The sequence below is a fragment of the Lolium rigidum genome, chromosome 4 (genome assembly GCF_022539505.1).
Source record: "Lolium rigidum isolate FL_2022 chromosome 4, APGP_CSIRO_Lrig_0.1, whole genome shotgun sequence".
Lineage (NCBI taxonomy): Eukaryota > Viridiplantae > Streptophyta > Magnoliopsida > Poales > Poaceae > Lolium > Lolium rigidum.
The window spans coordinates 211,196,759-211,268,110 of record NC_061511.1 but is presented as its reverse complement, the minus strand read 5'-3'; the positions used below and the strand labels follow the sequence as shown (position 1 = coordinate 211,268,110).

The 71,352-nt window shown below is 44.8% G+C and overlaps 6 protein-coding genes across 6 annotated transcripts; 2 read left to right on the top strand and 4 right to left on the bottom strand.

Annotated features, from left to right (window-relative positions):
- Window positions 1-2,401: 2,401 nt before the first annotated feature.
- On the bottom strand, window positions 2,402-3,472 carry LOC124649319. Its single transcript, XM_047188971.1, has one exon. It carries the CDS (start codon window positions 3,445-3,447, stop codon window positions 2,701-2,703), a length of 747 nt encoding a protein of 248 aa, XP_047044927.1. The 5' UTR covers window positions 3,448-3,472; the 3' UTR covers window positions 2,402-2,700.
- An 8,322-nt stretch (window positions 3,473-11,794) lies between these two features.
- Window positions 11,795-15,049, top strand: LOC124649318 (desiccation protectant protein Lea14 homolog). The gene is made up of 3 exons (XM_047188970.1): window positions 11,795-12,169; window positions 12,296-12,576; window positions 14,809-15,049. Exons 1-3 carry the CDS (start codon window positions 11,964-11,966, stop codon window positions 14,811-14,813), a joined length of 492 nt encoding a protein of 163 aa, XP_047044926.1. The 5' UTR covers window positions 11,795-11,963; the 3' UTR covers window positions 14,814-15,049.
- A 4,238-nt stretch (window positions 15,050-19,287) lies between these two features.
- LOC124649317 (desiccation protectant protein Lea14 homolog) lies at window positions 19,288-20,019 on the top strand. Its single transcript, XM_047188969.1, has 2 exons — window positions 19,288-19,508; window positions 19,617-20,019. Exons 1-2 carry the CDS (start codon window positions 19,303-19,305, stop codon window positions 19,900-19,902), a joined length of 492 nt encoding a protein of 163 aa, XP_047044925.1. The 5' UTR covers window positions 19,288-19,302; the 3' UTR covers window positions 19,903-20,019.
- Window positions 20,020-26,760: 6,741 nt separating this feature from the next.
- On the bottom strand, window positions 26,761-27,225 carry LOC124705671 (polyubiquitin-like). Its single transcript, XM_047237373.1, has one exon. It carries the CDS (start codon window positions 27,223-27,225, stop codon window positions 26,761-26,763), a length of 465 nt encoding a protein of 154 aa, XP_047093329.1.
- Window positions 27,226-29,878: 2,653 nt separating this feature from the next.
- Window positions 29,879-53,284, bottom strand: LOC124648175 (WRKY transcription factor 22-like). The gene is made up of 6 exons (XM_047187975.1): window positions 53,122-53,284; window positions 52,623-52,686; window positions 30,580-30,978; window positions 30,350-30,478; window positions 30,096-30,272; window positions 29,879-30,047 (listed from the first exon to the last, which is right to left on the bottom strand). The coding sequence occupies exons 1-6, from the start codon at window positions 53,282-53,284 to the stop codon at window positions 29,879-29,881; spliced, it is 1,101 nt and encodes a 366-aa protein (XP_047043931.1).
- Window positions 53,285-61,101: 7,817 nt separating this feature from the next.
- LOC124648174 (WRKY transcription factor 22-like) lies at window positions 61,102-63,160 on the bottom strand. Its single transcript, XM_047187974.1, has 3 exons — window positions 62,769-63,160; window positions 62,553-62,687; window positions 61,102-61,515 (listed from the first exon to the last, which is right to left on the bottom strand). The coding sequence occupies exons 1-3, from the start codon at window positions 63,158-63,160 to the stop codon at window positions 61,149-61,151; spliced, it is 894 nt and encodes a 297-aa protein (XP_047043930.1). The 3' UTR covers window positions 61,102-61,148.
- Between the last annotated feature and the right edge of the window lie 8,192 nt (window positions 63,161-71,352).

Here is a 71,352-nt window from a genome sequence, read left to right as displayed (position 1 = left end):
TAGGATCCAACGGTGGTGGACCAAATCCAACGGTGATAACCGGGTGCTCATGTATCCCCCTGATCACCAAATCCACTCTCATAAAATTAATATTGCACTGCAGGAGAATTGAGTTGCGGATAATGTTGATGCGCCATGCTTTGCAGATTGAAAGACAGGAGCTTGCTACATGACCAAAGGAAACAATTAGATTATGAGAGTAAAAATTATCGTATTTCATGGATCTAGGGTATTCACTTGAGTATGTAACAATTTTTTTAAATCTGCTCTACGGACATAGTTTTTTACCATTCTTTAAATCTGCTCTATGGACATGGTTTTTTAAGGTAACTAGTTCTTTTTTTCAAATATATAGTAGTTCAATTTAGCGTCGAGATGTCCTTATTAGACAGGTGTGCATGAAATCAATGTATGTTGAAAGTGGCTTCAATTTGATCCAGATGCACTTTCATGTGCAACTGCAGCCTTCGAATATTTCAAGTACTTATGCGTAATCTAAATTGGGTTTATCTTTGCTATACGGTAACAAACTGATGTCACAGAATGAAAGAGGTCTGCAATATTAAGGGCATGTACTATGGTTGATAAAGAGAGTCTTTTCTTGAGCCTGCCACGTCATCTAGAGATGACTAAAAATCATAACGTACAACCGGCTATTTCATTGTGATATCTCCCGTAATTAATTATCCCTAATCATGTGGTGATCAACTCCAACAGCATCTTTGTAGACCGTTTTGTGTCACCCTCCTCCGGCTGATTAATATACAAGCGATCACCTCATGGGTTCAATTGCTTGAACGCAATTTCCTTTTGCTACTGCATAAACGAGTTGGGCCCCCAAATCAAAGATTTCTAATCTTACAATGATGGAAGTAGGAGAGAATCATGAGCCGTACCAATCAGCTGCTAGAGGAGGAACAGGTCCAGCGGTAGGAAACCCAGGCCACCAAGAATTTGATGCGGCGAAGGAGGCGGCGGCCGGATCTGAATGTCCTAGCAGAAGGGGTGGAGCGCCGGGCACTGTGGCTGTTCCGGCTGGAGAAGAACGACCAGCCACGGTCTGGGACGGGAGCGCCGCCTTCTTCCTCCCACGGTCAGTCATGTTGGTGGAGAAGGGCAGAGGAATTGCCTAGTCAATGGTTTAGACTACACATAGTGGGAGTAACTTCACTACTAACTAAGTGTCCAACTCAGCAAATTTGCTTATGTGGCAGTGATTTAATGAGGAAAGAGGAGAATGGAGTAACATAGCTAGTTACTGTAACATCACACTTCCCAAGATATATTGAGTCTATAAGCTAATTAATAAAGATATCTATGATACTACTTTGATGTTACTTACCACTATGAAGGTAGTAACATAGAGTAGTAACATGTGCATGTTACTACTCTATGTTACTTCCCACTATGAGTAGTCTTAGGTGTGATTTTGTGGGAGCGGCAGTGCTAGGATTAATGGTATTGGCATGGTGATTTGGGAGAGCGGGAACAAAATAAGCGCGGGGGAATCGATTCGCGCGGCAATGAGCATCGCGCGCGCAGCTTAGGCGGGGAAGGCGGCCGGGCTGTTCAGCGCAGCGGATCAGAAAACGTGATATTTTCGTGCTTAGCGATGATAGCTTAACCAAGAGAAAGCAAAACTCTTTTTTCCGTTTCTCTCCCCTCCATGTCAGCAAATATCCAACGTGGCAGTGCTATGATAAGACCATTGTACATGCCCTAATGGGAAAGAAAAAAACGATTCTCTCTAAGAGTGTGCATTTAAATTGTGTCTTTTATCGCTGGGTGTCGTCACGACAACATTTTGACATTGCCTCCGCTTCACCAAAAACTGCAACATAACTGCCCTACCAACATTACTACGTTGCCTCTGGTCACCCAAAACTGCAACATAACTGCCACTAGGAAAAGGAGCAAGCCCAAGAATGCATGGCCATCCCTGTAGATACGACCATCAAACATAATTAACATCTGCGCTTTGCCAGCCAAATCGATCTATGTAAATATGTCATAGAAAAATAAAACAACAAATCCATTGCACCTTAAGTAAATCCGGAACAAACACAATTCTAAAAAAAATACTATAAAACCCACAAGTATTTAGCACTGCCAAGAATCACCATGTTCTCGGCACCGCGCCCTTCATTGCTAGTTATTTGTAAAATTGATCGAAAGAAATGTATTATTTAATTTTTTTCGCCCTGCCTTCGGCCCGTTGTTTGAGTAGAGAGGAGTCACATGGACAAACAATGCCCAATTAATAAGTAAATTGCGTCCCCTTTTTTTTTCTTGGCCCATAGTGGGATAAATGCCATGGTTTATGTTTTTTTTTTGGCCGAAATCATGAGCGTTGATTTTATCCAACTTCAAAATTTAGGAGTTCTGTACAACTTAGTCGGCATACAAATAGAACAACTTGATTAAAAAAATAACAATTTTTTGTTCATGCCCAGCATTAGAGACATCCTAGCTAGATGCTTTGACATGAAATCCAATATTTTAAGCGTGTGCAATGTAGCTTGGCAAATTAAAGGTACGCTCTGATCATACAAGAATTACAAACTGAAAGTTAGAATAAACATTGGGCGTCAGATTTATCTCACACGGCGGGGGAGGAGGATAGGACGATCACAAATCAACAAGAAAATAGTACCACGCGCGCGCAGCAAATCACGACATCGCGCGCGGCTTGGACGCGCGTCAACGCCCGAAGTCGGCAACGCACGACGGCGAGCCGGCCACGACGACCACCACCGACACGTGCAGCACGACCCGGCACCGCATGGCCACGCGCACCTTCCGGCGCCCGTACAGCCCGCCGAGAACGCTGATCCTTCCGTCCACCGCCGTCCGGCTCGCGAGCCGCACCTCGCCGCGGCCGAACAGCACCTCCTCGACCACCGCCGGAGCCACCCTGTCAAGAAACACGTCCATGCCGGCGCGCACCGTGCTAGCTCCCCGCGCCGACGCCTCTCCGGGCGGCGCGCTCCCGAGGCCCACGCGGCCCGGCACGCCGTCGAGGAAGATCTCCGTCGTGCTGGCGCCGAACCGCATGGACGCGTAGTTGGGGTTCCGGATCACGATCGCCCCGGACAGCGTCGCGTTGATCCGCAGCGGGAGGCCAACGTCCACGTGGAAGCGCTCGACGGTAACGGAGTCCATGGTGATGTCGGGGTCCCGGACCTTCAGCACGGTGAGTGACAGGACCAGGATCGTCACGGCGGCCACCGCGGTGAGTGCGGCCAAACCGCAGCACGCGCGCCGCAGCAGCCGGCCCCAGTTCCCCTGCTCGGCCGGCGGCTCCGCGGTGTCGCGAGCATGCCCATCCTCGACGTCGACGTTGAAGGTGGCTTTGTTCTTGGCCTTGGCCTTGGCGTCGGCGTCATGGACGACGGCGGATTTGGAAAAACCTTTGCTGATGGGTTTCGTGGGAGTGGCGTCCGCCATGGCTAGCTGTTCGAGTGGCGTGGGGAATTGGCATGGCGGTGGCGAAGTGGCAATTGCTAGTTGCTGATCAGCTCCAACGGCGGTTGGACGCTGGAGGATTTATGGCGTGTAGCCATCGGAGGTGGCCGGGGAAGCGAAAGTGCAGTGATTTGGCGCCAATTTGGTGGTTAGGGAGTTGCACGTCGCATTCGGAAAACCATGTCTGTACGTCCGTCTATAAATTCGGTCAGGGCGGTGTCGCTACGGATCGACTGGTCGTTGGTGCTGAACTGACACCGTGCGCCCCTGTTGACTAATACTATTGTGGTACACTGTTTTTACTTCATAATAGTCAAAAATTTCATTTGGCTCTCGGCTACATATGCTCCCTCTAACAAAAAAAAAAGATATTTTAAATTATTAAAAAATATAAAACAGCTTTAGTATATCGACAATTTATATGCATTCGTACAGTCTCGATGAAATTCGATATTTTTTATGATTAATGTAAAAAGACCAAACATGTCTCAAAAAAGCATTATTTAGAACCAAATTTTATCCTTTTGCACAACGCAAACGACAAGTGGATTTTTTATGAAACGTCTCTGTTTGCGCATACCATGTGAAGATGTACACATGAAATTTTCGTTTCAGTTTTCAACATTTTAAAATATATCAAAGATGCATTTTAAAATAAAGGAAGAATATATGCATCGATGTGCCAACATCACTACCCAGAATAACCCGCATGTTTATTATTGAGTAGAAGCCAAAATTACAGGACCAATATCTTTCTTTGAAATAAATGTGGCAGGGGAAGCCCATAGAGCGACTTTGTAAAAGAAAAAATAACAAACCAAGTTTGCGTCCATGAGAGCATCTCCAGTCGCGTCCCCCAAAGCGTCCCCAAAGGGATTTGGGGCGCGCCGGACAAAAAATGCGTTCCAGCCGCGTCCCCCAAAGCCCATTTTTGTCCGGCGCGCCTCGATACGGTGTCCGGCGCCCCGAGCCCGTCCCCGTCCCACAGGGGACGCTCCGGGCACGCCGGACACAACGAAAAGCGAGGCGAACCGACGCGGGCCCGACCCGTCAGAGGCACAGGGAAAATTCGTCTCACACTCCCGCCAAGTCCCGCCTCTCCCGCCAAATCGCGTCTATCCCGCCGCGCATTTCAGGCCTCCCAAAACATATCCCAGGGAAGAAGAAGAAGAAGAAGAAGAAGAAGAAGAAGAAGAAGAAGAAGAAGAAGAAGAAGAAGAAGAAGAAGAAGAAGAAGAAGAAGAAGAAGAAGAAGAAGAAGAAGAAGAAGAAGAAGAAGAAGAAGAAGAAGAAGAAGGCGTCGGCACACGAGGCCCGAAGTGGACGGTTCTGGAAGATCTTTGTCTATGCGAGTCGTGGGCAACGGTGAGCCATGACTCCATCATCGGCGCCAACCAAAAAAGCGGGAAGTATTGGGCGAGGATCAAAGCCGAGTTCGATGAGCGCAGGCTGATCAACAGCGACTACAACAAAGTGACAATGAAGAGGAGCCAGAAGGCAATGTCGACGCGATGGGCCATCATCCAGGCGTCGGTGAACTCCTTCCATGGGTACCATCAGGACTTAGAGACCAGAGGCGACAGCGGCGCCGACGTCGCCCAACTGGTACGACTCTTTCTTCCATAATCCGTAGCGCCTACATTGTGTTCGATGAAATGACTCTGCTTCCTTTGGTTAGTTTGATAAGGCCATGGATTTGTACTCGAAGAACTCGGAAGGTCACAAGTCTTTCGTGCTCATGCATTGTTATGGCAAGCTCAAAATTAATGAGAAATGGCGGTTGACGCGCTTGTCGCTGTCCAAGGGGAAGGACGCCATTGATCTGGACGCGCCGCTGGCAACTTCGACAGGGCGTCCTACTGGCAACAAGGCTGTCAAGGCCGCCCTGGCCGACGCTGCGTCGTCTGAGAAGACGCAGGGGTCGATCACGAAATGCCTCGCCGATGTCTCCTCGACCTTTATCTCCTGCGACATGAAGGCCGACCAAAGGTGAGCCGAGCTGTTCAAGAGGCAAGAGGAGAAGCTGGAGCTCAAGAAACGCAGGGACGACATGTCCCTGCTGAGAACGTCGACAGAGGGAATGTCTCCTCGGACGCGAGCGGCGCACAACTTCTTCAAAGGCCAGATCCTCGACGACATCGAAGCCAAAATGGCGGCGGCGGACGCGGCGGCCCTGGCAGCGGCATCGGCGGCAGCGGCAGCGCAGCAAGAGCAGGCTGACGCGTCTTCTACTGCTACACCTGTGTCGGCCTCTGCGTCGGCGACGGAGCAGACGCACCATGCACAGCAACAGGCAGATCGCGATGAGGTCATCGTGCTCGACGGGCCTGCGTCGACTCAGGATACGATGTCGCCGCCCAACCCCTTCTTCTAATTTGCATGCACCACCGGTCTGTAATATGATCGCGCGCCCAGTACTTTGATCGCCGCTACTCTGATCACGACGAATCGGCGGGAACGATCTCTTTTGAATGCATCTATTTGAATTTCTGATTGGGGGACGCGGCTGGGGAGCGACGTCCCCCAAACGCGGCACGAACAAAACACGTCCGCCAAACGCTCGATCCGGCGCGGTTTGGGGGACGGTTTGGGGGACGCGACTGGAGATGCTCTGAGAACTTAATCTTAGTTGATTGGGTTATACATTAACTTGTCTACGGCTACCAATATCATTACATAATCATGAGAAACAACCGACCACGGATGGCGCAAGGGGTTTAGAGATATAAAAAATTGCGAAACTCAGTACAGTCGCAAACGCTCATACATACATACATACATACATACATACATACATACATACATACATACATACATACATACATACATACATACATACATACATACATACATACATACATACACTCACCCCTAAGAACACACGCACATCCTACCTCCATGAGCATCCCTGAGAGACTGAGTCCAACAAAACTAATTCGATGGGTCTTGTGATTGACGAAGTCACCACAGGCGCCTCATTGTCGACGAGAACATCGCCTACCACTGAAAAATATTCCGACTTTTAATGAGACATCAAAGTGTCAAACTGGGGTTTAAACTCTAGTGGGCTAGAGGTACCAATGCCCACCTAACTATTTAGAGATAATTCAAGACAAGTCAGGTTATGCGCTTTTGTATTGAAGTTGTTGCTAGATTGTACTCCGATCCTAAACATTTAAAACTAAATTGCATTCGAACAAAATAGTGATTTACGTAGTATATTAACCATGTTAGGAGAAATTAAAGAGTTTACGTAGTACAATTTGCTAGCACACAATATTGGAGTGACGCCAAGGTCCTGTTGTTGATGCTTCCAAGGACAAATTCTAACAATACCTAAATATAACAAAACATTAGTGTATTGATGATTAGAGCTAGTACATGCATTGTCAACTAGGTAAATTGTTTATATGGCATGATATTAAATGAAGAAAGAGATGATTGTGGTACTGTAACTAGCTATGTTATCATAACATCACACTTTTCAAGATAGAATAAGTCTACAAGCTAATTAATACACTCATGCATGATACTACATCTAAGTTACTATGCATTTTTCAGTGGTAGTCGATGTTCCCGTCGACAATGAGGTAGTTATGAAAATTATGAAGGTAGGATATGGTAGAGTACCACATTGTCGACGGGAACATCGCCTACCACTGAAAATTATACTACATCTAAGTTACTATGCATTTTTCAGTGGTAGAGTACCACATTGTCGACGGGAACATCGCCTACCACTGAAAATTATGAAGGTAGTAACATAGAGTACCACTTTCAAGGACTTTTTTTGTAGGTGTATCAGTTGGGAAATAGCTCTCCCTCTCCTCCTTTTTATCTAATTCTCAAAGCAGACCCGACAGTGAAGAAAATACCCACACCGATGAATGTACAAAGTATTTTCCATCAACTTAATGTATAATTAGATGCATATTAATAGATGCGTCGATGAGTAGACAAGAAACAAAGGCAGTCCAGATCAGAAAATATCCCCGGTTAGCAGAGGTGGGATGACTGATATTCTTAACTTTCTTTTACAAAGTCGCTCTATGAAAATATCACCTGTGTCTAAACTCGCTGTGACCCTGCTCGTACCATGCTCTGTGATATGCATGGTGCAAATGTGCAGATGGAGGCATTTATAAGCTGATTAGGTTTACAGCCATCCAATACTCTGCGCGCAGATCGGACGGCTCCCAGCCCATGGGTATGTACCCCCATGGGTATCCACTTATTTCCCTATTGAAAGTGTGAATTGTTAACAAATTCATATCACAATGGAAAATAAAAATATTACTCCCTTCGTTTCTTTCTATAGTGCCTATAGTTTTTTGGCACGGAAATTAGCGTAATAGTATTTTTTACACAAGACACCCTAGCTGAACGATTTGAGATCAACGTAAAATTTGGAAAATCTATATCTTCCTAACTTACCATAACAAATCCCACAAATCTCTCTTATTGATTCTCCATATATGTGCAGCCAAGTTCAATTAAGAAAAGTAAAACATTGCTGCCTAATTTTAAAAAATCGTTGGACCATGCATTAGGAATCTCAATTAATTGTTTTCAATTTTGTATGGATTTTTTCTCACGCATATTGTGTGGGAGCTGAACGGGGAGGGGGTAATTGAAAAAAAGCCAATGTACAACCTTATATTCTGAAACAAATGCCAAAAATTTATAGGCACTATAGAAAGGAACGGAGGGAGTATATAATTTTAATTTCACTACTTATAAGTAGACTATTGTATTCAATCGAGATGATAAATCATAAAAGGATGGATATCTATCTATCTATTATATACTAAAAGCAATATACGAAAGTAAAATAGAGACACCACGTTAATCCACATCACTTTAATTATTTATAATAGTTAGATCTAAAATAAGTGGCTATGATTTAACCAACAATTAATAGTTACGTAACTAAAAAATAGTCCGATTTATCCAGTTGACACGATGAGTTACCAAAAAAAACCTGCTACATTGGTCCCATGTGAAAACAGAATCTATCTATTATATACTAAAAGAAATATACGAAAGTAAAATACAGACACCACGTTAATCCACATCACTTTAATTATTTATAATAGTTAGATCTAAAATAAGTGGCTATGATTTAACCAACAATTAATAGTTACGTACCTAAAAATAGTCCAATTTATCCAGTTGACATGATGAGTTACCAAAAAAAAAAAAACTGCTACATTGGTCCCATGTGAAAACAGAAAAAAATATCATATATACAATCTGTTTTATCTCCCGTTGGCCTGCTACAAAGAAAGAAGAGTCCAGTTAGAAAAAAAGGCAGGCTATGTCCGTTTTTGAATCAAACACGTGCGATCAGCTATGTTCTGATAGGCCAGCCGCAAAAAGAAAAAGAGTCCACGTAAGAAAAACAGAGCCGCGTCCATTTGAAAAAATGACAAGAGCTACATCCAGTAAAACAAAAGATTAGTTGAAAGGACAGTGAGATGGTTGCATGCAACTCTCCTCGAAATCCGCACTCGTATATTACAATTCACAAAGTCTATTCCTATAGGTTGGCACAAAAGCAATTTTATTGAGACATGAGCAGGTTTTGTTCTTCTCGATTGGTATTTTCGGTATCTCGGCAGAAACCGCTTTTTTCGGATACCATCCACGAAAAATATTATCAACCAAAATTTACCAAGTTTTAAATAATTTTCTGAAGTTTAATGATTATTTGCAAATTATGAACAAATCTGTAAAATGGTTTTAACGAATTTCAGATGATATTGGCCGGTATTTCCGAAAACCTGAAATAACATTACCTAGCGATATATTTTCCTTGGGAGAAAATCAAAATTGGAATGAGAGCACTTTTTGTCAATTTAAGATGCTATGGAGACCTAATCCATATCCCCGAACATAAAAATATTTTTGTTCAACTCGAGTAAATATAAATTCTATTTGTCTTCACTAGATCCTCGCCCGTAGGCATGCTATCGTCATCTTGACTGATGGAGGTTTTGCACTTGCATGAGCAATTTTCTTATTCCAAGAACTCGGACAATCACCTCCATATCTTCTACTCTAAGTAGCCCTCAATGAGTAAATATAAACAACTTTAAAGATTTTATTCAATTGTTTTCCACAATTCAATTTATTAATTATTAAAATATAATCATATGAAAAACAAGGTTAAAGTGACACCTTTATGATGTAGCAATAACTAATTCATTGTGTATTTTGCAATGAAGATAGTAAACAGAAACGTTTCCTAACACAAAGCACACACACGCCCTTTGTTATTGCATCCATCTATTGAAGGGAATATCAAGGACTCTAACTCATGTGCTACAACTATACAACCATATTTTTATACCGACATATTGCAAAAGTATATGAAACTATGAATGTATTTCTCGAACACATAAAGATGATGCCCTCGCATTGCGAGGGCCACTATACTAGTTTACTTAAAAATAGTTATAAAAAAGTATAAATGTTTAACATAAAGATGTAAAAATACTATTTCAATGTTGCCTTTGCCGGTTGATGGAAGAACACAAATTTTTAGATCCTTAGAATCCTACTTTAGAAGGGAAATGTGTTCTTAAAGGCCAAAAGGATTAAGAGTGAGGAAAACTTGTTTTTTCTCTACATGCTATCACACAATGCATAATTGGATGATTTATAATTGGAGTTCCAGCATAGAAACTGTATCGTCCACAAGTGCATAAGAGAATTCTTCATCATCATCCCAATCATAAGTCGGCGATTTTTAAGCCTCCCAACATTGACAAACCACATCCAAACTTTGCTAATGATGATCGATTCTACTCATATATCCAATGTCTCATTTGACCCTTCGAAGCTTTCCATAACCCTCAATCATTAATATGTTAAAATTGAATCTCATGTTCTCTTTTCTTTCATCTCTTACATTGCAGAATTGGTATGGGGGCAATTGATGGATCACATGTTCCAGTTTCTCTATCACCCCACCTTGCTGCTCAATTCTATGATAGAAAAGGAAACCTCAGCCACAGTGTGATGATTGCATGTAAGTTCAACACTAATATCACTTACATCTCTTGTTGTTGGGAGGGACCTGCACAACTGCTCGAGTCCTTTGGTCTGCCATGAACACTGGTTTTAAAGTACCTAAATAGAAATTTTATCTTGCTAATGGAAGATACGCAAACACGTAATTCTTCCTCGCCCCATCCCGCCGTGTGAGGTATCGCCTAAACAAATTTTGCCATGGATGTGGCGCGCCATGTGCGGGAGGACCGAGGCATTTATCCTTTTTGGGCTTTTTTAGACCATTTCTTTGGTACCTCATTTTCTGCCTTGGCTAGAGGGCCCATGTAAATAACTTTTTTCTATTTAATCGAATGATAGTGTGTGTGTCTTAAAACCTTAAACAAAATATCAAAAGAGGAGGCATTTTTCTTTCTGAAATTTATCATTTAGATCACATATAAAAATAGATTTGAATGCAGATTTAGCGTAGATAGTTGACATATATACTGTATTTTTTCAAAAAGAATATCTGTTCGTTTTTGAACCAAGATTATCCGAGCTCGGAAGCAACAGTTCAATTTCGCTCTTGTTCACAATATGTATTATTACTAGCAAGCCCAATTTGTTGGAGTGCATGAAGGATATGGAGCACTCCACGAGAACCAACCTGAGGTTGGGTGGTTAGGTGGGTGGTTGTACCTCCAGCCCACCAGAGTGGTTAGGTGTGTCTCATAAAGGTGGAATATTCTTTCAGTGGGAAGCGACGTTCCCGTCGACAGCGAGGCGCCTGTGGTGACTTCGTCAATTTCAAGATCCAGTCCGCCAGCTCAGTCTTCCGGAGGTGCTCATAGGGGTAGGGTGTGCGTGTGTCCGTTCATAGGGGTGAGTGTATGCACGTGTATGTGAGCGTCTTCGTGTGTACTGTGTTTCTCAAAAAAAAAAAGATATGGAGCACTCCACTTGAAGAAACGGAGGGGACAACTTGGAGAATTTTATACAAGCTAGCCGTGTACTTGGTCACAGTTTGTCGGCGCGATGCGATCGATGCAGAGCAGTGCCGACGTACGAAAGAAGATGCCGATTCTATACAGCACCGTCCACCACCAGTGGGAACATCGCGCCGCGTGGGATGCCGCGTTAGAAGATTCCTCACCTCTCCATTTCCTATCACCAAATGCCACTCGCCGCGCCACGAATTCACGCAACCCGAAAGTCCACGGCGATCCTCAATGTCGAACCCACCGGCCGACCCGACGTCTCGCGATATCACCAAGTTCCACGTACCAAAGCACGCAAGAAATATCCCCACTCGATCGGATTCCACGCGGCTCTACACGTGGTGCCCACTCGGCATTCGCCTCCTATAAACAAACGCTGAGCCGATACTTCGATTGCGTTCCTATTCTATCAGCTATCCATCCATCCCAGCACAGCACATCGATCGATCCAGTAGAAAGTTCAAGGCAGAGAGCAACAGAGGAGAAAGCTTAGAGTCGGCGGCCATGGCGGGGCTGATGGACAAGGCGAAGGGGTTCGTTGCCGACAAGATCGCGCACATGCCCAAGCCGGAGGCGTCGCTCGACAAGGTGTCGTTCAAGAACATGACCCGCGACTCCATCACCGTGCACAGCAACGTCAACGTCACCAACCCCTACTCCCACCGGATCCCCATCTGCGACATCACCTTCTCCCTCAAGTGCGGCGGCAAGTAAGCACCTCCTTCCTGCCCTTTCTCCTCATCTGAAACATACCGTTGATTTTCTTGAGCCAACGGATTGATGGATCATGGATGGGTCGATCCTCGGTTAATTACTCTCGCTTGCTTATGTGATAGGGAGGTTGCTTCCGGCACGATCCCGGACCCAGGATGGATCGAGGACAGTGGCGAGGTCACCAAGCTGGAGGTGCCGGCCAAGGTGCCGTACAACGTCCTCATCACGCTCATGAAGGACCTGGGCAGGGACTGGGACATCGACTACGAGCTGCACGTGGGCCTCACCATCGACCTCCCCGTCATCGGCAACTTCACCATCCCGCTCGACACCGCCGGCGAGTTCAAGCTCCCCACCATCGGCGACTTCTTCGGCGGATCCAAGACCGAGGAAGCTGCTACCACTTAGAGCAAGTCTAACAGGCCCCGTATATTTTCGCCCCGTATAACACGAGTAAAGGGCCCTGTATCCAGTTTTCGTCGGCCAAAAACTCGGACGAGCTAGCAGAGCCCGTATCCCCACCCCGTAAAACAGAATATTTCTGTTTTACGGGGTGGAGATACGGGCTCTGCTACTCGTCCGAGTTTTGGCCCCTCATAACGAGGGTTTTAGACAAGCAATTTGCACAATAATTTCAGATCAAACATAGCACATCCAAAATATGTGATGCATAATTCATAGTTTTAACATCACAACACGATCATAGGCAATGTTCAAGCCACGGAATTCCCAAATCTGATCAACCATCAACGGATCCATCACCACCGGCGCCATCGCTCGCCGGAGACGCACCTTGATCACGAGCTTGACGGGCAGCCTTCTTCCTCGCAATGATGTCTGCCTTGGTCTCCTTCCACCACGCCAGCTGATCCTCGTCCATGCCGTCGGTGCGCATCATCATGATTTCCCTCTCCTCGGCCAAGAGCTCCTTCATGGCCTTGGCTTCTTTGGCTGCGATCATCTTTATGTCAAGCTCCTTCCTTGCTTGCACCTTGGCAAGCTTCACCACACTCTTCTTGTCGGTGATGAGGAGCTTGGTCTCCAACGTCTTCATTGTCAATGCCTCCTTGGACTTCATGAGTTGATCCAACTTCTCCCGGAAGCTAGCTGCTTCTTGTTCTACCTTCACCCTCTCCTTGGCCTTCTTGTTGCCCTCGGGCTTGCCGGTGTTTCTCCCACTCATGTCCTCCACTTCATCATCCATGGTGAGAAGTGCCTCCTTCTTGCACTTTGGCTCGTTGTCCCTCAACTTCCACTTAGGAAGATGTTGAAGGATGTCAAAGCAATGTTGGAATTGAAAGTCCTTGTTCTTAGAGCCGGCCATTTCATTGTACCTTTGTTTAGCGTACGTGGGCTGCTCAACAATAGTATGAGGAGATGTTTCCACATCATGAACACATAATATGGATAGCTTGCATCATCAACACAAGGAAAACTTACATAGTCCCCCGGCACGCATCCACTAGGGGGGTTGTCGGCCACTTGATCCATGGCAGCACTCCAACGAGAACAAGCCGGCTTGATGATGTTCCATCGGCCTTCAAGTGAGCGGTAGGATCTGTCCGCCATGCTCTTCGTGCGAGGCTTCAGCTGGTGGTACAGATCCTCAATGCGCTGCCAGTAGCGCTTGCCGCCTTGGTCCACTCCGGTGCACGCATCCATCCCCACCTTGCTCCAAGCTCGGACCAAGATGGTGTCTTCGATCTCGCTGTAGTTCGCCGTGCGTGGCTTCGGCGTCGACGAAGAACCGGCGGCAGCCGGATCAACCTCAACCACCTCCTCCTCGTCACCCTCATCCTCCTCCTCCTCATCAATCTCTTCGACGTTGCACTCGGCATCGAATGCATCCATACCGGCGTCCAAATTCACCGCGGATTCGTTGAGCATGTCCATGTAGGATGTTGTGGACTCAACATCGAACACCTTGTCTACGTCAATGGTGGATGGCGGCGGCGCGAGCGGCGCATTGGACGGAACGGAGGGAGGAGAGGGCGTGGCCTTGGAGGGTGGTGGAGGCGCGAGGCCGATGCGGTTGATGGCCTTTGTCCGCACCTTGGCCGGCGCGACGCCCCTCGGCCCGGCCGCCTTGGTCTTCAGCCTGGCCCCCTTCTTGGCAGCCGGCGGGGCTTCGGCCGGAGAAGCTGCGGCCGGCGCTGCTGCGGCCGCCGGCGCAGGTGATTCGAAGAATACCTTGGGAATCCTCTTCCTCTTCGACGGGATGGTGGCGGAGATCATGGCCGACACCGCCCCGGCGTTCGGCGCAACTCCGACGGCGACATCGACCACCGCGGGTGGAGGAGATGCATCGCCGGCGGCAGGCGGCTCTTGCGCACGGTCCATGGAAGCGGGATCCGGCCGGGAAGGGCGCGGGGGGGAGATCGGTCGGCGGCGGCGGCGGTTGGCTTCAGCGAAATGCTTCGCGCGTTGTGGAGTGGGCGATGCTGGTTTCACCCACTATCCCCGCTCCCACCCCGCACAAGTAGGGGGCGACGACCCGCCCCGTAATCCAAAACAGCAAAAATCGATGCGGGGGCCGTTTTTACGGGGCGTGCTAGACGGCCGGGTAGACGCGAAACCCTCAAATCGGCGGTTATTATACGGGTTTGCCCCTTTTACGGGGTCTGTTAGACCTGCTCTTAGGAAATGGTCTGCTCCATCTAGCTTGCTCTGCATCTGCATGGCCCATGTATGAGCATGATCACAGTAATAATAATATAATAAGATAATATGCATGGTTCAGACGTCCTGGTGGTGGTTATGGGGTTATATGTGTGAGGTGTTGGTGGATGTGGCTTCCAGGGGAAGCCGGTTATAAGGCATGGTCTTCTCTGTTTGGGCAAGAAGAAACTATGAACTAGTTGGAAATAGGATGGTCTCGTCGTCTCGTTATCTCCGAGTTCGAGAGAGAAAGAGGGCTTGGGCGCTTTCTGAAGCCCCCTTGTGGTTTTAGGGTTTGACTTCAAGTTTCTTTGGTTGGGTTGAGTTGGTTTTTCGCTGGTCCCTCCCTTATAGTAGAAGGACTTATTTATAATATGAGGGAGTAACCTCGCTTATGAAGCTTGTGAAGGAGATGAGGCCATGTCCCTAGCGTACCAAGACCCGCGACTTCAAGTACGGGCCCAATACTTGGATGGAAGGGTTGCACATCTGGGCATCATGGCCTGATTATTTTGTTCCGGTGTTGGCATCATGGGCATGGGGAAGTTCCTCACCCGTACCCAATTGTGCGGGGCATTACGTGAGGGGGCATAGAGGCCTTCTTCGGCGGTCTTGTCAAGGTGACGTTGTGTCAATTAGGTTGTTGCTCTTCTTCCATTTTGTGTCCCTCTTCTTCCTGGTCGGTGTGGAAGCGCCTATCTTCGTCTCTCGGCTGCCAAAAGCCAGCGGCGCTTCAAGTTGTCCCTCCCTCTCATCTAGCTTTGGTAGAACTCATGTACCCTATAACTGGATTTCCCACAGCATTTGTCTTACAGTAATCACAAGTTGACACTAAATAGAAAGATTAATAAAATGCAGGCATTTGCTAAGTGCCCCAACAGTTTACAGGGCAGTTCTCAATTTATTTTCTCCTTTGTGTTTACGTTTTACGGAGAAACTAACATACATATTAACATATATACTTCCCACCAAACAACTGTTGGGAATTCATACATTCAACATTCCCTAGTTAATATCTTTGTAGTCTTATACTCCAGAAACATCGATCCACCGAGGAATTTTTTACACACCATTAAATACAACCAACATTAATTTGTAGATAATGAAATACATTAGGAATTTATAATTGTAGTATATTAAGAAGCATAGAGTAAGTTATGAATTGACATGATACCTTTTGTTTGCTTAGATTTATTGAGATTTCATTGCAACACTATCCCAATCTAAAGAATAAAGTATAACTTTTGTGCGAAAAATTATACTTTTAGTTTAGCACAATGAAATAAAATTGTAAATTGTATAACAAATGGATATCTTAATGTATAATAGTGTGATTATATTTGTGCTTGTACTACTTTTACCATAGATTACTCTTAAATCAAGATGACAAAACATAAAGGACATATCTTTGCTGACAAAATATTCATCATAATGAAATAGAAAAGTTCAATATAAAAATGCAAAAGAGAGTGGATCTAATCATCCCAGATTTTTTGTGACCATTCGCATATATCCGTAGAAGATACGGGTTTGGACGCATGTCAGATTAATGCCAGGGTTAGTCACGTGTTGGCTCAGCGAAACATATCTAATTGTACACACGTGGTACGCACACCTATCCAACCATGCACAAAGGAAAATATGGTTCAGTTATACTATGTCAATTTTTTGTGAGCATTGTACGTACTATAAAAGCTAGAAGTACTATTTTTTTATCTGCTAACTTATTGTCAATATATACATTGGGTAGTATGGCAATGCAATCTTAATTATGTGTATATAGTACATAGGACAACACAATGTGTACGGAATCACGGTATAATCACCGTGATTAATCCTCTATCTAGAAGTTTGACAATACACTTGAGGGACGGAGAGATTTTTTTCCTCACCTTTCACAATTTGCTTTAAAGGACAGTAGGATATGGGCAATCATCTAGAAAAGAAATATAAAAAAGAAGAAGGTGCTACAAGCCGACATCCCGCATAATCCCACTAAATTGTGGGTTAATTCAAATAAAATTACTTATCCATTTAAAAATGCATATCCTAAACAATTTTAACTATGGAGCAGGTCACATCGACCCCACTATGCAACATATGTAGCACTGGCCTAACCGAGCCATGAACACTTATGGACCGGACATCGGTCCATACCGAGGCAAATCGTCTACGCCACATATGTCGGCTATTACCATGCGCCGCACACCCCACGGTTGCATGGATCGGCTTTATAGATCAATGATCCATTTTTTCAACCAAGGTTTTCTGAATTTCTGTTCGTTTCTTTTTTAGGTTGTTCCAATTTTCTGCTAGGTTTTCGGGTTTCAAAGAATGTTTGTTTTGAAAATTATTTTTAAAAATTAGATTTAAAAAATGTATAGGTTCAAATTTAAAAAAAATGATTTGAAAATTGTTGAAATTTGGAAAATGTTCAAATTCAAAATTTATTCCAATTCTTTTTAAAAAAACTCAGATTTTTGGAAAAACTATCTTAAAACATTATCAGTTTTGAAAAGTTTATATTTGAAAAAAATGTTCAAATTATAAAAAATAATTTTCAAAAATATTTTAACTTGAAAATATTTAGATTTAAAAACTATTAAGTTGTTTTAAAAATGTTTAAATTTTGGAAAACGCAAAAAACAGAAAAGAATAAAGAAACAAAAAAACGCTACGCCTCGAGTGTGCGGCACGTAGTAATGGCCGAAGTCGCGGTACATGACCTGTCCAATGATGCACCTTGTGAATATAGTAATGGCATCTCTAGAGGCCCGACGAAAATGGACGCAAAGTGCCTGTTTGCGTATATGTGAACAAAAAATAGGTCTGCTTCGAGCCTAGCATCCCGAGGCAAACTAACCGGCATATTTGTGCAGACGAATTCGCGAGCCAACTATGCATCAGAAATGCGTCGCGCGGACACAACGCTATCAGCGCACGCATCTGCGTCGTTCTCCTTCAGGCTCGCCTATTAGCGACTGTGCATATTTCACCTTCTGCGTGTTATTAATGGCTTCGGTCTCGCTTCATTATTTCGCATCACGTTCATGGCACTGCCACGCCTCCCCACGCGCCAGTATTGGTGCGGGTGGCGCTTGGGCATCACGCCAGTCGCCAGTTGAAGGCGGCGCCTATCCTTTTTAAGAGGAGTTGTCTGGCCACTCCTCACCGACAACCAACCTCCATTGCCATGGGCAAGAGATGGATGTTCCGCAAGATGAAGAACGACCGCTATGCCAGATCCTCTTGCAGTGTTGAGGAGAAAACCCCACGCACGTGGATTTTGTGCACCGACTGTTCGAGGAGAACCGACCAGTCTAGGACTATGTAAATGGTTTGAAAATATATTTTGGGAAAAAAGACACGGCAGGCCTCTAGGTCTATCCCCCTAATCCAAACAGACATACCAGACTAGTGAAGAAGTGAGTCTAGCTCACTTGGTTAGGGAAGTAGATGTACAATCCAGTTACCTAGGTTTAAGTTTCTATGGACGTGAATTTAGTTCTTATATTATTTAAAAACAAAACCACTCTATGATTTTTCGTACCATATTCCTTTCAAACAAAATTAATTTAATGGGTCTGACAGCTTGAGATGCCTAAATTAGACTGGGCTTGGGCTGAAATCCGTCTTGCTCGGATTATTATGGCCTGTCGGCAAGATGCAACTTTGAAACAAACTGACATATATTCATCCTAGTTAAACCTTACAGAATTTAATTTGCATCGTGATTCGTGATTCATCCTGTTGTAAGTTGTAATATAAGTTGCAAGTGAGATTTGATGATATCATAGTCACATCCTGAAATATCACACGACCTAGCACTGTCGGCTGTCGCAGTCGTCTCTCGATCTCGCGCTTGAAACAAACAGAGGTTGACTATATAGATCAGCCACAGGGATTCCATCCGGAAACTCTCACTCTTCAAGTGAACAACAAAGCATGGAAATATTGAGATCGCACTTGGGGAAAAATCGGGGCAAACGGGGGAGTATTTTACACAAGCTGCTCTGCATTTGGCGCGAGTTCGTGGGCACGATGCGATCGGTACAGGAACGAGGCGACGGGCGGCAACAGATAAGGACGGGAGGGGAGGAGATGCCAGATTCGATCCATGGGGTGCCCGCAGGCAGAACCTTCCTCGTCTCTCCATTTCCCATCACCAGATTACCCTCGCCGCTGCACGAATTCACGCAAACCAAAATGTCCACCAGAAACTTCAACCAGTAGCTCGTTTGGCCGGTCGATCTTGTGACCTGCCGCGATATATGGTCGAGTTTCAGGCACCAAACCTCAAAAAGAATCCCCACTCGATCGATCGGATTTCACGCGGCTGCGCGTGGTGCCCGCTCCCGCCGCGTCGTGCCCTCCTATAAACGCCGCGTCCTGCGTCTTCTTCCTAGCTCCTTCGACACAGCACGTTGCGCATAACCATCTCTAAGCAAGCCAGAAGCCAAAGTCGCCGGCCATGTCGAGCCTGATGGACAAGGCGAAGGGGTTCGTGGCCGACAAGATCGCCCACATGCCCAAGCCGGAGGCGTCGCTGGACAAGGTGACCTTCAAGGGCATGACCCGCGACGCCATCACCGTGCACAGCCACGTCAACGTCACCAACCCCTACTCCCACCGCATCCCCATCTGCGACATCACCTACTCCCTCAAGTGCGGCGGCAAGTAAGTGCTGCTACACCTTCTCATTTCTTCACTCATCAGATCCATCCATCGACGGATCGTTCCACGATTCTAGTTTTTACTCAACGGCCGGTTCGTCAATCTTTGCAGAGAGGTCGCGTCCGGCACGATCCCCGACCCGGGGTGGATCGAGGAAAGCGGCGAGATCACCAAGCTGGAGGTGCCGGCCAAGCTGCCCTACGATTTCATCATCACGCTCATCAAGGACCTGGGCAGGGACTGGGACATCGACTACGTGCTCGACGTCGGCCTCACCATCGACCTCCCAATCATCGGCAACTTCACCATCCCGCTCTCCACCTCCGGCGAGTTCAAGCTCCCCACCATCGGCGACTTCTTCGGCGGATCCAAGACCGAGGAAGCTGCTGCCACCTAGCTACCAGAGATGTTCTGCTCCATCGATCTAGCGTGCTCTGCATCTGCATAGCGCATGTACGAGTATGATCACAGCAATAATCAGCTAATATGCATCTCGAATTGTCGCGTTTTCGTCTCTCAAGTTTCGTCAACGCCAGCTCCACGATTTTTTTTTCTTTTCCATCTCGATGATCAGAATTTGACTTGTGGAAGAGGGAGATCTGTTTGTCGTCATCAAACGCGCATTCGGCAGTAAATTAAGGCGGCCAGGCTCGTTCAGTTGAATAAATCCTATAAATATCTGCTACTTGCCTTTGTTGTACCACATAGATGATTATGTGTCCAAATTCATAAGGAAGCAAAGCAGAGAATGAGAATCCATAGCAAAGCGTGCGCACTTGATAGAAGCATCTTCGACGGTATTCCATTAGGATTTTTAAGGCTGTCACGTCACCCTTTTGATGATGCGTTCGAGAGAACCAGAGAGGCGATATTCCCATGGATAGTGAGCTCTCTATGGACTTAGTCAATAACTCAATATTAAGATTCATTGGATCAGTTTTTATACTACTCATTCTATCTAATTAGATGTGTTCATAGAGGTAATTAAGGTATATGCATATACATTCTTCATGGTATGTATTGTAAGCATTTGCGTCAACACGGTAGATATGTTTGTGGACATCGTTCTGAAGATCGGCTAGCATCGGAATAATATGCAGGCTGTCTCTCAGCATCCATATAGGCGTGGTAGCGAAGCAGGTCTATCAGGATAGTATCCACAGGCAGTTTTAGATTTATCTCTCCTGTTGCTCTAAAAAAAGATTTAGCTCTCGTGCCTATGAAAATTCGACACAGCCACGTGTGGTCATTGTGCCATGGCCGGTAACACAACGCAGGTCGGTTGTCTCTTGTGGTCTGTTGTCTCAACGCATACGTTAGGATCGCCCCTCGAAGCCCGGCCATGGTGGGCCGGCCATATATGGCGCGGCCTTTCCTTTACTATTTGTTTATTCGTATTTCTTTTATCTTTTTTTCCTTTCCTGATTTTCTTTTTGTTATTTTGGTTCCTTTATGTTCGTTTTCTCATTTATTTAATGTTTCTCCAAGTTTTTTGTAGTGTTGTTTTTTAATACATATCGGCTATCTGTATTAGAGCATCTCTAACAGAACCCGTAAACGTCGACGGAACTGAACTTTTTCGGCGGATTAACGGGTTCGGTTGCGTGTAGAACAGAGCTCGAAACGGTGGCCCGGCCTGTAAAAGTTTCTCGAGGGCCCGAGAAACGCGAGGCTCAACCCGTATTAAAACGGGCCACGGAGGGGAGTTCGGTTTCCAAACCCTACTCCCCTCCGCCGCCGCGGCCCCCCTTTTTCTGCAAGGAGGCGGAGTGGCACAAATGGAACTGTTCGGAAGGCGCGCGGCAGCGCAGCGGCCGCTGGTGGACGAACTAGGGGCTCACGCCCCCGGGAAAGCTCGCGCGGTACGCGAACAACAGCGAGGGCTCCTCCTCTGGCGGGTCGTGCCGCCCCCTCGCCAGCCGGTGTACGACAGCTCGGAGGAGGACGACGCGATGCCGGCGCGGGAACCTATCTTCTCCGCGCGCGACTAAGTCCACGGTGATTACGTCCATGGTGACCAGGAGGAGGATGTCGTTGTTGCGCAGGTGGAGGCCGTGTCCGAGGTACAGGCACGAGCACGCTGGCGCCAAGAGGACGCTGACGCCATCCGCCAGGTCTGCGAGTACGAGGTGACCTGCCGGGAGGAACGCGTCTGCCACGTCATGCTCAAGATCGTCGAGCTCGACTCGGGGTAGGATCTCGACGTGTCCGCTGCCTCGTCTTCCTCCACCACCACCTCCACCGCCGTGCATAGGGGGCCCCGGGGCCTAATTTTGGTCAAAATTAGGTCGAGCGGCGGTAGCTATTAGTTAATTTTGGTTCTTAGTTGAAATTATGTAAAGTTTGATGCTCAATCGGAGCATCAACTATCTTCTAAATATGTGTTCATCGATGAATTCTCCCACGAGAATTAAATTTTGTTTTATCAGTTCATGTTTGCAGTTTCTATTATGTGCCTCATGTGAGCATTACCCTTTGGGTACTCAACACTGGCCTACCTCCTTTGGCCCAACAAGGAACCCGTGAGAATCACTGCTGCCGGCGCCTAAGATGGACCAATACGTCAGTTGCAACGGAGGAAAGTTAGAAGGCGACGGATTTTTGATGGCCAAGGCAAGGAAACGTCGAATAAGGAAAGGATAGACTAGATCTTACTGTAACATAGTTTAATCCGTGCAGAACTATCGGGACCTGGCCTCCTATATAAAGGCCATGAGAGGGCTTGCTGGAGGACATCGATACAACCTACACAATCTCGCATACACCAAACCCTAGAAACATTGCCTTCCGGCGAGATCACCACAACACAGTCAATTGGCTGGCCAATTGAAATTAGTCACCCGAAAACGTATGTTAGGTTGATTTTGCCACCGACGCTGACGAGGGGGCTCCTCGGTAATTCCCACCATGAGGGTCTTAGGGTTGACGGAATCCTGCAGGTTAGCACGAGACATCGGACACCAAACGAACATAACGAGAGATTTACCGACGGAGCCCTCGATGAGGTAAAACCCTTACTCATGGTTGTCTGGTCTTCATTTATCGATGAAATAGGTTACAATTTTTCCTCTGTCATCTATCTTTTCAACAAAATCAACCTAACATACTTACATGTAGTAGGTGAAACTTGTTATATGGAACAGGAGGTTAACAGTGGCCCCTAGCGCCCGGCGAAATCACCCACGGCTGAGATCGATCATCTGAAACCTCAAAGAATTAATCACATTAGGTATAGTGATTTGATACCTGATTTCCTGATGTTCTCCCGTAGATAGTCTATGCGCCCTAATTTCAATTACAACTTATTTTTATTATTTTCAGTCTAGTATGTCGCCTAGAAAGAATTTGTCGAAGAGATAGATGAGAGAGGAAAAAAATAAATTGATGGAATCATAGAGTGGATCTATTCACAAAATTTTGAAGAGTAACGTGAGCACTTCAAGAAGTTCAGACAATCTGGCACTAGTTCTTGCAGGAAATTAAGATAATGCTGATCTAGAAAATAAGGTCTATGAAGACAACGTTAATATCGATGCAGATGATAATAACATGAGTGATCATGAGCACGTATTTAATTCATCTCCTACAAAATCTCCTAATGTTGATGAAGAACCGGTTAGTGTGGTCTTGATAACAAAGCAATGGACACATTAGCGGAAAATGGGCCTATTAGACAAAAAACCATTACTTTCCATCGAGATGAGAACGCAAGACATCTTTCGTATGTGCATTACTCAAGAAATATGAGCAATGGAGATGTAAAATGATTAATTTATTCGAGACGCATTGACAAAGTATTCTATTTTTTAATGTCAGTTGTTCAATCCTATCAACTGCAAGAGTACTTTGGGGCATGACGGGCTCAGATATTGGAAACATATCAGTGAAAGAATCAAAGAACATGAAGCTAGTGTTGAGCATATTACCAGCATGATTTGTTGAAATTAACTGAGAACTATATTAAGCAAACATGAAAAAATTGATAAGGAGATGCAGGAATAAGGCAAGTTTTACTAAGAATATTTGCTATTGTGAAGTTTCTTGGTCAACACAATTCGGCATTTAGAGGCTCGAGTGAGCAACTTTACAATGATCTTAATGGTAATTTCTTGGCTTGTGGTTTTATGCTTGCATAATTTGACATAGTAATATAGGATCACCTTAGACGGTTTCAACATAAAGAGATTCATCGTCATTATCTCAATCACGAAATTCAGAATGAGTTGATTTCTCTTCTTGCTTCTAGCGTTACACACACTATTCTGAAGCTAGCTTAAAAGGCAAATTATTGCTAGGTTATTCTTGATTGTACCCTAGATCTTAGTCACCAAGAGAAAATTACTTTGTTGGTTCGATGTGTTGATATGTGAGATGCCAAATAAAAATTGAGGATTACTTTATTGGTTTCTTGGTCGTGAATGACACATCTAGTGAACAGATTTTCAATGTGTTGGTTGACTCTATGAAAGAACATGACCTTCTTATTGATGAAATTAGGGGTCAAGATTATAATAATGGCTCCAATATGAAAGGTAAACACAAAGGAGTGCAAATGAGGTTTCTTGCCATAGTCTTAATCTCACTCTTTGTGATATAACTAAATCTTTTGGTAAAACCATTGTTCAAAAAATCGTCGGATTCAACAAGGTCGATTAATCACTACTTGATGGTCACCGATTAGTCGATAAAATTATTTATCGCCCGATTAACTCATTTGTCGCCCGATTAATTAGCCGATTTGCTTATTAATCGCTAATCGCCAGCCGAACGAGTTGACACCGATATGCGATTTCTTCAGCATTGGGTAAAACTTTTTTTTTTAATTGTGCAAGGGACTATGTTTTATTTTCTAGGTCTACTAAGGGATGAAAAGTTTTGCTTGACCACGTGGAAGGTTTAACTGTGAATACTTTGTCCAGTACTCGTTGGAAGAGTCGAATAAAAATTGTCCAAGCAATAAGATATCAAGCTCCTTAGCTAAGGCCGACTCTTCTTGAGTTAAGTGAAGATGATGATACCAAAGCCAAGGATAGGAGCGATGAATTTTTTTATATTTGTGGTCCTTGGTAGCTTTGAATTTATATTGCGTATGGTTATGAAATTTTATGTAAATTAACACAGTGAATAAGAAGTTGCAATCACCATCCATGAACCTCGAATCTACAATAGTGCAAATAGAAGGTATACCAACTTTCTTTCACACCTATAGAAATGAAGGTTTGCTTCTAGTATGAATATTTCCAAGAAAATGTGTATCTGAATTGATTTTAGAGCCATAATTTTTAGTTTAGCATCGTCTTTCTAGGATAAAGCAAATTGATGAAGCTGAATGTGAGAACCAATCTTGCAAGCCGAGGAGGATTTTAAAGTTAACTACTTTTTGGTCATGCTTGATATGTCAATCATATCGTTGATGCGTAGATTTGAAGAATTCAAACCATTCAAAAGTATATTTAGGTTTTTAATGAGTTCGAGAGATTTGAAGTCATTGAATGGTTCTCAACTAAGAGATCGATGCAATGAATTTGCAAAAACTTTCAGTCGATGCCGATCAAGTGATCAAACCCCATCATGTGATGTCCAGTTAAATGATCTAATTTCTGAGTTAAGAATTAGCACATAAAAGGATTTTCAATTTTACACTGATTACCAAGTGATAGAAAATTGTAGTGACTCAGCGGGAAGATAACCAGGTCAGCACTTTTGGGCTAGGTCTTCACGGGGCATTTGACGCACTTTTGGGATTGTAGTTGACCCCCGCCATAAATAGGCCTCTGCTTCATAGGAGTTATTTCAACATTTTCTATGCAGCATGAATTTTGAACCTAAAATTTGAACTTTAAATCAATTTGAAACCAATTTTTGGCAAAAAAAAAATTGCACATGACTAAATTTCAGTTTCTCATATAAATAATGTTTTGATCATTTTTTGGGTACAATATCTTTGCAAAGTGATGACAACATTTTCAATCTATTCAACTGAGTGGAATGGAGTTGAAATTTTAAAGGTTTAGGAAGGTGTTCTTTTTTTTTGGTTCTTCACCCCTACGAGACTAGAACATTTTGGTTTTTGTGTAATTAAAACATCTAACAGGGTGAAGTGTTTGCCGTCCATCCTCTAGACGTGGCAATTCTCCATTTGATTTTAGTCATTGTCTCCGAATAAAAATTAACGGGTATGCTCTCTCAATGCGGACAAGGCCTAATGTGGAGACATCCTTTTTGTGTACTAATACAATCAGCAAAATTAACAACATAATTATATAATTCAACTAATATAAAAATCTAACATAACAAGGTTTCCTTCTATAATTGTTAACAAACTTTCTGTATTTTGCAACAGATATCATATTAGGTTTTACATTGGTTTTTAAAGCCATGTTCTGTTAAACAAATGCGACCGTATCTCTGAAAAACATTTAGAAATCACACGCCTTCAACGTTTCATTTGTGCCATTTAGATGAGATGAAGTGTTTATATGTGTGAGCGTGCATTTTAGATCAACGAGATTTAGAGCGTACGTTCTTAACAAATATCTTGATGTAGATTCTCGTGTGCATAGAAGTGCAATCAATAAACAGAAGTTCTAGATCTTAAGAGGTGTCCATAAAGAGTTCGTCCTCAGGTCATTGGCATTAGTCGTATGAAGCTCTGATAGCATAGTAGTATATGACTGCAATAAGAGGTAGACGAGGTTATGGGTTTGAAACCCAGCTCCACTTTGTCAATGTAGCCCAAGACCTCCACCATCCGCACCCTTCCACCATAGATAGCGGATGGTGGGTACCTCACACTCATGTAAAGAGCATCTAGTCGTGTCCCCCAAACGACGTCCGACAAAAATTTACGTTTTAAAAATAGGTTTTAAAATTTACATTTTAAAAATAGGTTTTAAGTTTTAAGTGACAACATTGTTTGAGTGGGGTGCTTATAAAGCACAATAAAATGGTAATGGTGAAAGAGTTGAATCCGAGATGGCGGTGGGGAAGGACAATAGATGCCAAAAGGAATGATCAAGATCATGACATGTAGTTTGAGTAACCTGAATAGACTGTGTTGTTAAAATTTAAAATATTCACGTGCCTGAATTATGCGCGGCGACGGGAAAATAAATTTTGAGAGCGACCCATGATAGAAGATTCAAGTAATACATGTTTAGCAAGAAAAAAATATTCAACTTTATATTGATTATTACAAGTTTGATAGAAAATTGTAGGGGCACAGTGCGAACATAACCAGGCCAGCACTTTTGGGCTAGGTCTGCACCGGGCATTTGACACACGACCGGAGGCGGAGGCAGAGGTGAATCGTCGACTCCTTAGCGATGCCATAGTCCTTCAAGGTACGTCCGTCCTCCATCTGACCCCCGCCAAAAAGAAGCCTCTGCTCGCTCACGGGGACGCCCTCGACCTCCTGGATCATGGCCTTGACGCTCTCGACGGTGTCCAGCTCCTCGACACGAAGGGTCCTGGTCTTGCCGGTCAGCCCCTTGACGAAGATCTGCATCTTCCTTCTCTTGGGTCGGCGCAGATCGAGGTCAAGACTGGACTCGTCCTGAATGCCGTAATCGGCCAGAGTGCACCTATCGTCCAGCTCCTTCCCGCCGAAGAGAAGGCGCTCCTGGTCCTGGATCTTCGCCTTCACAACGTTGATGGTGTCTGATGGATCGACCATGACGCTCATCGTCTTGCCGGCCAGGGTCTTCACAAAGATCTTCATCTGTTGAATGAAAGCATGGAGCGTCAGCAATCAAAAAATTAGGGCGGAGTCGAGGATCTTCATCTGCGACACACCTCTACATAGGCTATAAAAATATCGGATGAGACATCTACTTAACGCCAGCAACTGCCGATTAGAAAACTTGAGTAATTAAGTGGATGCGAACAACCTCGTTTCCAAGTGCTATGGATTCTGGTATACGCGTATGGACGTTCTAGAGATGGAACAAAGTGATGACACTAGGAAAGTAGGAAGGGAGAACAGGATCAGGCAGCTCGCGTATCTCACCTTGAACTCGATGACGGAGAAGGAGAAGCTCGAGATCGATCCATAACTGGGGGATGTGATTATATATATCGCCACCGGCCCGCGGCTAATTTGGTTCCTTCCAAGGCACGGCGCGCAACTTGTTTTGCCTCGTGAATCGGCGCAGAGTTACTGCCTTACTCGGAGTCTGGGACTCTGTTTTCCCAATATTCCTCCTGAATTTCTCCCCCAAGAAAATCCTCCTCCTGAATTCCTTTCTTTTAGAATCTCTGGTACCGTGGGCTTGGGCTGGTTTAAGATTCAATGAACCAATTATGGCCATGCAAATGCAAGGCAACGTGGGAGCTGAAGAAATAATGGCTCGCCCGGCCCATCAAAACAATGAAAGGCATGCATTATGGGCGGTACAGAGGATTAATTTTCTTTGCACTTCTTCGATTTTTTTTAAAAAATAAATAATCTTTACTGTTGCAAGAATAATTTTTATATATGGAATGTGTTAGCGTCCTATATGATCATCCGCCTCCAGAACCGCCGACTTCTCATCAAACGTGAAATCTAGGCCACCAACCCTTGCAGCATAACCTCCTCCCGGCAGGAACTTTTTTTTATAATTGCACATCATTGCATCATTTTCCGTGGGTTGCAACCTTAAAAAAAAGTATCACATCGTTTCAAAACACCAATGTAGCAAAATATTATGAGCACACAGCAAATCTCGAGCAGTTGCGGCAAATCCCCAAGATAAAAGTCAACTTATATGCAGCAAGGGAGGCAATATTTGAGGCTACTGACGAAATATGTTCTACATTGAAACAAGATTTCAAGCGGACGCCTAGTAGCTGCAAAAAAAAGTACCATGCAGCACCTAAAATCCTTAAGTTGCTTACCTTAAATGGATTTCGCCGCCACTAGCCTCGCCGGAGCCCCACAGGCACCACATGCGGCTACCTCATACCCGTTCCCATCGGTCCACCATCTCTCTCCTGTTTAGTACTGTAGACAAAATCAGCTCTCGAGATCCACCCATGAGGCCTCACCTGGCTGACCATGCATAGAAGAGGAAGAAAGTGGGAACTGGAAGGAAGGGAGGCGCTTATGCGCTGGCGATATCGGCCGCGCATGCAACGGTGGGTGAGTAATGCTACGAAGAAAACATATCGTCAGAGTATGTATACAAGATATACTAGGATATAGGCTTCTTGCATTGTATTCCAAGTACCTCCCTTATACCTTTATATAAGAAATTTAGGCCCACGATAATAAAATAACACAATTATAGGAATGCATCTACTTTGACAGGTACTAGCTAGGAGAGTTGCTTTGCACAAGGCTGGGAATGGATCCTTCGGGGTTATTGAATTGATGCACTCATCAACTCAACTCGTCTGGGCGTCGGGCACCACTTCTGACGCATGATCTTTTGGATGTAGGCGTCTTCAGCTTCGTGAGAGTGTTCTGGGTCTGCTCCTCCGATAGCAGATACGACTTCTTCTCTTCGACACTAGTGGGAGGACAACTAGTTTGGTGAAGCGGGTTACCATTGGTTGTGTTTGTGTAGTTGGCCTCCTTTTCTAGTCTTCGATGTGTTGTCTGCGAGTGGGGGTAGCCCGGCCTGCTGTGTGTGTTGGGGTGGGCCTGACCATGTTTGTATCGATTTTCATCTGGTTTTCTTCTAAAAAAAACTTAGCACTTTCTTCTTATTTCATCACTAAGGCAAACATTTTGCCTTCGTTTCAAAAACCAACTCTACCCGTCTAGGCTATTTTACCCCTTAAGGGATTCTTTGATTCATTGGATTGGTATAGGAATTCTGTATGATTTAGATCCTGTAGAAATATTTCTTACACTAGTTGTTTGATTCATAGGAATCTTGTAGTGCAAATCCTATAGGAATAAATTATTAGGTTCTACCTCATAGAAAACTTTCGTTGGCACAATCAAACACAACTCAGCTTCATATATGATTTAACTAGCCATGATATCTCAATCCTATGATTTTCCTATCCTATGAATCAAAAGAATCTTAAATGTGTGCTTGTTGTAGTCCGCGAAAAAAAATAATGCTGCATGAGCAGGTTATTAAACTTCGGACCTCTTTTCTCTGATAACTTATTGACTTGATGCACTAACCACCTCAATTAAAAGTTCGAACTGATGAAAAGGTTGGGCAATATATTTATTTCAACGCGGGTAACAATACGCTTTTCCATTTTGAATTTAAGACCTAAATTCAAATTGTTCATGTCGTGAAATTCTGTCACAAAACTCTATCTTTGTATCTACAAATCTGCAGCCAATATGCATATCACGAGACATAATGATCTAAAATCTGCCGAGAACTTGCATTCCTATGTGGTGATATTAAACATTTCTCCCTCGCAAACTAGAGCCAAACCGACCGCCTGAAAACGTCATCATCGCCTTCGTCAAAGAAATTGTCAAAATCGTGGTCGAATGCGCCAAAAATCTCATCTAGCCCCATGTCCATGTCCACAGGCGCCCAGAGCTCGGACTCGTCATCCGCGGCAGCGACGGAGGACGAGACGTCAGCGCTGTCATTGTCGTCCTCGCGCCTGCTGATCGCGTCGTCGGACTCGGACCTGGGCGGCGATTGTAGCGCATTTCGCGCGGTGCCGGGGGGCGTGTTGATGTAAGTGGGCACGGCGTGGCAGTGGTCGGCGATGTAGGTGATGACGAGCACGCCGGGCTTGGCCGGGCTGCGCTCTACCAGCTTCCGCGCCGTGCACGCCTTCAGACTGCTGCACTTGTAGTACCCTCTGCACGAACAGATTATTTCAGTCTCACTGTCTTGACGGCTGGTTATTGTGGTTAGAGGCTTGGAGGAAATGATTACCGTGGGTAGGGCGAGCCCTTGATGGGTTTCTGTCCGTACTTGCGCCACGCCCAGTGGTCGTCGGGGTCGCAGACGCCGCCGTCGCCATCCGGCACCTCGCGCACAACTCTCTTCACCTGACTCTTCTTGCTCTTGCTGCGTAATCAAACACGTACTTGTCAATCATCACTTTATCGATCTTGCAGGGGCAAAGTAGTTGCTTCAAACTTACAGTAAGAATTACTTAGTACCTTCTCTTTGGCCGCCTGGGAGCACGGACGCCCGGTTTCCGGCTGGCTTGCTTTCTCGCCGGATCGGACGTCGAGGCGATAGGGAAGGAGATGAGTATGTCGTCGCGCTCGGGCGCCCACGCGCGGCCGGTGGACGGTGGCGTGATGGAGAACGGCGCACGAGGAAGCAGCCGCTCGTGCTCCAGGTCCAAGTACTCCAGCACGTCGTATAGCGACGACGGGCACGCCGGAGCAGCCTGCACACGGTCGACGACCACGGCTTCCCGAGAAGTAGACACCAGTGGAGGCGACGGCTGCTCTGCTTCCAAGCCGGGGACGACGCCGCCGAAGCAGCTGCGCACCACTGCCCCAAGACCCCAGTCGTCGGAGTTCATCAGAACTATACCCTTAACGATGGAGCTAGGTCGGTCAGCCGATGATCAGAAGTTGACAACTTGCAGGCAGTCGCAGAGGAGAACCTAGCGTACGTTGTTCGTCTCGCGGTGCGCGACGGCGATCGATCAGGCAGAGCTAGCTAACCGGCGGTGCTGACATTCGCATCGGCTTCGTGTGTGCTTATATAGTGCTAGCACGCAGCGACATGGGCCAAGAACTAGCTTGGAGTCAAACACGACGGCGCAAGCTGATGAAAAAGAACACACGCAACGGCGCTGGTGGGCGCGTGGTACGCACGAAGAGCGTCAGCGGTTGATCAGTTCATTCACAGCCCGGGTGGTATACAGATGCGAGATCGCGTTTTGCCGACCGACCGACCATCGATGCGCACCTGTCTGTCACTTGAGCACCACAGTGCTCCTTCTATATTTCCTGCTCTCAGTTGACATTGTTCTAAATGTCAAAGGAGAGAGAGAGAGGCCTAGGCATATACTCCACGAAAACATCCGATGAGATCATCAACAGTGAAAATATTCAAAGAGTGAAGCTGTCATGCCTCCATTACAAGGGAATAAACCAGGGTTTATGCCTTGTGCAACCGACTTGTTTAAGCCTCAGGTACCATCATTGACATCTCCGACTGCTCTCCGACAGGTTCTTATACTTCCGGATCTGGCATCCACTTGTTAACTGTCATTTGACTTTTGGTAATGTCAAACCGAGAGGAGGAATGACTAACGACAGCTGTAATAAGCAACTCCTCCGCCGCCGTACAGAACGGGTACGGCAGTACGATCACGTACTAGTGAGATCGATCTTGCGTCGCCATCGACTGTGTTGGCAAACCGTAACCCTTTCTCTTGTATGTGCGGCCCCCACCGTTGCTTTCCTTAGAGGTTTTTCTCTAATTGATTCTTATCCACCCACGCTATGGTTTGACATTGCAAGGTACACATATGTGCCCAATATAGGCACCTTATTACGAACTATGACATAGATATGCGGAAATTCAAAACGGAGGACGAGCTCCGTGTAGCTCTTTTTCAAAAAAACACCAAAAATCATATTTAAATTTCTCAAAAATATAAAGAAAACTAGATTTAGCCAATGATATTACAATAAGAATCTCAATGCGAAATAATATGTATTTTAGGCTACACAAAAATGACAAAAATCTGGATATGAGAATAATGAATTGTATAAATTTTAAAAACTCTTAAATTTGTCAGATTTGTCATTTTTCTATAGCCCAAAATACCAATAAATTTTGCACTATAGTTTTGCACGCCTATAGTACACATCACTGGATACATATGGAAATAAATTCAGATTTTTCAAACTACTAACTTTTTTTTGGAATTTTGTGAAATAAAGGGCTCCACTGAGCTTGGGAGCCATTTATCTACACTCCAAGATATGGCCATAACCTTGGTTCTTTTAAATGAAAGTCATGAATTCTATACATGATAAGTCATTTTGTGAATTTTTTAATTGCCATATTTTAATTTTATTGTTTTGTCACAAGTAGTACACATAAAAGGACTCCACGCAGAAGGATTGATTTTTTTTATTTGTCTTCATTTTATTTATTTATTTTCAAAATTGAGACAACATGGCAAGCTTCCTATTCATATGAAGGGGGTGGATATTTCGAAACTCTTAGTTGACTCTCCATGCAATGATTACTTGTGTACTTTAAATGATTTTCGTGAAAACAATAATACACTTGTAGTTCAAATTTTTATTACTTTGGAAAATTAACATAAAGTCATTTAAATTGGAAAAGGTATGAAGGCAGTTTCAAAATTCACAAAAGTTCGTAATTTTCCTTAGAATATGGTATACTTTGTGTGAAAATTGGACTTATTCCATTTTGCACCATATTTTATGTACTTTCTCAGCAACAAAAAACCTATTTTTGTCATTTGAAAATGGAAAGTGGGTTTTTGTACCACGAAGTTGGAACCTTTATTTGGAAACATTGTTTGGCATGATAATAAGCATATATGTACCCACCATGGGAACATTATAATGAACAATGCCACGGATATGTCCATAACCTTCGTCATTTGGCCTTAAACGCCTAAATGTTTGTATGCGATAGCTCATTTGGTGAATAGTTTTTGAATTGTTATATTCCAAGTTTATGATTTTTTTCCTCACAGCTTGTACACATAACATGACTCCATGTGGAAGTATTGCTTTTTTTAGTTTCTTCATTTCCTTCAATTTTTAAAAATGGGGTCAGAAAGGTAGGCATGGTTATTCATAGCAAGTTTTCGAATCTTTCAATCCTCTAAGTGCTTCTTCTATATAATGTCAACTTATGTACCCTAAAATGATTTTCATAATTTTTAGGAGCCAACCATAATACACTTGTAGTTTAAATTTGAATTACTTTTGGGAAATCAGCATAATTTTTTTATTTGGGAGAAAAAATAGAAAGCTCGAAAAAATCATAAAAGTTGTGTATTGTCCATCAAATATGTTCTAATTCATGTGGATATTGGAGTGGTGTCATTTTGGACCATATTTTGTATACTTTGTTCACAAAAAATCGCATCTTGGTACTATTAAATGGAATTAAGATTTTACCAAACAAAAGTTAATTCTATTTTGGCAACATTGTTTTCATGCTAATATGCACCTCTATGCACAATTTGGGCACATTATCAAGAAATATTCCGGAGATGTGGCCATCAATATGGTCATTTGCCTTCAAAATCATGAATGTTCTTACATGATATCTTATTTTGTGAACAGTCATTTTAATATATATATTCAAAGATGATTTTTTCCTGCAGTCATAAAAGACTATGCTGCAAACATTACACATAAAAGACTATGCGTAGTGATTGCATTTTCTTAAAAAAATTGATTTTCTACTTTCTTTCCAAATTTCATCAATATGGTCGTCACGACTATTCATAACAAGGAGTTGAATCCTTCAAACCTCTCATTTTTTCTTACTTATAGTGATTTATTATGTACCTTAAATGGTTTTTCTGAATTTTTAGGATCATACTAAAATAATTGTTGGGTAAATTTGAATTCATTTTGAAAAATTGATATAGAACATTTAAATGGTCAAGAGTAGCTAGTAAGCTTGAAAATTAATTTAAAAAATTGGAATTGTCTATCAAATATGGTTCTAATTTTTGTAATTTGAGTGGTGTCATGTTTTCACCATATTTGTGTAGTTTCTTGATGAAAAAGTAATTTTGGTACTTAGAAATGACAAGTATCTTTTTTAAAAAAAAAATTTGGCAACAATTTTCCAAACAAATAGGCACCTGTGTGCATAATTTGGGCACATTATCAAGAACTAATCCACCTATACGGCCATGAACGTGGTCTTTTGGCTTAAACTCCATGAATGTTCTTACATGCTAGCATATTTTGTGAACAATTATTTTAATTTTCATATTCCAACTTGATATTTTTCATGCAATTAGTACACATAAAAGATTCCATGTGTAAGGATTGCATTTTTTGAAATTTTCTTTATATTTACATTATTTGAAAATGGGGTCAATATGGTCATCATCACTATTCATAGCTAGGAGTTGAGTCCTTCAAAAGTTTCATTATTTATTATCTATAATGACTACTCCCTCCGTTCTCTTTTGATTGACTCAGATTTAGTACAACTTTATACTAAATTTGAGTCAATTAAAAAAACGGAGGGAGTACTTGTGTATCTTAAAATGATTTTTTTGTGAATTTCCAGGAGCAAATTATAAGACATTTATTTCATATGTGAGTTATTTAGAAAAATTGGCATAAAATCATTTAAAAGGAAAAATATCTTGCAAGTTTGAAAATTAATAAAATTGGGAAATTGCCCATCAATTTTGGTCTAATTTGTGTGAAAACTGAGTGGCGCCATTTTCCAAAATATTTTGTGTACTTACTTCACAAAAAATAATTTTTGGCACTTAAAAATGAAAAAGAAATGCAGAAACAGTTACTCCCTCCGTTTTATACAAGGCCACTAAGTATTTTGAGGCAAAACTTTAATTAATAATTTGACCAACAAAATCTAAGTTATATAATACGTAAAGATGTTATAAAAACATATTTCAAATATAAATTCAATGATGTACTTTTGATGACATATAACTCATATTTTGTTGCTCATCATTTTTTAATGATTCTGACACCATGCGCATTAATGCCGCCTAAAACTGTCCATGGAATATTAATGTGTTTTCACCACATTTAGAACCAAGAAAACGTAGAGCACAGGTGAACGGCATGTGGAGCTAGTATCCAAGGTTTTGTCTTTGTTATATTAGCAGATTAATTGCTTGTTATTGCCAATGTATAATTATAATTCTATTTTTCTCATAATGTATGACCCATTTTAGAATTGGGCATAGGGCCCTTGTTTTGCCGGCCCTGCTACGCAATCAAACATGTACTCCCTCCAATCCATAATAATTGCCCTGGATTAGTTTAAATTTGAATAAAATTAACACTTATTATGAATCGGGGGAGGGGTACAATCGGCTAATCATCGCTTTGCCATGCACGCAAATTGTGACCAACCTAGATTTTTACCTTCTTGTATGTATGCTATCTAGGAGCACGGCCGAACTGCTTCCTCGCCAGACCAGACGCCGGGGCAGCTGGGAAGGAGATTATCACATCGCTCTCCGGCGACCGCTCACGGTTGGACAACGGCGTGATGGAAAATGGCAGCCGGGGCAGCTGCTTGTAACTCCAAGTCCAAGTATTCTAGAACGTTTTACAAAGGCGGGCCACGAGAACGCGCCACTCTAACCGGTTGTACCAGAGGCACACGCTCAAGACGGCTTCTCGGCGAGCCACCAGTCCACCACCAGATTCCATGCTGACCAACTAGAATATGATTAGCACATCACAGAGTATGCGTGTGTTTTTTTCGATATGTGTGGTTGACTTTGGCAAGGGATTTTTTCGAAATGGGACTATCCTCCTAGCCTCTACATCAGAGTGATGTGCATACTCTTTATATTATTACGATATTCAGAGTATCAAATTCACAACTCAAGGATCACATAAAGTGGCAACAAAAATCAGTCATATAAATAACACACCCAAATTGTCTTATGCATCTCATATACATCTAGATTGTTGCCCGCCACCCCGACTCAAGATAGCACGTACAACCATCATCAGTCGGTTACACATAGTATTCATAGGTTCTCGTTGCTCCACAAGAAGAAGGTATAACCACGTATGAATGGCACAAGTTGGCTAATTGTTTCTTGAGAGTCACAGAAAACAGACTTTGTGCATACGTTAAAACACAGATTTTGTGTATACGTTCCAATTTCTTTTCGCTAGGTTGTCTTTAGTGAGAACCACCTTTATATGAAGAAACCACATGAAAATCATTATCTTCAGTGATATCTTGATTTTCCACAAATATTCTTTAAGAAAAACGATATGTACATTCATATAATCAACGTACATGGATTTGACCCAAAAAACACAAGTAGGAGTCAAATTCCATTTAATAATATTTGGTTCTTCTGCAAGTTGTACTTGCATTGATCTCCGAAATCTTATCTATGTTTCCCATTTATCATCTCCCAGGACATCTCGTGCGACTCCTATATTCAACGGTCTTTGAACTAAAACATCAGCAACTAAGAGGGACCCAGGTATCCTCCTTAAATCTAGTTTTCATGTTGTCTCCCACAACAAAAGAACCATGTTGGAAGAAATCCTCCTTTACTCTCATGATTCCCTTCTAGAATAGGGTGTCTGTGGGTTTAACTTGCACTTGCCAGAGAGTATTTCCAAGTAGGTACTTGTTGTGTAACAATTGCTGTCACACCCCTTCCTCATAAAGAAGTTTAAATAGCCACTTTCCAAGTAAGCATTTATTGATCTGGGGCCATTGTGGGCTCGCGTTGCTCCCCAGGGGCTCGGGCGAAAACTTAGCCGACGCCCCCACCCCTCCTTCCCCGCATCTCCCTGCCACCTCCGGAGGAAGCCGGTGGGAAAATCCCCTCCCAGCAGAAGGAGGTGGTGGGATCTCATCTCCGAGTGCGACTGACGGTGGTGGGGGCTCCTCCTCCTTGTGTGGCAGGATCTCCAGCCTAAGCTTCGTGTCGGCCTTGGATGGCGCGGCTTGTCAGGCGGAGATGGACACCGAGGCGGCAGCCCCAGACTTCTTCGGCGGCCTTGGCAGTCGTTGTGGCCTCAAGTGCGGCATAGCACCTGGTTTGGGGGGCTTGGTATGACTCAGCCCCTCATATCCCCGTGGTGCGTGTGGTGGTGGTGGTGGCAACTGATATCTCCGGTCTGTTGTTGGGAGCCAGCGGGCGGCGACATAGGGGCTTGCCGATCTGCCACAAAAAGGAGGCGGTCCTTGGGTTCTTCTCACTCCAAGACAGTGTTCTTCTTGATCTCACCGGTAAAGATTTCTGGAAGGCTCCACCAGCGATCTCCATTGGGCGTCTGATGCATGTGGACAGCTGGATCAGATGGGATTCAGTCGTGCACACTCATATTTCTGGCCATTTGGCTTCGAGAGGGAGTGGCGTTAAGGTTCGCTATTTGTTTCCTATCATGGGACATGTCATTTTTAGATTTCCATGGAGAAGACAGTGGCGGAAAATGTTACGGTGGCTGAGGTATGAGGTCTACTAATGGCATACTGAGTTTTCGTGGTGAAGAGGATTTTTTTGGTGTTTCTTGACTTGCAGCAGCGACATCGGATAGCGGGGGCAGCAGCACATGAGGTGTATATAGTTTTATCTTTTACGGTGAAACTCTAAGGCCTGTCGTTAATTTATTGTGCCTCGCAATGGTCATGTTGAAGGCATTATTTTCAGAGGGCGGACTTGCTCTAAGGTGGAAATCCAAGATCTAGCCTTAATTGGTTGTGTTTGGCAATAAATTATTAAATGCATATTTTGAAAGCGCGGATTCCGGGTGCTATCTTGGCAATGGTTTGCGTTGCAGCTACAAGGTTTAGATCATTGTAGCAAGATCTTTTATTTTTTCTTCTTCTCTTTTTCTTGTATTAGGGTTGTATGTATTCGTAATGCCTTTAAAATATTTCGTTGTTGCAGAGCTTAGGTTAATTGGTATCTTCACGATATTAATACATATTTGCTTTGTCGAAAAATGTAAGCATTTATTTTTAATATCAGGTACTTCTATTTCTAGACCTCTTGGTCCTGTCGCCAAATAATTTCCCACTTTATTAATATATGTTTTACTTCGGTTCATCAGTTTGCCTGAAGAAACGTGATCTATAAAAATTCAATCTTTATTTGCCTCTTTGGGTATCTTAAAGAAATAAAGTAAAAGAACATTGTTAGAGCCGAATTTATTAAAACAAGACAATCTCAATATGAGAGTATTTTGCCTAACCAAGATGCAAGTTTTTGTTCAAAACGATCTTCAACTCGCTTCTATTTTTTATTTAGCAAAATAGGTATGCCAAATTATTCAAAGGGTAACACATCTAAAGATGTTTGTGTAGTCACTTTTCACCTCTTTAGCCTTACTAAAATAGTAAATCTCGCTCTTATGAAGTTTATTTTCAAACCAATTGAAATGACACAAAATTAACCTCATATTTTACGGAATTAACTTTGGCAAGGGATTCCGCTAAGTTTATATTGCTCACTCGCTTTGCTCACTAAGTTAGTGCCGCGCACGAAGCGCTTAAGCGATTGATCAGTCCATTGCGCGGATCGACTGGACGTATAAAGAAGCAAGATCGCATCATGATCCTACACGTAACCGATCGATGCCTAGCTGATTTGATTACCCTGTCTTCACGTGCTGCTTTCCGCCAGATGCTATCAGCTGCCAGTTAACCAGCGATTTGTTTTTGTTTGATTCTGACCTAACGCCAAATGTCAACACCGAAACTCTCTCTGGCCGCCCATGGAAGGGCAGGGTAAAAACCTGAGATCATGCCTTGGACGTCGGACTTGCTTAAGCGCGGATACCATCGTCGATCATTCACAGTATTTTGAAGTAAAAGATGACGAGCATTGTCCCGTATTTCGTCGACGTCCATCATGTAGGAGCACCGGTTTGGTTTTGTTTGCAAAATTTCCTTGATGATCACCTCTGAGCAGTTGGAAGCGGTTGAATTTGATGGGATACATACATCCCACATCAAAAAATATGAGGGCCCCACACGCCAGTGATCCAAAGTGTGCTTATTTTGAGACTGGCAAAGTGGCCTCTGTTCTTGGATCGACGTGCTTGTGTCGTTTTTCTTTGCGGGAAAATCTGATGACATTAGATCAGAACAGTTACAGAAAGGACCTCCACGAAAATAAAATTACACCCAAGCCCTACTGCAACCCTAGGTCGTCGCCGGCGAGGAGGACGTGCCGATGGCGTGGCCGCCGCCGCTTCTCCACAGACGCTTGGATAGGAAGAAGACCCCTGGCGCGCGGGTTGTCGTCGAACCTCGAAATCCGAAGATCCTCCATCCACCGCCGCCAGCCACCATCCGGCCCTGATCTGCCGCCAGATCTTCGAAGAAGTCGCACCGGATCCGCCGCACCGGACTCCAGGAGGGGTAGATCGCGCAAGAAAGCCACGAGGACTTCGAGTGCGAGAGAGGAGACGTGCTTGTGTCGTTGTGATGTAACCAAGCACACGTCTCTGGTATGGGTCTTATTGACATCAAAGGAACCATTGCATTACTTTCGCTTCCTGGTGAGCTTGGCAAATCAAAACGCATTTGTTAAAAAAAACAAACACATCCACCATAAATTTTAGTTTGTGCACGGGGTGTCGAAAAACTCACATAGCCTCAATATGCTCCTCATTTTCTTGAAAATTGACATTGTAAAAGCCTTTTACTCGTAGAATTGGAGCCAAGGATATGGTTTCAGCCAGGGTAAGAAGGGCAATATGTTTCTTTATTTCGAAAAGAGGATTTATCCCAGCCTCTGCATCGTGATGATGCACATGATCTTTATTAATAAGTTCAAAACAAAACCGAAGTGTGTGAGCATACCCTATAAGGTACCTACTGTTATCATACCTGTTGTCGTTCAACTGGAGGCTCATGTAGCCCAAGGAGCTTTGGCAACCGAAGCCCAAGAACATGGTGTGCGATACAAGGACTAGTCCACACAAGGGTATCCCAACTTACCGGCCTGGAATTCTGAGATCTGGCCTCCTATATAAAGGACCAGGAGGGATCGACGGGAGGACGATCCAAAGATACGTAGCCTAGACTGACATAGGCATCCCCAATGGGCCTACCAAAGATGGTACCCGGGGTTTATTCAAGGCCCAAGACCCGAAGAATAAGAAGACTTGGAAGCCCATTTAGTGTTAAGGAAAGATAGTTTGTATTAGGAAAGATAGAGACTTGTAATCTTACGAGCTGGGTACGAAACCCTCTCGAACTCTGTAACTTGTGTATTACGAAATCCTCGGCTCCGCCTCCTATATAAGGGGGAGTCGAGGGACAAAGAGAGGAATCGAATCTACCGTCAACATCACCCTAGTTTTCATAATCGTCGAGTACTTTTCGCCTGAACCTTCGAGATCTACTTGCCCTCTACTTCTAACAAAACCCTAGTCTGCAATCTGTAGGCATTGACAAGTTAATCCTTTGTCAATTGGCGCCGTCTGTGGGAATTAGAGGTTGCAAGGAGCTGATCTCGATGGCACGTTCAAGATCGTCGACTTCGTCAATAGCAAGCAACGCGATGGATCGAGGTAACAAGGGAAAAACTGATCTAGTCAATTTTATTCCTCACCCGCCCTCCCGTATGGATGCATGTGCCTATCTGGAGGAGCCCATCATCATGACGTTCGGAGAATTCCGATTTGGCGTCAACAAGGAAGGACCCTACCGTATCGAAGTTCCGATCTCGTCGGAATTTTCAGCGGTCGATTCCAGCTTTTCGTCGAGTAACGAAGAGTTTTCGTCGCCACGCTTCATCGACAACAAGGCAAGCGGAAAGCTCGCTAAGATCTTCAGCAACACATCCTTCGAGTCGTCTGCGGACTCCTCTATAAGCAGCGACTACGACAGCGTCGACAGCTTCAACTTCATCGACAAATCTGCTGCCATCGGAAAGGTTTTCACCACTCTTCATGATGGTGTCACCAATCCCGACAAAAATCAACACGCAAAATATCATCAGATATATGCGATAGAAGAGGCAGGCCGATCAGAGCCAGAAACGTCAGAGGCTTTCGACGATTTGGGAAATCCATACGTCGATCCCGCTGATCTCAGACATGGCCTAGGCACTAAATACGTCGGGTCTTCACCTCGAGAAAGAGTACAGCTCCCGCAAGAAGCGTGGGATAGGGCTGCGAGAGCCATGGATGGTTCAGAACCTATGACCACCACTGCTACTGTACAAGAACTTCAAGCATATCAATATAGACTTGCTCGGGGTGAGCAGAGAGTTGGAAAAACAGACAGCATCCCTGAATAGGAGAAAAGAAGCAGCCTTCGCATCAGCGTACGCCGAGCAGAGTTAAGTCGCCTTTCAGGAACTTCGGGAGATAGTCACAGAGAAGCTCGGAGGAGAGCAATGTCTCGGCTGCAAAACATACCCGAAGCAGAAAGAGGAAACATAATCCAAAATCTCGATATGTCCTTTATGTCGATTGATGAAAGGGGAAATATCATCCCAAAAACGCCAGAAGCAGGTTACATGGCAACACAAGCTTACATCCTGGCGTCTAGACCACCTCCTGGGGACCCGAGAGAACCATTGTTCAATATGGCGATGGCTGGAGTAGGAGTAATGGGAACAGCGTTTGCAACAACGCCTCCCGAAGAAAATCCTAGGCAAAATAGTCCACGACCCAACACAGCAGTTCAAGACCCCCAAGAACAAGTGGAGCAAGAGACACAGCAGTCCAAGTAAGGGTGGACAGAGCGCGACAAGAAAGAAGGGAGCGTCAACACTCACCAGAAGTTGCCGACGAAGATATGTGTGGGCTCCCGTGTTTCACGAGAAGAGTTCGAAAGACTCGAGTCCCAAAAGGGTTCAAGCTACCCAAAAATTTCAAGAAATTCGACGGCCTGCAAGATCCCGAGGATTGGTTCGTGGATTATCTCGAGATGGTAAAGCTGGTAGGAGGAACCAGAGCAACAGCTATGCAAAGTATCCAAGTTCACTTGAGCGGTGCCGCGAGATCTTGGATAAAGAAACTCCCCCCAAATTCCATCGACAGCTGGGATAACTTTGAGGACATCTTCGTGAAAAACTTCCGATCCACCTGCAAGAAACCTGCGTCATTGGAAGAGTTGAGGGCGTGTTGACATGGGTATACCCTTCGGGTACCCATTATTGGTATACCTGGATCGGCTCGGCCCAATATGGAGAAGGCCCAACAAGGCAACCCGAAGAAGTAGTCGACTAGGACTCTTGTAAAAACCCTAGGCTGGTTGCATATATAAAGCTAGCCAGGGTACCCGATAGAGAGGAGGCCAAGATATAGACATAGAGATAGACAACATAGCTACGCCGATGGCGGCACCTCGTAAAGATACTTGTGTTCATATAGTGGATTGCTAGCAGCACGTAGGGATCCTCCACCGAGGGGACCCGAAGCTGGGTACGTCGTGTGCCTAATCTCGTCCCCGGAATCTCCATCGCCGCTCTCTCCCAAAACCCAAGTCTATAATACGTAGGCATTGGCGAGGTGATCCCTCGTCAATTGGCGCCGTCTGTGGGAACTGCGGCGACTGGATTTCGTGATCCGGGCGAGATCCTTTATTGTCACCAACAGCTAGATCCCATCTGACGAGCGGTTCAACTTCTTCAACGACGGCTGCGTTCATCGCCAACTTCGCCGGCTTGATCGCGGAGCCAGCAGTGAATTCAAGGTAAAAAAGATTAAGCATCACGATCCAGGCTGCGCCCCGGGAAAAAATCATAGGACTGCAGGTCAAAAGATCACCTCCGATATTGAAGTTCAGATCGGATGCAACACAACTACTACAAAGCAAAAGCAACGAGGGATGATCAAATCATATGCAAGCCGAGCAAAAAAAAAAAAACTCGTCGATGTGGTCTTTAGAGAAGAAAGGACAGAGAAGAAAATCAATGATCATACGATCAAGAAGGTGCTACTACCTCACGGGAAGGAAAAAAACAAAGGAGTACAACGAATCAGCATGAGGCATCAATCAATCAGAGATACATTAGAAATCAGTCGCAGAGGTTGACAGGGACACGAGCTCCTATACCAAGGTTCAAGTACCAAGAAAATAAAGTAGACAGATCGGTTCAACCATCAATTTTTTCGGAATTACTTCATCAAAATCCTTCACGTGAAGCTACTATTCCGTACTTGGTATGGTTTTTAAAGATTACAAGAAGATGATGACTACGGGATGAAGCAAAAGAAAGGAAGGCAGATCAATTGAAAGCTATCTGTTGGGTAAATAAACTCTCCGACGAAGACGCAATTCTACAGCAGCTAGTCGTTGGCTTGCATGGACAGTTGAAAGATACTTCAATTTCATCTTCGTGTATGGCTGCCACTAATTTCAACTATGTACATTGCCAACAAGTCCGGAGGACCCTACATCGTCATCAACATGAAGGAGCCGTCTCAACAATTAGCGTCGTCATCGACTTGAAGGAGCCAACATCACTATCAAAAACGAACATTAACATACCGACACCATCCGTGTCGCTGCAGTACCGGACACTTCTGTTCGCCGACAATCAGGTGCTATATTTTCAGTTAATTACTATTCGCAAAATTTATTTGGCCAATATTTTTTCGGCTCGTACTATTTTTGCGTGCAGTTTCTTGCGTCGTGATATTACTGCAGATCGGGAATAATCTTTGACTACTTTACTTTGTCGACCCCGTTCGCCATCACGCGCCCAACGTTGCGCACTCGACATCATGCACCTGCCATGCTCGGGGGCTCGCCCGTCACGAACCCGACACTACGGACTCAACACACTCGGGCGCCGCACGACTACATCGACTATGTCCACCGCATGACCTCCTTTCACGTCGGCTTTTCCACAGCCGATAAAAAAACTAAGTGTCCCTTTTTTTTTTCAAGATTCAATTATTATTTACTTTCACCACACCAGAATATCTGGGGGATGCAACATTGCATCATTACAACAAATTTACCTGACATCCGGGGCTGCGCCATTACTTCGTTATCACAAATATATACTCGGTTACTTGGTGAATTTCTTTTTTGGCTCTGGATATATTTTCTCCGGCTCAGTGGAATTATTTTCTCCGGCTCCCGGAATTATTTTCTTCGACTTGGTGGATTTATCTTCCTCAGCTCAGTGGAATTATTTTCTTCGACTTAGTGGATTTATCTTTTTCGGCTCAGTGGATTTATTCTCTCTGGATTACTGGATTGGTTTTCTTTGGGTTATTATTGGTTCATTTATACAATATTACCCGACGCGTTTCCGAGTCAATGGATTCATCTTCTATGGTTAGTACTGGAATTATTTTCTTCGGCTCAATGGATTCATCTTCTATGATTATTATTGGATTCTTCGGGCCAATGGATTCATCCTCTATGATATCGACGGATTTATCTTCAATATATGCTCTATATTTAATGGCATCTTCAATATGGATTCATCTAAAATACTTCATCTGGGATTCATCTTCGTATATTATTGTCCATGGCTTCATCTTAAATGGCTTCACCAAATATGACGCCGCGACTCCATCAACTTATTTCGACGTCACGCCTAACGCTCGGGGCTCGACAACGATTTCGCCTCGGGTCACAACTACGACACAACAATCATGACATCACCTCAAGCAACGCTCGGGGCTCGGCTATTTCTTCATCAACAATTTCGCGGCATCCACTTTTGCTATTTGGTGGTTTCTACTTTGGCTAGATTTCTTATCTACACTCGAAGACTTCATCATGCATCGACTTCGTCGTATCCAAAAAGCTAAGTGTTCTTTTATTTTGCACAAAGTTGATTATCGTTTACTTTCGTCACACCCGACAGTTGGGGGCTGCGCGGCATATATTCACTTTACATATCATCGAATCTGAGCATCTGACACCGCATGCGAAAAAGAGAGTCAAGGGAAAGATAGAAAAAGTTTGTTTATTTGTGCAGGAAAAAGCAAAATTCAAAGTATATAAGAGAGAACCCGACAAAATTGTCTACAGGGAGAACTCGACGAAATTGTCTTCAAGAAAGAACAAGACCCTAAGAATTATCTTCAAGGAGGTCTCGAAGAATTATCTTCAAGGAGGTCCCGAAGAATTATCTTCAAGGAGGTCCCGAAAAATTATCTTCAAGGAGGTCTCGAAGAATTATCTTCAAGGAGGTCTCGAAAAATTATCTTCAAGGAGGTCTCGAAAAATTATCTTCAAGGAGGTCCCGAAGAATTATCTTCAAGGAGGTCCCGAAGAATAATCTTCAAAGAGGTCCCGAAGAATAATCTTCAAGGAGGTCCCGAAAAATTATCTTCAAGGAGGTCTCGAAAAATTATCTTCAAGGAGGTCTCAAAAAATTATCTTCAAGGAGGTCCCGAAAAATTATCTTCAAGGAGGTCTCGAAGAATTGTCCTCAAAGAGGACCCAAAGAATTGTCCTCAGGGAAGACCCAAAGAATTGTCCTCAAAGAGGACCCGAAAATTTTTTCCTGAAGGAGGAACTCGACGGAATTTTCATCAATGAGGAACCCAAAAAAAAAAGTTGATGGACAAATCTTCGGGTCCACTTGACTCATCATATCGTTCCGAGCGAGAGCATCGGTGATGTACCCGACAATATAGAAGAACGCAATATATTCGGCTGTCTCATCACATCCGAGAAAAATATAGAAGAGCCCGCAAAATGGGTCATTGCATCAGCCGAACAAGGCACTCGACAATATATTCTCAGAGCGCTAAAATTCGCGAATAATCTCTGAATGCCGCAAAACTTTGCGAAGGTAAGACCCCGGATCCGTTCTGAGCGGCGTGGCACCGTCTCTGACGGTGGTTTGCTACTTTTTTCCGTATCAACAGATACGAAGAAAAATCCTAACGGACGCGTTAGGTACCCGATAAAATATGACCGGGACTCGACGAATGGTAAGACCTTAAGCGGCACTCTGTCGAAGTTAACACCGATATCCCGAGATCATGTCCAGGGACGTGATCTTGAAGTAGGTTTTTGCGGATTGCCACTAGAGCAGTTAACTAGTACCTGATCCGTCAGATGAACTAGCCCCAACTACCATTATCCCTGTACAATATAGATATGGATAGCAACGGCTTGAAGTCGATAAAAAGAGGGGCTACACCCAGAAATATAGTTAAGTTCTTTATCGAGTAGTACAACTTGAGTCTATGCCCAGGTGCAAGCACCTGCCCAAAGGCTCGGGGGCTACTCTTATCGAGAGCATTGTTCACCCTCTCAATAAGATACAAGAAAGAGGAAAAATTGGGAGTCGATTAAAAGCAAGTTGAGCCTACACCCAAGTGCAAACACTTGGCTGTAGCCTCGGGGGCTACTCCCATCGGGAGCGCTGGTCGCGCACCCGATAGAAAATTAACTTCGACAACATCTACGACAATCAAGCTTTGTAGACTCAACTCGATTCTACGATTCGAGTGGAGCCTACTCCCATCGGGAGCCCATGGATTTCATCAAGTCCTCCAGAAATATAGTTAAGTTCTTCATCGAGTAGTACAACTTGAGTCTATGCTCAAGTGCAAGCACTTGCCCATAGACTCGGGGGCTACTCCCATCGGGAGCGCTGCCGCGCACCCGATAGAAAATAATTTCGAGACATGATCTACGACATGGACCTCGCCTTTGGAGATGATTATGCTTGGAGTCTCTACGCAAGTCTTCGACTTCCCTAGACACTCGGGGGCTACTGACATGGGTATACCCTTCGGGTACCCATTATTGGTATACCTGGATCGGCTCGGCCCAATATGGAGAAGGCCCAACAAGGCAACCCGAAGAAGTAGTCGACTAGGACTCTTGTAAAAACCCTAGGCTGGTTGCATATATAAAGCTAGCCAGGGTACCCGATAGAGAGGAGGCCAAGATATAGACATAGAGATAGACAACATAGCTACGCCGATGGCGGCACCCTGTAAAGATACTTGTGTTCATATAGTGGATTGCTAGCAGCACGTAGGGATCCTCCACCGAGGGGACCCGAAGCTGGGTACGTCGTGTGCCTAATCTCGTCCCCGGAATCTCCATCGCCGCTCTCTCCCAAAACCCAAGTCTACAATACGTAGGCATTGGCGAGGTGATCCCTCGTCACGTGTCGACAAAAACACGACGAGTCGATGAGGAAATATATACAACGGTGGAACATCATAAAGAACTCGGCAGAAGATATATCTGACGAGAGGGCAATAGACGCGTTCGTGGCAGGAATTCGCCGAGGAGATTTTGTCGAGGACTTAGGGAGAACTAACCCTAAGACCATATCAGCACTCATGGAGATAGCCAATAAATGGGCAGATGGAGAAGACGCAATATACAACAAACAACACAGGTCGCCAGAGGAGGATCGTAGTCGAAATTATCAAAATAGAAGGCGATTTTCTCGCCAGTTCTACAACAACGATGCTCCCGGCCATATATCGGCTGGTTTTCGAGGAAATCCTGGAGGAAACAGTCGAGACGACTATCAAAGGAGTAACGAGCATCAAGGCGACAATAGAGGTGATTCTCGCGGCAACAGACAAAACAATGGACCAAGGTTCCAAAGACCTTATGTGTCCCCCGAAGAGATGATGAACGGTCCGTGCCAGATGCATTTTTATCTTGACAACAATGGAAAGAGGCAGTCAGGGCATCTCCAGAAAGATTGCCGAAACTTTCAGGCAATGTTGCGAGCCGCAGGAATCGCAAATGCCCAAGCCACGAATAGAAACCCCCAGGGGCCAAGGAGCGAGATCCACCTTCCACCTCCTCCCGCAATTACGGACGAAAATCGGCACCAGCTTAGAATAGCGGCAGCACCACATCCACCTCCATACGTTGACCCCAACTCTAACGGTGCGGTCTCGATGATTCAGAAAGCTAGGCCATCAAACAGGGCGCAGAAGGTAATCTCGCGACAAGTGTTCATGGCAGAGAAGATGCCTCCACCAACAGTCGAGTACTTAAATTGGTCGGGGCAAGACATCGGCTTCACAATCGCAGACCATCCGCAGCAAGTTCCTCGACCGGGACAATCAGCACTCATCTTACCCGCGATAATCGCGGGTTTTGACGTGTCGAGAGTTTTCATAGATGGCGGCAGCAGCCTAAACCTCATGTATGCAAATACATTGAGGAAGATGAACATATCCCTAGCAAACTTGAAACCAACTGACACACGTTTCCACGGGATTACACCAGAGAAGCCAAGTTACCCATTGGGCAAAATCAACCTCGACGTTCAGTTTGGAACCCGAGAAAACTACAGGATAGAGAATTTGGAATTCGAAGTTGTGGATTTCCCATCGCAATATCATGCTTTGTTGGGACGACCAGCATATGCCAGGTTCATGGCAGTGCCGCATTATACATATCTGTTGTGGAGGTTGCCTGGGCCTAAGGGACCTATCACAATCAAGGGAAGTTTCGCGTTATCTGATAAATGCGACAAGGATTTTCATCGACTATCGGAAACTTTCGGGATGCAAGCAGAATATGCGGCGCCAAGGTTCACTGATTATGATGTGCTGCCAGAGGTAGGGAGATCCTCCAAGGAGCCAACTTTCGGCACAACCAAGGATTCAAAAGAGGTACAGATCCACCCGACAGATCCAAAGAAAACGACATCCATTGCCGCAAACATGGATGTCGCATAGGAAAGCGCGCTCGTCGAGTTCCTCCGTGAGCACTGGAAAATCTTCGCATGGTGTCCAGCCGACATGCCAGGAGTACCCGAGGAACTTGCCGAGCACCACCTCAATTTGGATCCTCTCGCAAGACCAAGAAAGCAACCTTTGCGGCGTTTTCGGAGCCTAGCCGCAAAGCCATGTTATCTGAAATAGATCGACTCAAAGATGCTTGGTTTCATCGGAAAATATCTACCGAAGCCACGTGGGTAGCTAACCCGAGTGATGGTGCCGAAAAAACACACAATAGTCCTTCGCATGTGCGTCGACTTCACGTGTCTCAATAAACATTGTCCCAAGGATCACTTTCCCCTCCCAAGGATCGATCAAATCATCGACTCCACGGCAGGATGCGAACGTCTTTCCTTTTTGGACGCATACTCTGGTTATAACCAAATCAGACTAAAAGAAGAAAATGAAGCCAAGACAGCGTTCATCACACCTTACGGCGTGTTTTGTTACAAAACAATGCCCTTTGGTTTGAAAAACGCGGGAGCAACGTATCAGCGGATGATGCAGAAGTGCCTAGCAACACAGATTGGTAAAAACGTACAAGTCTACATCGATGATGTCGTAATAACATAAAAGAAGGGGTCAACTCTGATCGACGATTTGAAGGAAACCTTCGACAACCTCAACAAGTTTTGTCTCAAGCTGAATCCGACAAAGTGCTCCTTTGGAGTTCCCGCAGGAGAACTCCTCGGTTTCTTAGTATCAGCAAGAGGGATCGAAGCCAACCCTGAAAAAATCCAGGCCATAGTGACCATGAGAAAGCCAACAAAGTTGAAAGAAATACAACAGCTAACGGGGTGAGCCGCAGCTTTAAGCAGATTCGTCGCCAGGCTAGGAGAAAAGGCGCTACCGTTCTATGCGTTGATCAAACAGGGAGAAAAATTTCAATGGAACGAAGAAGCAGATAGAGCCTTCGAGAACCTCAAACGGGCAATTTCGACACCACCGATATTGGTGGCGCCTAAAGAGAAAGAACCTCTCCTCTTGTACATTGCAGCCACACCTCAGGTGGTCAGCACGGCCCTAGTAGTCGAGAGAGAAGAAGAAGGCAAGCTTCATGGAGTTCAGAGGCCAGTATATTTCATCAGCGAAGTATTGTCGCCTTCAAAACAGCGGTACCTGCAATATCAGAAACTGGCATATGGAGTATTCACGACAGCAAGAAAATTGCGACACTATTTTTCGGCGCACCCGATAATAGTGGTCAATGAGGCTCCCTTGTCAAATATACTGAATAACCCAGAAGCTACGGGTCGTGTCTCCCTTTGGGGAATAGAACTTTCTCCTCGGGACATCACGTATGAAAAAAGAAAAGCAATAAAATCACAGGTTTTACCAGATTTCATTGCAGAGTGGATGGAGCTACAAAACACGGGGCCTCCAGATTTATCAAGAACTTGGACCATGAACTTCGACGGGTCCAAAAGACTGGAAGGCGCTGGAGCAGGCGTGATATTGGTATCACCTGAAGGCGACAAGTTGAAGTACGTTTTGCGGATGACGTTCCCAAACGCGTCTAACAATGAAGCAGAATATGAAGCTCTCATACACGGGATGAAGATGGCGAAAGCTTGTGGTGCAACCCGATTGAAAATTTTCGGCGACTCACAATTGGTGGCACAGCAAGTTATGAACCAATGTGATGCAGTCAACGAAAGTATGATAGCATACAAAGAGGTGTACGATGAGCTGGAGAAATTATTTGATGGATGCGAGGTAAACCACATCAGCAGGATGAGTAACGATGAAGCCGACGTTCTTGCAAACATCGGGTCACAGTGTCTCGCGATTCCTCCAGGCGTGTTTTGGGAAGAGATAAGCGAGAGGTCAACAAAGCCAGCAAAAACAAAGAAGGAGAAGAAAGAGAAACCCTCGAGTATCACCAAAGACACAGCAGAAGAAGAAGAAGAAGAGCAAGAGCTAGTCATGATGGTGCAAATTCCATGGATGCAGGTTTACATATCATACATCCTAAGGAAAACGATACCCGACGATCCAGTTGCAGCAAGGCGAATAATTAGGAGATCAAAAGCTTTTACTGTGATAAAAGGGGAGCTGTATAAACGAAGCATCTCGGACGTGCTACAGAGATGTGTTACACCCGAATAAGGAAGAATCATCCTGAAAGATGTGCATGAAGGAATATGCGGTCACCACGCGAGTAGTCGAGCTATCGCGGCCAAAGTTTTCAGAGCAGGATTTTACTGGTTAACGGCAATAGAGGACGCGAAGGAAATAGTGAGAACCTCGCGACGCGTGCCAAAGATTTGCCGCCAAACCTCACTCTCCCGCAGCGAGAACTTATGCCAATCCCACTATCTTGGCCCTTTGCTCAATGGGGTCTCGACATGGTGGGAAAACTACACAAAGCTTCGCCAGGAGGTTATGAGTATATGCTTGTCGCTGTCGACAAATTTACAAAATGGATCGAAGCAAAGCCGATAAATTTACCGGACGGTGCGTCGGCGATTAAGTTCGTGAAAAGCATCGTCTTCAGATTTGGAGTCCCTCATAGCATCGTCACAGACAACGGCAGCAACTTTACGTCCAAGGAGTTCAAAGCATACTGCGCAGAAGTGGGCATTAAGTTGAGTTTTGCGTCTGTCGCACATCCACAGACCAATGGACAAGTCGAGAAAGCCAATGGCATCATCTGCAATGGTATCAAGAAACGCCTGCTAGGTCCACTGGAAAAAGCTCGGCATACTTGGCCGGAGGAGCTGCCAAGCGTGTTGTGGAGTATCCGAACAACACCAAATACGGCGACACAGGAAACGCCGTTTTTTCTGGTCCATGGAGCCGAAGCAGTCCTACCGATAGAAATCGAGCATGATTCTCCAAGAGTCACAGAATATAATGAAGAAACCTCGAGAAAAGCCTTGGAGGACGACGTCGATGCACTTGACGAAGCTCGAGACGAAGTCCTGTCGCGAGTCGCTAAATATCAACAGGACCTGAAGAATTACCACAGTCGAAGATTGCGGCCAAGATCTTTTCAAGTTGGTGATTTAGTTTTGCGACTCAATCAAAAAAGTCATGAAAAACTCGAGTCACCATGGCTTGGACCTTACATCGTCACAGAAGTAATCGAAGGAGGAGCATACAGAATCAAGGACAAGAAGACGGGGAACGTTGAGCCAAATCCTTGGAACGTGGCGCAGCTCAGGCGTTTTTACGCCTAGATAGCGAAATATAGTCTCCTCTGTAAACATACAATGTACTGAAACGCCCGCGAGTTTTCAGACGCACTCTTTTCCTTTTTCGGGGCACCGAGTGGGGCCGGAGAAGGTTTTTAATGAGGCGGGCTCGCGGTGCTGCAATATAATAAAGATAGTGGAATTATATATCTTTTTTCGACAGGCTCGGGGGCTTCCCCCTAAACGATACAATATATATATATACAGTGTCGATAGATACAAAAGAAACATCCTGCCTCGGTATAAAAATACCTCGCCAAGGTAAAAAGAGATATCGAAAAATAGCGGTCAATAAAAAGCTTGGGGGCTCATACCCGCAAAAAAATAAGTACACAGTATATATTATCTTGCCTTGGGACAACCTCGCATTATAATAAACAAAAATACTGCAATCAAACGCCCGGGGGCTTGGCGACAAAAATAAAAATATAATAACTTCACAATATAGATCATATGCACAAGATACAATCTTTGGAACAAGTTTATCTTCAAGGATTTCCCAATATATTGTCTATGGTTAAGCGCTCATTATTTACAGCACGAGTGCTATGCTCAGCGTAGCTACCCTTCACGAAGAATTCGGAATCCATCCGAAGAAGTTCATCCATCATGTCTTCGGCAACAGGAGTAACAATATCATCATACTTTCCGAAGCTTCTCTTCCTCTTCGACATCTTCTCCAAGCACTTTGGAACAATCTGCCCGACGTCTAATTTCGGGTAACAGATTTTTATCATGATCATCGCAAACCTTGCGCCAGCAGCCAGTTGTGCTCGTACAAAGCCATGGATGCGAGGAGCATCTCGAAATTTATCCATCAACGCAGGAAGGGTTTCTGGCATCTTATTGCGAGGAAACATGGTACCATAGACCAGAGATAAAGTCCTCGTACAGAAATCAAGATACTCGCGAACCTGAAACGCGCGATCTTGAAATCTGACAATTTGGCGAGTCCGTTCAGGCGTGCCCCAAAAAGTCGACCCATGTTCACGTGCAAGCCGAAGAAGAACATTGGAACGAGCCTCGACACGTTCATCTTCAGTAACAGGATCCAAAAAAGCACCTATTGTTTCTTAAAACAAGTCAGCAAGTAATAAGGAGATAAGCAGCAAAGAAGAAGCACGACAAAGATAACAAAACATACCTGCCATATCCAAGCTAGCGTCTATCAGCAGCTGGAGCATAGAATTTTCTCGGGACGTAGCTGCAGCAGCTTCAGCAACAGCAGAGTCCTTCTCAGCGATGGCAGCTTGAGCTTGTTGGAGTGCAATTTTTTCCCTTTCAGAAGATTCTCGAGATTGTTCCATGAGCATAAGCGATTGCTTCTTCACGGACTGGAGTTGTCCTCGAAGTTCTTTCAATTCGTCTATCAGATCCGTACTCGCAGAATCATCAACAAAATCAACGGGGACAGAGGATTTCTTCGGCAAGGACGAAGGACAAACTTCGGAAGGACCAGGAACTGGCGTATAGTTGTCAAAAATTAACTGAAAAATTAGAAAAACGTCGACATCAATCATTGAGACAAAGATAGACTTCCATTCATTCTCACAATATATACATGTCTATTACAGAAGAAGGACCTCTAGAAGATCTAATTGTCGCCAGGAGCACTATGGCGACAGTACCAAAAGGAGGAGGTAAACTAAAAACAAAGCAAAAGAGCATTAAACTAGACCTCCGGCCTTGATGAGCTGGGAGTCGAAGATGGCTTGATCCCGAGATAGGCCAGGATTTTCTTCGTGTTCAGCTTTGCCGCCTTGACCAATGATCGCCATTTTGCTTGCTCTATCTGCTCCGTGTCGCCAACTTTGGCCCAGTCAATAGTCTGTTGACTGTCAGCAACTAGGGCAACGGTGCTTTCAACGGCAACCTTCATATTCTCATGGCGCATCTTCAGCCCAAGATCTTCGGGAGGATTAAAGCACTTGGCAAGACCAAGGAAAGTCGCGGGCTCCTCTTTCTTCGGGAAGAAGTAGGGGAAAAGCTTCGACAACCCAGCCCTGGCTTCATCCATGCCTTCACGCGCTTCCGTCCCATGGAATTCAAGGAATGAAACGGCGTCAAGAAGAGAATCATTGTCGGGATCTTCAAGTTCAAATTCTTGAGAGGTCCTATCTGTCGAAATAAAAATAGAAAATTTGGTCAACAAACAAGTGCAAAAAAGAAAAATCCAAAGGATATGAGATAGTGCAGATACTTACTGACAAAGCGACGATTTTGTATTCTTATACGTTTGGTGACAGCCGCTTCGCGAGCAGATTGCGCAGATATGTGCTCGCTTAACGAAGTCTCGGCAGCGTGCAGACGTTTCCGAACATCTTCGACACTAGCAGCATCAGCCTTGGCTTTGTCAGCTTCTCGACTAGCTTGAACAGCATCTGACTCAGCCTTTTTACGAGCCTCTTCACATTGCTCTAATTTTTGAGCAAGCGTGTCAGCACGTTCATTGGCTTCTGCCAGTTTCTCTGTAAAAGGAAGACAAGATTAGCTACAAACGTCGACAATAAAGCAGAAAGGAAGCAGAAGCAAAAAGAAGTAGCCAGGCACTACCTTCAGTTTTACTGGCGTAATCACGGTACCCAACGAATTGGGCACCGATGCGAAGAAGCTCTTTGATCATAGGCTATCAAGGAAAGACAAAGAAATAAAATGTCGGTAGGGGAAAAATGACGGCACACAGGAGTAAAACGGAGAAAATATAAACAGCGAGAAGCGCATTAAGAACTTACGTCATCCAAGAGAGGGTTAGAAGAGCTACTCGATTGAAGAGTAAGCTCCGGGATTGTTTCAACCCTTGCCCTTTTTGGTGAAGGGACAAGGGGGCTTGAAGGAGGAGTAGCAGTGCCGACGTTCTGTCGAGGAGGTGAAGTTTCTTCTCCTTCAACTGGCGTCTCCGAGGCGACTAATGTATGTGACGTACTCGTTCGAGCAGCCACATCAGCAGTTGGTACTTATTCTTCATCATCACTACGAGTAAATGTCGACAATATAAAAAGCAAGATAGACAAAAATCTTCAAGTACAAATAAACAGAGAAAGGGTACTTACGAACTGATGAGAGTCTCGAGATATGGATCATAAGCTGCCTTTTGGCGAGAAGGGACAGCTTCTTCGGCATTGGAGGTGCCGGAATCTTCGGCATCATTCCTTTTCCTTTTGTTCCTTGGAGAAACAGCAGGAGGAGGAGATTGTGCCGACGCAGTGGCTTCAGAGACATCCTCCTTTTCGTCAGATCCCGCAGATTTTCGAGATTCTGCGGGTTCATTTGCAAAAGAGGGGGCATCTTGGTTATCATCGGAGATAACGGCCCTTTCCTCGACTTCCCCACCTTCAGGAAGAGGAGGAAGTGAAACAAGATTGGGGTGGTGATACGTCTCCAACGTATCGATAATTTCTTATGTTCCATGCTACTTTATTGATGATACCTACATGTTTTATGCACATTATATGTCATATTTATGCATTTTCTGGAACTAACCTATTAACAAGATGCCGAAGAGCCGCTTGTCGTTTTCTGCTGTTTTTGGTTTCAGAAATCCTAGTAAAGAAATATTCTCGGAATTGGACGAAACTTTCGCCCAGGGTCCTATTTTTGCACGAAGCTTCCAGAAGACCGAAGAGATAACGAAGTGGGGCCACGAGGCAGCCAGGAGGGTGGCCGGCGCGGCCCAGGCCCTGGCCGCGCCGACCTACCTCCTGGGCCCCTCGTGTGGCCCCCCGCGTTGACCTTCCGCCTACTTAAAGCCTCCGTCGCGAAAACCCAAGTACCGAGAGCCACGATACGGAAAACCTTACAGAGACGCCGCCGCCGCGAATCCCATCTCGGGGGATTCTGGAGATCGCCTCCGGCACCCTGCCGGAGAGGGGATTCATCTCCCGGAGGACTCTACACCGCCATGGTCGCCTCCGGAGTGATGAGTGAGTAGTCCACCCCTGGACCATGGGTCCATAGCAGTAGCTAGATGGTCGTCTTCTCCTTGTTGTGCTTCATTGTTGGATCTTGTGAGCTGCCTAACATGATCAAGATCATCTATCCGTAATACTATATGTTGTGTTTGTCGGGATCCGATGGATAGAGAGTACTATGATTATGGTGATTATCAATCTATTGTTTATGTGTTGTTTATGATCTTGCATGCTCTCCGTTATTAGTAGAGGCTCGGCCAAGTTTTTGCTCTTAACTCCAAGAGGGGGTATTTATGCTCGATAGTGGGTTCATGCCTTCATTGAATCCGGGATCGTGACAAGTAGGTTCTAAGGTTGTGATGTGCTGTTGCCACTAGGGATAAAACATTGATGCTATGTCTAAGGATGTAGTTGTTGATTACATTACGCACCATACTTAATGCAATTGTCCGTTGCTTTGCAACTTAATACCGGAGGGGTTCGGATGATAACTCGAAGGTGGACTTTTTAGGCATAGATGCAGTTGGATGGCGGTCTATGTACTTTGTCGTAATGCCCGGATTAAATCTCACTATATTTATCATATCATGTATATGCATTGTTATGCCTTTCTCTATTTGTCAATTGCCCGACTGTAATTTGTTCACCCAACATGCTTTATCTTATGGGAGAGACACCTCTAGTGAACTGTGGACCCCGGTCCTATTCTTTACATAGCATACAATCTATCGCAATTGTGTTTTATCGTTTTCTTTGCAAACATCTTCCACTCGATACGTTTAATCCTTTGTTACAAGCAAGCCGGTGAGATTGACAACCTCACTGTTTCGTTGGGGCAAAGTACTTTGGTTGTGTTGTGCAGGTTCCGCGTTGGCGCCGGAATCCTCGGTGTTGCGCCGCATCACATTTCGCGACCATCAACCTTCAACGTGCTTCTTGGCTCCTCCTGGTTCGATTAAACCTTGGTTTCTTTCTGAGGGAAAACTTGCTACTGTGCGCATCATACCTTCCTCTTGGGGTTCCCAACGAACGTGTGAGTTACACGCCATCAGGTGGTCCTGTATAAAAAGAGGGAAGGATGTCAGAAAGGAGTAACAACACAAATAGCAAGGCAATAACAAATTACGCGACAATGTTTACCTTAGGAAGTGCATTGGTGGCGCTGTATGGTTTTACGCGATAAGTGGAAGGGATAGAGTCTTTCTTCTTGAGAGATGAAATTTTTCGGATAAGCCTATCCAAATCCTTGACTTCCAGATTCGTCGACAAGCGATCTGTGTCTTCATCGCCAGCATAATTCCAGAAAGGGTTTTTGCGAGCCTGAAGAGGCTGCACTCTGGTCCTAAGGAAATACGCCGTAATTTGGATGCCTGATAATTCTTTTCCACGAGTTTTTTGCAACTCATGGATGCGAGTCATCAGGGCCTCTGTCGAAGTTCTTTCTTCCTCGGTAGCTTCTGCGTCCCAAGAACGGCGGCGAAGGATTTTCTCGGCACCGTCAAAAGGAGGAATGTTGTCTTCGGCGCATCCATGGTTTTCTTCACGAATATATAACCACTTCTTGCGCCACCCTTGAACGGAGTCAGGGAGTTTGACGTCGAAGTAGTTGACAGAGGAGCGAACAGAAATAACAACGCCGCCTATATTATAGGCGACATTGGCAGAGCCATTACGGCGACGAAGAAAATGCGCTTCCATAATGCCCGGTTAGGGTCGGACACCAAGGAAGGCTTCGCGGAGGGTGATGAAGATAGAAATGTGAAGGATAGAGTTGGGCGTGAGGTGGTGAAGTTGGAGACCATAAACATAAAGTAACCCCCGAAGAAAAGGGTGAATGGGGGCGGAAAGACCGCGGATGAGGTGATCAACAAAACTTACCCGATACCCCATTGGAGGGGTTGGGTAGCTTTCTTCACTGGGGAAGCAAACCGCTTTGGGTTTCTTGCTAATCTCCAGCTTCTTCAAGAGATTCAGGTCCTGATTCGTGATCTTGGACCTCTCCCACTCCGCGGCTCCTAGATCCACGGCAGCCATCGATGAATCGGGTGTGCTGTGCCTGGTCAAGCGACGCGGTGGCATCAACAATGGCGGAGAAGTGTAGCTGCGAAGAGAAGAGCTTTGAGAGCTGAGGAGCGCAGGAGGAGGTTTTGCAGAGGAAAGCAGGGGAACGGCGCGAGCGGAAGTGTTCGAGGAAGAAGAAGGGGATCTTATATAGAGGTGCGGTGAAGCGACGGACCGTTGGATGGAAAAAGAATGCAGGAGATGATCACCACGTGGAAACAAGGGTAAAAAGGTATTTTAACATTGACGAGGTTACAGAACGTGTGCCAGAAAAAGGGGAGAACATGTGTCCCCCACTTGCACGACGTGTCCGTTAGATCGAGAATTGGGACCCACAAGGCAGTGAAAGAAGCGGTAATGGTCGGTTCCAAAATAGAAATCGTGGCTATCATCAGCAATGACGTCGTCAAGATAAAAGAAAAGCTCGACTATGAGGTTTCAAAAGTTTATCGACAACATAAGATTATCTCGGGAGCCTTTGATCAAATACAAGTTTTTGCCCAAACGCTCGGGGGCTACTTTGGAAAAAAGAAAATTCGAGTTTGACAAGATAGAAATGGCGAGAGCCTATGATCAAATACAAGTATTTGTTCATAGCCTCGGGGGCTACTCCCATCGGGAGCGCTAGTCGCGCACCCGATAAATATAAAAATATCGAGAAGGATTATAAATATAGCGGCAAGGAATACTAATCTGTGGAGCCTACACCCAAGCACAAGTCCTTGGTTGTAGCCTCGGGGGCTACTCCCATCGGGAACGCTGTTCGCGTGCCCGATGAATTTTTATTAAAAGAAAGAAGTACGAGTGAGTATATTTCGAGTTATACAGATAACTCTACATATACTCCCATCGGGAAGACAAAAAAAGTCATCAAATATGACTCGATAAAATGTGCTATTCCAGCAGTCGAAAAGCACTCGACAAAATATTCTCAGAGCGCTAAAAGTCGCGAATATATCTCTGAATGCCGCAAAACTTTGCGAAGGTAAGACCCCAGATCCGTTCTGAGCGGCGTGGCACCGTCTCTGACGGCGGATTGCTATTATTTTCCGTATCAACAGATACGAAGAAGAATCCTAACGGACGCGTTAGGTACCCGATAAAATATGACTGGGACTCGACAAAATGGTAAGACCTTAAGCGGCACCTGTCGAAGTTTACACCAGTATCCCGAGATCATGTCCGGGGACGTGATCTTGAAGTAGGTTTTTGCGGATTGCCACTAGAGCAGTTAACTAGTACCTGATCCGTCAGATGAACTAGCCCCAACTACCAGTATCCCTGTACAACATAATATTTACATGTCGAAAGATTATGTAATGAGTAAAATTGGAGATTTTCCTTGATTCTTCGATTCAAGAAGAATCTCGGGGGCTACTGACATAGGCATCCCCAATGGGCCTGCCAAAGATGGTACCCGTGGTTTATTCAAGGCCCAAGACCCGAAGAATAAGAAGACTTGGAAGCCCATTTAGTGTTAAGGAAAGATAGTTTGTATTAGGAAAGATAGAGACTTGTAATCTTACGAGCTGGGTACGAAACCCTCTCGAACTCTGTAACTTGTGTATTACGAAATCCTCGGCTCCGCCTCCTATATAAGGGGGAGTCGAGGGACAAAGAGAGGAATCGAATCTACCGTCAACATCACCCTAGTTTTCATAATCGTCGAGTACTTTTCGCCTGAACCTTCGAGATCTACTTGCCCTCTACTTCTAGCAAAACCCTAGTCTGCAATCTGTAGGCATTGACAAGTTAATCCTTTGTCATAGACCTCACCATAGCCATCACGGCAACATTGCAAAACCCTAATCCTCATCAATCAAAGCAAGCAACATCTAGGGTATTTCCTCGGGGGGGGGGGGGCAAAGCTAGTTAAATTGTGTCCCTTGTGTTGTGTTGTTTGTACACCGACGAATCCGCCAGCGTGCTCCACTTCCATAAAACCCAAATCCATAACCATGGACATTGCCGTGGTACCCCACGTCACTTGGAGAGTCATGCTTAAAGGCATTCCTGGAATTGAGGCAAGGGGACTCTGCCCGGCTTTTGTTTCATTGTGGCAATGTACTTGCTATAAATAATTCTATAATGCCATATATTTGGGGTTCATATCCTAGCTACGTGAGAACTCAGCAAGATTCAGAGCTAGCCTTTATGCGGCCGATGCGGCGACAAAGACAATATGCTGGGGGATCTTTCTACAAGTGTCCCTGAGACTCAAGAGGCCTTGTTGGGGTTCCAAATCCAATCATTTGTGGTGGAATGATTCGGTGTTGTTCACAGTAATGCTTTAAATTCGTTTTAAGGCAAAGCAAAAGTATACGACATAGAAGAGGGGATCTTGTTTATGCTCCCCCTTGCTTTGCACGAAAAAGAGGTAAACAAGTATGTCGATTGGGCCTGTTAATTTTATATATGTTCTTGTCTACTACTGACTACTGAGTGGGCATGAGATCCAAAGATAGGATAGAAATGTTCTGTTCGAGATCAACACAAATTCTTTCTTGCACACTGCATTGAGCACCAGTTCTCTTCTCCTTAATAGGTTGAGGAACAAAAATATTAGTAAGTGTTTTGGGTACCATTTTAGATAGATGTGACATTGTACATGAAATTTATCCATCAAGGTTTTGGGGAAGTTTGGGAGGCCAATCTGGCACGTAGCCAATCGATATCTCAAGATACAGGGATCTACTATTCCCACAAAAAATGGACGCCAATTAGGCGCGAAAGTTCACGCGACGCCCGAGCATTTCTGTACCTAAAACACAACATTCAGTCCAAGATACAACTCAATATCAAACTATAGACCATTATCCCATAGCAGACTCACGATAATCATTTCAATCATTTGAATTTCATATTTCATCAAAATGCTGCAACTGACATAAATTCAAAATAGTTTGCATTTTTAGTACCAATAGTCCTAGAACTTGAGATGAACATATACAAAACCAATATTGCCTTGTTGAGCAGCACCCCACAATTTTGAACTACCAACGGTATGTAAATCAAAGCCCCCCCCCCCGCCGCCCCGACGCGATGGTCCAAATAAAATCAGAAACGGTCTCAAAGGCGTGGATTGTGTCTCGCCATGGGGACAGAATTCTCACGTTCGTGTTGTATATTTCTGCAATGAAATAAGCCGACAACTACCATTCATTTATGCTAACAACATGCCTCCCTAAATTAGCCTACCCAACTAGAGCGAAACCGATTGTCCGAACACATCGCCGTCATCGAAGAAATGGTCGAAATCGTCGTCAAAGGCGCCGAACATATCATCCATCTCCACGGGCGCCCAGAGCTCGGAGTCACCGTCGGCGCCAGTGTCTGTGGCCACGGAGGACGAGACGTCGGCGCTATACTCCTCACGCTTCGTAGTGTCGTCGGATAAGGGCGACTGCGGCGGGTTGCGCGCGGTGCCGGCGAGGGCGTTGATGTGGGTGGGAACGGCGTGGCAATGGTCGGCGATGTAGGTGACGATGAGCACCCCGGGATTGGCCGGGCTGCGCTCCACCAGCTTCCTCGCCGTGCACGCCTTGAGGCTGCTGCACTTGTAGTATCCTCTGCATTCACAAGCAGCTCAATTTCAGTACACGTCACTTATGGCACCGTGTCATTTCAAGGGCGCCTTATGGTCCGAGAAATTTTTTTTTTTTTTTGAGCACAAATATCTGGAATATATTAAGTAAGGAAACTTGAAAGTACAAGAACGGTCCAGAAATTGGACAGCTGACCCAGAATTACAGAAAGAACCCTAGATAAAAATAGAAAAACAGCTAGGTCCTTGGGATCTTCTGCGCCTAACACGATCCGCCGTCGCCAGCACCGATACCTCCACGCCGGAGTCAGCGAAGAAGCACCTGCGGGCGCAGCTTTGTCGCCGGAGTAGTCCTTTAGAGGACATCTCCTCGTTGAAGTCGCCGCATCTATCACTCGACGCGGACGCCAAGATCTTGCAGAGGTGATGAGCATGTCGGCGGGGGCAACGCCCCGAACCACTCCGGTGGTCAGGTCCACGCCAGAGGCCGAAGCCTGCTTGAAGACCTGCATCAGCACAAAGGGGACAGCCGGAAACCCGCCTCGCCGGAACGAGACATCTGGACTCCTACAAAAGAGCAACGAGGGCCTGGAAACAGATCCCGCGCCACTCTCCACCACCAGCTCGCCGCCGCCGCAGGAGCCATCGACGGCAACACGAGGAAGAAGCCGGGGGGACAAAACACCAGAAAACGACGAAGCCAACCTCGCTTGGGCTTCGCCGACGGAGACAAACAGGACCCAAAGATCCTCACCGTCGCCGGCGAGATGGGGCTGGAACTTGAGCCACCTTATTGGACAGCACGGCGCCGCCACCACCGGAACGCCGCGCTCCCAAACCCTACAGCTACTACTATCTACACGCCAGGACAGAGCACCGGGGTTCCCCCGCCCTCCGGCCGCCGAAGCGACCGACGGAGGGGAGGGGAACCGGCGGGCTCGCCGGCGGAAGACGAGAGCAGACTTGGACGCCCTGGTTTCTCCTCACCCTACTGTAGCAGAGGATAAGGGAGACGAGAGTTGCACCGCGGACAACTTATGGTCCGAGAAATTAACTGATTACCGTGGGTACGGGGAGCCCTTGATGGGTTTCTGGCCGTACTTGCGCCACGCCCACTGGTCGTCGGGACCGGAGACGCCACCGTCGGCCACCGGCACCTCGCGCACCACCTTCTTCACCAGGTTCTTCTTGCTCTTGCTGCATCAAACGCCTAGTGTCAAACATGGCTTGATCCTACAGGCAAAGTATTATCTGCAAACATATAACCAAGATGTGTACCTTCTTTTAGGTCTGTGTGCCCGACCGCTCGGTTTCCGGCCGGCCTGCTTCCTCGTGGTCGCCGGCAGCGGCTGCCCGGACGTCGAGGCGGCCGGGAAGGAGATGAGCACCTCCCGCTCAGGAGCGGACGACGGCGTGATGGAAAATGGCGCCCGAGACAGCTGCTCGTGCTCCAAGTCCAAGTATTCCAGCATGTCGTATAACGGCGACGAGGACGCCGCCGCCCTCACCGGTTGCACCGGAGCCACGCAGCCAAGGATGACTTCCCGGGAAGGAGCGGCCACCGGAGGCGGCTCTGCTGGTTCGGAGCTTGGGACGTCCACGGCACTGGAACCACCGACGCAGCTCCTGACGACCGCCTCGAGACCCCAATCGCTGGCGGAGCTCTCCATTCCGGACTCCGGTAGAGGCAAGGGCGAAGTGAGGAAGTCTGACGATCGACCATGTACGGCGTGGTTGACTTTGGCATGGGATTGCGGCCGAAGTTTATATAGTGCTCGCACACGGGGCGGTGAGCTGAGGTAAGCTCTATCGCTCGGTAGAAAGTCAACCGCCGCAAGCTAAGTGCCCAGCACGAAGCGCGTCAGCGATTGATCGACGGGCTCCCGGCGATCAGGATATAAAGCTTGAAGATCGCATCCGGATTTTACACGTAACAGCTTCACGTGCCGCGTCCAGATGCTATAGGTGGGCGCAGCTGTCAGCGATCGCTTGACCAGCGCATTGTTTTGTTTTGATTTTGACTTTGCGCCAAATGTCAACCGAGAGGAAACTCACTCTTCTCTCAAGCGGCATGACCTGGCCACTGGTGCCATCGATCAGCAAGGAATCAACCTGGGATTATGCCCCGGGAGTAGGAATTGTTTAAGGCGCAGATACCATCGTCGATCATTGCCATTTTGTGCTTTGCAACTGAAGTTAAACTAAACTAATCATGCCGCCTCCGTCCGTCTCTCGGATCTGTTAACTATGGCTTGACTTTTGGTAATGTCAAACGAGAGAGAAGAAGGACCGGGTGATCGAGACGATAACGCGCTAGCCACTGTGGTGTTTGGTAGGCTGCATCTATTTTGGCGCTCTCGGTGTAGGTCTTTGGGGGCATGCCAAGTCCAAACGGTCATGTTCTTCATTTCGTTTCGTAGCTTGTGAAGCCACTAGTTGCATACTTGCATGGAGTAGGCAAGTATTTCCTCTTTATTTGGTACGCTGCACACAAGTTATTTTTTCTTGCCTGATGCACAACACTCATGTTTGTTTCGTACATGACGCTGCTATGGTAACCTCTTACATTTAAATGGTGAAGTCTCCTAGCAGCCATGAATGAATACTAACATTTACCAATATCCAGTTCAATAAAAGCCACTGGTAATAGGCAGCAAAAACCTAACTAAATGGTTGATGCACCACGATTAAAGCAATCATAACTCATGATGAATCACAAGTTCATCAGCGGAGGGGTTAGTACATACCATATCCCACAATATTACAGACCAGGAATCAGTTTTAATCAAGTCCTAGCTAATAGACGGATATCATAAAACCTCACAAAATATACATGATCTCATCACCAGATCATGACCACCAGAGAGTCAGAGACACAAGAGCAGCAAAGAGGCCACACTACTCAAACTTGCTACGCAACTAGGTCCTAAGACAGACCCTCCCCTCACAGTTAAACGGGTGCCATCTTAGCATATTCGCCAGCTTCAGATTTGTTGTCACATAGGTAGTGTGCTGCCTTGATAGTGATCACAAGCATGGATCCAAAAGTGTTCTCTGACTATTAAGTTTGGGCATCAAGATCTTATTCATCCGAGCATAGTGCATAATAAACTTGTTCACCAAATTAAAATATTTCGGGTAGGCCTAGATCAAGAAGACAGTGTGTTAGTATAGATAGACAATGTAGGTTATGAACAAGTAAAAAAGAAATGGTGCCATGAGGTGTTGCCTCATCTTCTCCTCATCGTCAATCAGAAAACATGTGATGTCATTGCTCCATTTGTGCTTGACTTGCTCTCTTATCTTGCTTATGTGGGTCCACCTCGTTCTCCACTTCCTGGTGTGGTTTTACCATAGTTTAGAAATCCGGACCATCGATTGAATCGGTGAGGTTCTCGGGTTTTTACCCTCGCTTTCTAAAATTTAATTTTCAAGCACTCTTACTAGTTTCGAACCGTGGGTGGAGTGAAATCCCACAAAAGGAAAATCAAAGCGCAGGTTTATTTTGGCTTGCTGGCGTAGACGGTCCAGTGTGCCTAAAAAACCAAATGAGAGGTTGGTTCTTATTTGCTGTAGAACAGTAGCACGAGCCCCCAGGCGTTGTATATTTCCCTTTGTTGTATACGTTGCACCTAGACATATACGTGATGTGTTAGAGCAAGTACAATAAGGTACAGTCAGCTGGCTATAAAAGATAAAATATTATAAGTTTGCTTAGTTGGAGGAGAGAGATTAGGAGAGAGAAGAGGAGTGGGCTATTATCTTGTAGCCAGCTCTAGCACGTGCTCCTAGGCACTATGTGAGACTAAAAGGTGGGCCATGTATTGTAAAAGTACTACACTTTTATAGCTCACTATTGTATATGTTGGCTCTAAGTTAGCTATAGATGACATGGCACTTGGCTTATAGCTAGCAGCTGGCTACACTATTGGAATTGCTCTTAGCAACACTTCCGGCCAGATGCTACACTACATCGGCCTATCAAGTAGCAACAGGTGTGCAGCTGCCACTTGACCGTCCATGAGCCCAGCGCTTTCTTTTCTTTTGATTTTGACTTTGCTCCAAATGTTAACGAAGAAACTCTCCCTGGCCGCTGGTGCCATACGGTCAATCTGTCATGGAAGGGCAAAGTAATAATCTTTAAACCTGGGATCAAGCCCTAGACGTTGGAGTTGTTTAAAGCACAGATACCCTCGCCGATCGTCATTGACAGTTTGTGCTTAGCAATGTATTAAACTAATCGATTAGTCACGCACTCAAGCTTCCTTCAGGCTCGGATTCGGCATTTGAGTTTAGCACACTACAAGTAGTATTATTCGCCGATTGATTTTTTGGTAATGTCAACCGAGAGAGAACCGTACGCTACCATAGTATGTGGCTATATGCGTACTAGCTTGCTTGCATATATATTGGGAGCGCAGCAAAGCTGGCTACCCATCTCGATCGTGGTGAGGTTTTGCGTGGACGAGCGTTCGGCCGCTGATCTGGGTGCGCGCGCGTGTTGGCCAGCATCACACCGGGGCAAATTAGGAGGCTATCTTTTTGGACAATACACGTCCGAATCTTTACTGCTTCCTTCATCTAAAAGTAGGTGGCTCAATTTTTTCTAGATAAGAATATATCTATAACTAAGATGTACTCCAAGTAAGAGTCTTGTAATACCTTTGATCAAATCTTAGTTGGAATTCGCCTTCACTCCACATTTTTTTCGATAAAGAATGCTTTATTACTTTGATAAGCAATTACATCCGGTTTCTGCATAATCAGGATGCACACAGCCGTTTATAGGTCCAAGAGAACAATCTGATAAAACAATATTAGGCGAAATACATATCGAAACAATGAAATATAAAACGCCTAAGGTGTGAATGGAGCTTCAATCAGTAGACTATGCTGCCACCCATGTTGGGAAAAAGTATCCCTCGCCGTAGCCTCCAACCGTGTACAGACCTCCGTAAACAGGTCTCTGTTCTCCACTCGCTGAAGAGGTAACCACGAACGGAGAATAGTTGTGCATCTGTATATAACCTGCAAAAGGGAGCAATTTTGTCGTTAAAAATCTTGTCATTTCTACTTAGCTGGAGCGCCCAGATGACTGCCAGCGCCCCCACCCTAAGAAGCAACTTGAACCTTGGATCGACACCATGTAGCCAATTGCCGAAGACATTGGCCACACTAGTCGGGGGAAACAGGGTAGACGCTACTTGGATGACTGACCATATAGATTTCGCAAATTGGCACTTGAAGAACAGGTGTTTAATCGTTTCGTCCTGTTGACAGAAAACACACCGTGTACTTCCATGCCAGTTTCGCTTAACAAGATTGTCTTTGGTGAGGATAACTCCTCGACGAAGGTACCATCCAAACATTTTGATTTTTAGTGGTATCTTCATCTTCCAAATTTTCTTATTATTATCAGCTGGTATATCAGAATGAAGAATCTCATTGTATAATGATTTTACCGAGAAAGAGCCATCTGCATTAAGATTCCACCTGAATTCATCCGGTTCTGGTGATAGTTGTATATCTCTCAGCCGGTGGATCAGGGCATTCCATGCTAACAGCGTTTGCCCAAGTAAAACTCTTCTGAACGTCACATTCGGAGGTGAGGTAGCCATTACTGTAACAATGGTATCACTTTTGCGACGAACAATATTATACAAAGCAGGATACTGTTCACTTAAGGGCGCATTGTCTAACCAAGTGTCCTCCTAGAACCGTATCTGCGCCCCATTCTTAATCGAAAAAGTACCATGGCGGAAAAAGACATTCTTTGCCGCCATGAGACCAGCCCAGAAGTGTGAATCCCCTGATTTCCAAACCACTTAGGATAATGTCTTCGAACCCAAATACTTTCTCGTAAGAATAGTTTGCCATATCCCATACTCGGTAAGAAGCTTAAACAACCATTTACCTAGAAGGGCTGAATTCTTGACTTCCAGGTCATGAACTCCAAGCCCTCCTTGCTCTTTGGGACTGCAAACTATACTCCATTTAACCAATCGATATTTCTTTTTATCGTTGTCCCCTTGCCAAAAGAATCTGGATCGATAATAATCGAGTTTATGCAGTATTCCTTTTGGTACCAGGAAGAATGATAACATATACAGTACCATGGCTGTCAGTACTGAATTAATTAGTACCAATCTTCCTCCCAGGGACAACAATTTGCCTTTCCAACTACTAAGGCGCTTTTGTAATCTTTCTTCCACAATTTTCCATTCAGCAATTGTGAGTCTTCGATAATGAATCGGAATACCCAAATAGCGAATAGGAAATTGGCCTTGCCCACAACTAAACAACTCTGTGTATAAAGTCGTATCGTTTTGTGCATCACCGAAGCAAAATAACTCATTTTTATGGAAATTGATTTTTAATCCCGATAACTGCTCAAAAGCCGCCAAAATTAATTTTAGATTGCGAGCTTTTTCGAGATCATGATCCATAAAAAGAATTATATCATCGGCATATTGAAGGATAGATAAACCACCATCTACCAGATGTGGAATCACCCCTTCAATTTGGCCTTCAGACTTGGCCCTCTCTATCAGGATCGCCAGCATATCCGCTACAATGTTAAACAACATTGGAGACAACGGATCCCCCTGGCGTAACCCTTTTCGTGTCTGGAAATAGTGTCTGGTGTCATCATTAACCCGGATTGCCACACTTTCTCCATACCCGGTGCCTTCACTCCACATGCCCATTGGATTAGTCTTCGGAATTAAGACTGTAGACATACTACGGTGATGGAAATGTTGTCTTCTCTAATTTTTCAATTGTATGAATTAGAATGGCATAATAGGAAGACATAGTTGAAGACAAAACTTGAGACTGAGATATCACAGCAAATGAGCCCTAGCAGATGTGATAAACATTAAATCTGGTGGAAAGGTACTTGTTGAAACAAATAAAAATGGCGTTCCAAACCAAAGATCAGCAGGCCTTCTTGGTTAATTTCTTTGTGGTCCAGATAAGAATTCTTCCTATGTGCCATTGCATATCCAAGATGGGACAACGAGTTAGTGTTTTTGTACTAATTATATCTTTTATTTTTGGACAAAATTCATGTGCCCTGAGGAGAGAAAGTATACTACGAAATAATGGATCTTGAAGATTGTCAACAAAGGGTGGAGAGCTTACAAGTATTCCTTGAACAACGAGTACTACACGAAACATAAGTGTTCATTAGGTCGAATCAAGAGACGAATCCCTATTGGTGTTAATAAACATCAATGGATAACAGTAATTGTGACATGGTGGAGAGCTTACAAGTATTCCTTGAACAACAAGTACTACGTGAAACATAAGTGTTCATTAGATCGAATCAAGAGACGAATCCCTATTGGTGTTAATAAACATCAATGGATAACAGTAATTGTGACATGGTGCCATGAGCAACAAGAAGTTATGTATATGTTGTGATTTTTATATGTGAATCAAAGAAAGGCTTAGTTTTGTTTTTGCTAACTGAAATTGCTTTGTCCAATCAAGAAACATGTCAGAGGAATTATAAAGCTGGGAAAGCAACAAGCCATCCGCACACCACCGGAAGGAAAAGCCGTGCAAGACTAAACAACGAGGTTGAAATATCTTTTGCTTTCAATGTACTATTATTTCCATCTTTAGTTAGTGGTAAGCTTTACTGTGTTGATGTCTAGACTAAAGGTCATGTTGGCAAAATTGATCTATGGAATGAAGCTCATAAGAACAAGGTGGAAAATATACAAATGAGAATGTCCAACAACTCATGCTATCATTTTTTCTCTCATAGTCTAACTTATTCCTCTAATTTGTGCCGCTTTCTGATTTCTCTTCTATTGGGATGAAAAATACAAATCTCGTAAGGACTTATCAATTCTTGAGAGGAAGAAAAATGGGGAGTTATCACTAGAAGATTAAGTGAAACAGATTTGAAAGAGTCGAGTGGTTCTCCCCTTGTCGTTCCACCTGAACTGCCGGCATCGAAAAGAGTCGTGGGGAGCATGCCAAGACAAGGAGAGGGCACGGGAGTAGTGGCAGACTGGCAGCTAGGCCGCCGGCTCATTGACATAAATGTTTCAATTTCTAGATTACAATTACAGGCGATGTTTTTGGAAGTGAGCAAATACTTATGGGGTCGTACACCACCAAAAACTACTTACATGGCTATATTTTCTATATACGGGTATTTATGTTTCCATGATGATCATTATAAGTGTTTTAAATTCAAAATGTAATGGTCGCAAGCATATGTAATTTTATAATACAAAACGCATATCTTTTTAATATATGTAATTATTTATGTACGCTTTTTGTTCATAGACGTTAATGATCCATGGCAATGTATGGGTATTCAACTAGTTATAACAATCGCACAAGATACATTCAAATTTAACAAATGTAACAAATAGTCGAATTTTATAATCAAAGAGGTCAGGTCAATGGAAAAAACAAATTGCAATGGCAAATTACTTGTGAGTCCTGGCAGCTTTCCATTTTTTGTTGTCTCTTTAGAAAAAATTACCCGCCATCGATATCTTGATATGCGGCCTAGATCCCATGGCAAGCGTGAGCTAGCTAAATATTTCACGTTTGCGCTTGATTTTTGGCCCAATCATCTTCTTTTACAATCAATACCATATATATTTATAGTAACAAATAGTACACTGTAATGAGACATGAGCTGACTTCAACTATTATAAAATAAATCCCGAAAGAAACGAACAAATATTCAAGGTCTTCAAACTCTTTCTTCTTCCATGACACAATCTTGTGCTTTTCTGGAGGCAGCCGAAGATAGATACCAAACCACTGACCTGAAAATACCAATGAAGGTTCTCCCATAATTTTAATTTAAACTAAAATGTCAAGGGTACGTGCATGCGAGCAACCATTGAAGTAGTCAATCACCATCGGCAAGAGTACCAACACTACTATGCCAGGAAAAAGCAACCGAACTCGTCGGGAACCGGACAATACGAATAACCATTGTCGAGGACGTAGCAGCCGAGACAAGGACAAACATCCTTGCGGCAACCATGAAGAAAGATTTTAGATCGGTCTGGCGAAGTAAGATCTGAAGAACCATACCTAGAGAACTTTAATCTTCCAACACGACACCGGGAAGAAAGATCTCGCCGTCAAAAAGTGGATTGAAGATTATTTATTGTAGACAATGTCATCTCCACTGTCGGGAACCAAAATAAGACGACCAGCTAAAACCCTAACTTTATAGAAAATCCCTACTTTTATTGAAACCTCCACTCATTGATCCGGTTCTCCACCCCTCTTGACGCCGCCTTGAGGAGTGGGAACCGATCTATGGTGGAGTAGGAGGTGGAGGAGGCGGCTCTTTTTCATTCAAGGCGGTGGCGGATTATGAAGAAGGAATATGCTAACTTTTGAAGGAATTTATCAGTAGTGCAGATCTTGATGAGCTTATGACCCAAGTGACGTTTCCTAATCGCGACGGGGACACACGAGCTACCCAGCTTCGGAAACCTCGCGACAGTGGCGAGGCCCTACTGTTGCTTGTCTAGAAATATTGGGCAACTAGTGCGAGATTATAGTGGATTGTCTCCTCCCTCTAGGAATCCCAGGATCTAGCCTATAAAGGCTCTAGATCTAGAGTTACAAGGAGTAGAATTCCATCCGTATACGACTAAGGCTAAACTATGATAAGCTATCTTGTCTTGCATGCCAAGGATCCGGTCACTCCAAAGGTCAGTACGGATCCGGCCACTTAAGATCCGACTGGACTCCTCCATCTTTATTCCTCCGGTAACTGAGTCGCCTGATGGGCCATAGGCCTTATCACCATATGTGGACCACCCTTGCTTCCTGGAAAATGACTCCCTGATGTGGTACACCTAGTTAACAT

Coding starts and splice junctions, on each gene's coding strand:
- LOC124649319 (XM_047188971.1), bottom strand. CDS start 3,447: ATGGCGGACGCCACTCCCACGAAACCCATCAGCAAAGGTTTTTCCAAA.
- LOC124649318 (XM_047188970.1), top strand. CDS start 11,964: ATGGCGGGGCTGATGGACAAGGCGAAGGGGTTCGTTGCCGACAAGATC. Junction 12,170..12,295: donor TCCCTCAAGTGCGGCGGCAA/GTAAGCACCTCC, acceptor CTTATGTGATAG/GGAGGTTGCTTCCGGCACGA.
- LOC124649317 (XM_047188969.1), top strand. CDS start 19,303: ATGTCGAGCCTGATGGACAAGGCGAAGGGGTTCGTGGCCGACAAGATC. Junction 19,509..19,616: donor TCCCTCAAGTGCGGCGGCAA/GTAAGTGCTGCT, acceptor CAATCTTTGCAG/AGAGGTCGCGTCCGGCACGA.
- LOC124705671 (XM_047237373.1), bottom strand. CDS start 27,225: ATGAAGATCTTTGTGAAGACCCTGGCCGGCAAGACGATGAGCGTCATG.
- LOC124648175 (XM_047187975.1), bottom strand. CDS start 53,284: ATGGAACAATCTCGAGAATCTTCTGAAAGGGAAAAAATTGCACTCCAA. Junction 30,273..30,349: donor AAGGGCTCGCCCTACCCACG/GTAATCATTTCC, acceptor CTGTTCGTGCAG/AGGGTACTACAAGTGCAGCA. Junction 30,048..30,095: donor GCGCTACAATCGCCGCCCAG/GTCCGAGTCCGA, acceptor CGACAATGACAG/CGCTGACGTCTCGTCCTCCG.
- LOC124648174 (XM_047187974.1), bottom strand. CDS start 63,160: ATGGAGAGCTCCGCCAGCGATTGGGGTCTCGAGGCGGTCGTCAGGAGC. Junction 62,688..62,768: donor GCACACAGACCTAAAAGAAG/GTACACATCTTG, acceptor CGTTTGATGCAG/CAAGAGCAAGAAGAACCTGG. Junction 61,516..62,552: donor AAGGGCTCCCCGTACCCACG/GTAATCAGTTAA, acceptor TTGTGAATGCAG/AGGATACTACAAGTGCAGCA.